Source organism: Ipomoea nil, unplaced genomic scaffold (assembly GCF_001879475.1).
Source record: "Ipomoea nil cultivar Tokyo-kokei standard unplaced genomic scaffold, Asagao_1.1 scaffold2480, whole genome shotgun sequence".
Lineage (NCBI taxonomy): Eukaryota > Viridiplantae > Streptophyta > Magnoliopsida > Solanales > Convolvulaceae > Ipomoea > Ipomoea nil.
The window spans coordinates 986,543-1,037,123 of NW_017618908.1; the positions used below are offsets into that span (position 1 = coordinate 986,543).

At 37.4% G+C, this 50,581-nt stretch overlaps 7 protein-coding genes, 2 long non-coding RNA genes and 1 other non-coding gene across 14 annotated transcripts; 5 read left to right on the forward strand and 5 right to left on the reverse strand.

The window, feature by feature from the left end:
* The first annotated feature begins 1,420 nt into the window (after nt 1–1,420).
* LOC109152944 (cationic amino acid transporter 6, chloroplastic-like) lies at nt 1,421–5,393 on the forward strand. The gene is made up of 6 exons (XM_019300645.1): nt 1,421–1,848; nt 2,297–2,519; nt 3,134–3,467; nt 3,561–3,789; nt 4,419–4,838; nt 4,927–5,393. Exons 1-6 carry the CDS (start codon nt 1,452–1,454, stop codon nt 5,079–5,081), a joined length of 1,758 nt encoding a protein of 585 aa, XP_019156190.1. The 5' UTR covers nt 1,421–1,451; the 3' UTR covers nt 5,082–5,393.
* A 1,407-nt stretch (nt 5,394–6,800) lies between these two features.
* TRNAW-CCA lies at nt 6,801–6,872 on the reverse strand. Its single transcript has one exon. It is a non-coding gene; the product is annotated as a tRNA-Trp (tRNA).
* Nucleotides 6,873–6,959: 87 nt separating this feature from the next.
* On the reverse strand, nt 6,960–12,834 carry LOC109152943 (DNA repair endonuclease UVH1). 2 transcript variants are annotated; one of them, XM_019300644.1, is made up of 11 exons: nt 12,113–12,834; nt 11,399–11,703; nt 11,033–11,250; nt 10,289–10,365; nt 9,962–10,114; nt 8,695–9,507; nt 8,479–8,589; nt 8,127–8,387; nt 7,831–8,054; nt 7,146–7,393; nt 6,992–7,115 (listed from the first exon to the last, which is right to left on the reverse strand). In XM_019300644.1, the coding sequence occupies exons 1-10, from the start codon at nt 12,698–12,700 to the stop codon at nt 7,183–7,185; spliced, it is 2,961 nt and encodes a 986-aa protein (XP_019156189.1). In that variant the 5' UTR covers nt 12,701–12,834; the 3' UTR covers nt 6,992–7,115; nt 7,146–7,182. The 2 variants fall into 2 exon arrangements, with proteins under 2 accessions (XP_019156188.1, XP_019156189.1); XM_019300643.1 differs by having other exon boundaries at nt 6,960–7,393.
* Nucleotides 12,835–13,538: 704 nt separating this feature from the next.
* On the reverse strand, nt 13,539–16,925 carry LOC109152946. The gene is made up of 5 exons (XM_019300647.1): nt 16,301–16,925; nt 15,621–15,719; nt 15,368–15,412; nt 14,244–14,381; nt 13,539–14,078 (listed from the first exon to the last, which is right to left on the reverse strand). Exons 1-5 carry the CDS (start codon nt 16,673–16,675, stop codon nt 13,746–13,748), a joined length of 990 nt encoding a protein of 329 aa, XP_019156192.1. The 5' UTR covers nt 16,676–16,925; the 3' UTR covers nt 13,539–13,745.
* A 1,516-nt stretch (nt 16,926–18,441) lies between these two features.
* Nucleotides 18,442–22,947, forward strand: LOC109153048 (decapping nuclease DXO homolog, chloroplastic). Of its 2 annotated transcripts, XM_019300788.1 has the most exons (14): nt 18,442–18,968; nt 19,580–19,806; nt 19,968–20,033; nt 20,114–20,192; nt 20,288–20,367; nt 20,452–20,475; nt 20,733–20,857; nt 20,952–21,168; nt 21,268–21,324; nt 21,722–21,768; nt 22,008–22,092; nt 22,310–22,373; nt 22,467–22,620; nt 22,774–22,947. In XM_019300788.1, exons 1-13 carry the CDS (start codon nt 18,581–18,583, stop codon nt 22,577–22,579), a joined length of 1,572 nt encoding a protein of 523 aa, XP_019156333.1. In that variant the 5' UTR covers nt 18,442–18,580; the 3' UTR covers nt 22,580–22,620; nt 22,774–22,947. The 2 variants fall into 2 exon arrangements, with proteins under 2 accessions (XP_019156333.1, XP_019156332.1); XM_019300787.1 differs by having other exon boundaries at nt 18,443–18,968; nt 22,467–22,947.
* Nucleotides 22,948–23,650: 703 nt separating this feature from the next.
* On the forward strand, nt 23,651–23,915 carry LOC109153052. Its single transcript, XR_002049457.1, has 3 exons — nt 23,651–23,691; nt 23,777–23,800; nt 23,873–23,915. It is a non-coding gene; the product is annotated as an uncharacterized LOC109153052 (long non-coding RNA).
* A 2,680-nt stretch (nt 23,916–26,595) lies between these two features.
* On the forward strand, nt 26,596–29,817 carry LOC109153051 (casein kinase II subunit beta-3-like). Of its 2 annotated transcripts, none has more exons than XM_019300791.1 (6): nt 26,596–26,773; nt 26,933–27,185; nt 27,902–28,120; nt 28,827–28,936; nt 29,013–29,178; nt 29,318–29,817. In XM_019300791.1, exons 2-6 carry the CDS (start codon nt 26,948–26,950, stop codon nt 29,446–29,448), a joined length of 864 nt encoding a protein of 287 aa, XP_019156336.1. In that variant the 5' UTR covers nt 26,596–26,773; nt 26,933–26,947; the 3' UTR covers nt 29,449–29,817. The 2 variants fall into 2 exon arrangements, with proteins under 2 accessions (XP_019156336.1, XP_019156337.1); XM_019300792.1 differs by having other exon boundaries at nt 28,842–28,936.
* A 3,583-nt stretch (nt 29,818–33,400) lies between these two features.
* Nucleotides 33,401–35,928, forward strand: LOC109153049 (phosphatidylinositol 4-phosphate 5-kinase 4-like). 2 transcript variants are annotated; one of them, XM_019300790.1, is made up of 4 exons: nt 33,401–33,704; nt 33,738–34,749; nt 35,039–35,297; nt 35,415–35,928. In XM_019300790.1, exons 2-4 carry the CDS (start codon nt 33,893–33,895, stop codon nt 35,616–35,618), a joined length of 1,320 nt encoding a protein of 439 aa, XP_019156335.1. In that variant the 5' UTR covers nt 33,401–33,704; nt 33,738–33,892; the 3' UTR covers nt 35,619–35,928. The 2 variants fall into 2 exon arrangements, with proteins under 2 accessions (XP_019156335.1, XP_019156334.1); XM_019300789.1 differs by having other exon boundaries at nt 33,401–34,749.
* A 239-nt stretch (nt 35,929–36,167) lies between these two features.
* On the reverse strand, nt 36,168–43,431 carry LOC109153047 (eukaryotic translation initiation factor 4G-like). Its single transcript, XM_019300786.1, has 10 exons — nt 43,173–43,431; nt 42,461–42,558; nt 42,179–42,316; nt 41,988–42,055; nt 41,848–41,904; nt 40,920–41,715; nt 40,367–40,713; nt 37,565–40,251; nt 36,752–36,943; nt 36,168–36,658 (listed from the first exon to the last, which is right to left on the reverse strand). The coding sequence occupies exons 1-10, from the start codon at nt 43,370–43,372 to the stop codon at nt 36,334–36,336; spliced, it is 4,908 nt and encodes a 1,635-aa protein (XP_019156331.1). The 5' UTR covers nt 43,373–43,431; the 3' UTR covers nt 36,168–36,333.
* Nucleotides 43,432–47,391: 3,960 nt separating this feature from the next.
* Nucleotides 47,392–47,730, reverse strand: LOC109152871. Its single transcript, XR_002049430.1, has 2 exons — nt 47,638–47,730; nt 47,392–47,569 (listed from the first exon to the last, which is right to left on the reverse strand). It is a non-coding gene; the product is annotated as an uncharacterized LOC109152871 (long non-coding RNA).
* Between the last annotated feature and the right edge of the window lie 2,851 nt (nt 47,731–50,581).

The following is a 50,581-nucleotide window of genomic DNA, read 5'->3' on the forward strand; positions in this document are numbered from 1 at the left end:
ACCACGTGCATATCCTTTGAGTAATGACTGCAGGTTATTTTCATCGTCAAAAATTTAAACTTTTACATTCTTCCAAAAGGACCCTAAACTTTTACATGCATATAGTTCTGGTGTACTAAAAGTTTGTAATATTTATTAAATTGTCAATCGCTTAAGACTTTATTCCCACTGGAATGTTGTGTGTGTGTGTATATATATATATATATATATATATATATATATATATATATATATATATATGCTCAACAAGACTTAGGACTGGGAAGAAACCTTTAGTTGTGTGCTTTTGCACAGAGAATGGATGCCTGTCACATCTTCTTTCATTGTTTTCAGATGAGAAAATTCCAAAACCAAAAGAGATTAGGTCAAAGTCCCCCCCTGCTACCCCAACCCCACCCCCCACCCAAAAAAAAAAAAAAAAAAAAAAAAAAAAAAAACATTTGTTTACATTGTGATTCCTCAGCTCTTACAAGCTTGTTTTCTTCATAAAAAAATAATAATAATTGGAACTTTTGTCCACCTTTCTTTGCATGCTTCTCCAATGAGAAGTGTGATATCTTCATAGTTTATATAGTCTTGGTTCTCTAAAAAGCTGAAAGGGGGTAGAATTAATAAAAAGGGCATTATTGTCACAAGGAGAGAACCAAAGGACATATAAGTACCTTCACCAAAACCTAAGGGACACCATTAGGGCTTCAATTCTCTTCTACAAATTACAACCTTCCACCTCAATCCAACGTTACTACAATTAAATATATCATATTATTGCAATATTAGTGTCAACAATACTCGATACAATTAGGTATATCATATTTGGAGCTCATTTGTCACTTGAGCTACCTTATTGGGTTAACTACAAACGCTTTTTATGGTAGCATGGTGAGACTCAATCACTGGTCATTCTTCCAAAGTTTCACCTCTGTGACCAGTTGAACTGCCCATGCGGGTAACCCAACAGGGTAGATATATTGATTATATATATAAAAGTACCATGGTTATGAGATACCTAATTCTTTTTTATATATTATATAAATTATATGTAAAAGAAAATAATGTGGTGATCAATATGAGATACCTAACCCTTTTTTCATATCCCATATCATCCATCCATCAACCTTTGAGAAAAAGTGGAGAAAAGGAAAATTATATACACACACACACACACACACACATATATATATATATATATATATATATATATATATCCAATCTTAATTTGCGAACTGACCTGCGAATTTTTGAAAAATTACACCACAACTACTATATGATTGCACCTTTACGCCTAACATGCTAGTTGATATATATATATATATATATATATATATATATATATATATATATATATATATATATATATCAACCAAAATACTCTTGCCATGGCTTATATATAAGGCCTTGCAATTGCAGCTGAAAACCACCCAAGAAAAAAGAAACCGAAAAGAAAAAAAAAAATGGCTGCCACTGAAACTGCAGTTTCAAGAAGCATGCCGGAAATCTTCTCCACTTACCTTAATTCTCTGTCACAGACGCCAAAAAAGCTGAAGAAGAGAGCGCTGGCGACATGGACGCCCGACCAGGAGCTGAACAAGGTGAGACTGAGGTCTGGTGCAGACATGAAGAGGAAGCTGACATGGTACGATTTGGTCGCTCTCGGCGTCGGAGGAATGCTCGGTGTCGGAGTTTTCGTGACCACCGGCCCCGTTGCTCGCAAAACCGCCGGCCCTTCTGTCTTCATTTCCTACATCGTCGCTGGCCTGTCGGCCCTCCTCTCCTCCTTGTGCTACACTGAGTTCTCCGTTGAGGTCCCGGTTGCCGGCGGCGCTTTCAGTTATCTCCGCATAACCTTTGGTAATATTCTTCATTTTCTTGGTTTTAAGTTACGAGAAAAATTTATAGTCACTACTCGAGAGTGTGTACTGGGTAAACCTGTCTTTAAAAACCAGTATCAGTTCAGCTCAAATCAAGAAAGTCGATAAGCCACTCTTACTAGAACATTACTGGAAATTTTGAAATTTCCGACCATCTGAAAGTTATCTTAAATTAAGTTAAAAGCCTTGTTCCGACCACTTTTTGCTTTCAACTTGATTTAAGATCACATTCAGGTGGTCGGAAATTCAATAATTTCCAGCAGTGAAAGTTGAATTTGTAACTTTACTGTTACGAAACAGGCCTATAGTCTGACCAACTTGGTTGGGGCTGACCCATCAGTTTCTTGGTTTTTACTATGGACAGATGAGAATCTTGGGTGTGACAGTGAAGTTTAATGATGTTTCTTCCCATATTGTTGTTGTTGCAGGAGAGTTTGTAGGGTACTTTGCAGGAGCAAACATACTGATGGATTATGTGCTGTCAAATGCTGCTGTTTCAAGAAGCTTCACTGAGTATTTATCCTATGCATTGGGGGAAGGCAACCCAGATTGTTGGAGGGTTAAAGTGGATGGATTAATGGAAGGTTACAACATGTTGGACTTCCCAGCTGTTGCATTGATCATTCTTCTCACTATTGTCTTGTGCCACAGGTTTGAATCTTATCATCACTTCCACATTCATCATATCATTCTTTAATTTAGTTTTCTTGGTAATAATCATGAGGGAATATGCTAGCTAAACCAGTGTTTTTGACCAATAGCCACTATTCAAGAGTGTGCACGGGGTAAATTATATTTCGCCTTATGATTCTAGCCAGTAAAAAACCACAATAATGATGGTAAACCAGCTTAGATTGTCCCACCTTGTGACCCTAGCCAACAAAAGACCATAATGGGGTAAACCAATCTAGGTTGTCTATAACTACTTGGTCTAGCCGGTCAAAAACCACAATGAGGTAAACCAACCTAGATTGTCCCGCCTTGGGACCCTAGCCAACAAAAGACCAAACCAACCTAAGTTGTCCATAACTACTGGCTCAATTCAAGAAGGCCAATAGGCCGTATTGCTGAGAGTCAAACTTGTAACTTTAACTTTTGTGGTTGTCAAGTCGAACAGTCTGATTAACTTAGTTAGGATTACTTCCAGCTAGCAATAATTGTTCTCTTTTCTAGTGGTGGTTCATGAAGTATTAATATATCTTCTTTTTCTCCCCTTTAATGGCTACTAGCAATAACTACTTTTATAATAATTCTTGATTTTGCAGCACTAAGGAGAGCTCATTGTTGAACCTTGTGATGACAATCTTCCATGTGGTTTTCTTTGGGTTCATAATAATTGCTGGTTTCTACAAAGGAAGTTCAGACAACTTGGTGAAATCTGGTGGAGGGTTGGCTCCTTTTGGTGTGAGAGGGGTTCTTGATGGAGCAGCCATAGTTTATTTCAGCTATATTGGGTATGATTCAGTGTCAACCATGGCTGAAGAAATCACAAACCCTTCCAAGAGCTTACCAGTGGGGATTGTTGGCTCAGTCCTCATTGTTTCTGCCCTTTACTGCCTCATGGCTCTTTCTCTCTGCCTTCTCCTTCCTTATAATCTCGTAAGTGATCGATGTTCTCCAGTTTTTCGTTTCTCCATACAAATTGAGAATTTGTTATTCGGGTCGGGATTGATTTTGTGTTTTTATGGATAGATTCCTGAAGAGGGATCATTTTCAGCAGCCTTCAAAATGATGGGGTGGAAATGGGCAAGCAATGTAGTAGGGGTTGGTGCAAGTTTAGGGATTGTGGCTTCTCTCTTGGTTGCCATGCTTGGGCAAGCTAGGTATCTTTGTGTGGTTGGAAGGGCTAGGCTTGTGCCTTCTTGGCTAGCCAAAGTGCATCCTTCAACAGGCACACCATTGAATGCAACTATCTTCTTGGGTGAGTAGAATTAAAGCATGTGTTTCATCTCAATTAAAAGTCTAAGCTAATAGTTGGATTGCACATTTATGTTTATATATATATATTATATACTCAAACAAGTAGTATAATTAAACAACATAATATATAACAACTCTCCACTAACTACTCTATCACACATGAGAGGGTTCTTACAATCAGGTTCACGTGCGGACAGTGCTTCCCGTGCAGTCGTGCAGCCACGCATCATTAGGTACGCATAAATGCACCACAAAGTATTTGAAAATGCACTATTACGTTTGATGCATTTTGGTGCATTTTCGAACAATATGTGATCCATTTATGTATACTTAATTGCAATTCGCACTGATCTGCTTCCCGTGAGGTCGTGCAGCCACGCATCATTAGGTACGCACAAATGCACTACAAAATATTCGAAAATGCACTATTACATATGATGCATTTTGGTGCATTTTCGAACAATATGTGATGCATTTATGTATACTTAATATAATGGTGCAATTCGCATTGACAGCATGGAAAGTCCTATCCTCATTTGAACAGTATCCATTATATTATCATATCACTTACATTATTACTCATTTACTCATTGATCTTTCTATCTTCAATTCATGTATGTTATGGTGTAGGGATTTGCCAAGCATCCGTTGCACTATTCACGGAGCTAAAGATAGTAATAGAGATCATCTCCATCGGAACCCTCGTCGTCTTCTACTTAGTAGCCGCCGCCCTCATCTACCGCCGCTACGCCATAATCAACGGCAACCCACCCTTCCAAGTTCTCCTCTTTCTCTTCCTGGTTTCCAGCAGCTCCCTGGGATTCTCCCTCTCATGGAAGCTCAATCTGCAATGGTGGAACCTGCCATTATTCGGCTTCTTGACGCTGTCCTTCACCGCCCTTTTCCACCGCTTGGTCCCCTGCGTGCGGCGGCCGGAGAGCTGGTCGGTGCCGCTCATGCCGTGGCCGGCGGCGCTGTCCATCTTCTTGAATGTGTTCTTGATGACAACTTTAAATGTGAAGGCATATAAGAGGTTTGGAATTTGGACAGGTCTGATCAGATTTTTTTTTTAGTACTATTGATTCTGTTATTATAATATAGTATATGTTCATAACTACTTTTTCAACTTACAATGCAGGTCTGATGAGTTTGTTTTATGTGGTGTATGGTGTCCACTCAACATATAAAGTTGAAGAAATGGAGGTGATGGTAGATAATAATAATAATCATGTGAACAACAACAACTCTACCACTCAACCAATCAAACTTGAAATTCAAGTTCTTAAAGAGTAAAGACCCATAGATCGAGAGTTTGTCAAGTCGGTAAAACTATTCTCAATCGTAACAGAACGCTACAAATTCAATTATTATCGATCTAACACTCTTTTGATCGAGCCCGAACAGAATTTACCTGCAGGTGTATATCTGTAAGAACTCAATAGACTTTCATGCATGATTAGGTCGTAAGTTTGTAACCCAAGAAACTCTCAAGTAATATAATGCACTTGAGGGTGTTTTAATCTTCTTTACATAAACATGTTATCATCATTGTAGTCATCATCAAATTGTAAATATTGTTATATATATTTTGAATATAACTAATTACCCCGAAATAGATAATATATATGTTAGTCTTTCTTTGCAAAGTTGTTGTTGGTACGTGGATCCACTTTTATTTGAGATATAATAACTTGATTTTTTATATGATTTTAGTTTGTCATAAGGTGTTTAATTATTAAGATTTTTTGCCGTACCTTACAAATTAAAATTAATGTTTTAAAAGCTAATTTAATGAAAATGCATAACACTATGTATATATATATATATATATATATATATATATATATATATATATATATATATAGTGCATTATGCGCATCACCTTGAGTTACTTTATAGTTATAGAATTGAAGAAAGTTCAATGAATGGTTGAAGTGGCCCATGGAAAAGATTGTGTGGTGGATGGGATGGTGCAATATTTTGTTTAAAATTCAGTGGTAATCTTGTGCTATGGCTTCACCAATTTCATCATATATTCATTATAAGAGTTAATTACTTATAAGAGTTAATTACTGAAATGGTCACTTGACTATAGCAAAATTATCGATTTGGTCCTGAACTATTAAAGCCCCCATAATTAGGAAATGAACTCAGAAGACATATAACATTAACTCCACGACCACCAAGTTCACGTATTTCCAACTGATCCATAGCTTTCTCCTTTCTAAGGCCAAGCGGGCTCGGGCGGCTAAGCTCGACAATCGACTCCGAGTTCAACTACTTGGGCCGAGTCCGACATTGACTCGGCTACCCTAACCCATCATACTGATTTCTCAAAGTGCTTGTAAACTACACCAGAGCTCTTAATTTCAATTAATTGAGTTATATCCCATGACGAATTTTACACATTGATCAATGACAGAAAATGCAACACCAAAACCATGTACTTTCTTAACAGTTTGTAACACTCAAAACCATGCAGTAAGGGCTTCAAGTAATAATACCATATAAGAACATCACACTATATGCACATCATGGAAATAATTGGGACTGAGTGTGAGGACTCTTGGCATTGGAGATTCAACCTTTTGGGAGAAGTATAGAGTCATGGAGATGAATCATATCGGCAATCTGCAAATGCACCTTTACTAACTAACGAAACTCGACTATCACTGTAGATTTGGTCCAAGTCTGTGTATATATTAGTACGAATTTTTTTTAGTGTCAGACCAAACTTCTTTGCCCATAAAAAGCGAAACTTTTTGTTAAAATGCACTGGGTAAACTCTACTCGAAAAAAATCCCATACAACAAACTCGACATAAAAATTGTTGACAAGAATTAAATGTATAACCTTTTTGGATAATTTATAGTTTTGCCCACTCCAATAGCAGCCTTTACCTTGACATGATTAAATTTTGTGCATTGAATAAGTATCGCAGCCCATAACATCCTGGATTCTGAAATTATAAATAATTAAAAAGAGGATCCGAATTTATTTTTTCGGGAGATTTGAACCCGACGTGAATCGAACACGCAACCTTCTGATCTGGAGTCAGACGCGCTACCATTGCGCCACGGATCCGGTTGGGAAAACCTCTGTACATCAAATATAAGATATAAAAGTATGTAAGTTGTTGAAAAAAAAATTAACTATTACTGAGAGAAATTCTTCTAAAATAATTATTAAACTGTATCTACCTGAGAACAACTAGAGGTAATTTAACAAATCTTGGTAGCACAAGTTACAAACAAGAACCAAAAAAACACAATTTAGGCGAAAATGTCATAATACACAATGTACACCATAAACAAATTCTACAAGTAAGCATAACTAAACGGAGGCATATTTTTTGGTAATGGAAGTGAAATTTTGAAAAACCGAGCAGAGCTAGCTAAACCATAGTTGGATACTTGGCATCGAGGAAATCCCTCAACGTTTTGGCAGCTTTCTGGCCGCCCATCAGCTCAGCTAGTCTCTCCATGGGAAGGAGAGCAAGATCTGCCAAGCTTTTGCAGCCATCCATTATGGTCCTGTAGTTGGCGTCTGTCACACCTGGAAGGCGTCTCAAGAATTCCACGGCTGATGTGTTGTAGTTCTCGGCTCTGTTGAGAAGTAGGGAAGATTAGTTGATGTTTGCTCAGAGAGTTCAAAATGCAAAGTTGAATTTAAGATATTTCAGACCTTATGAACATGGTTGCAATAGGCGCTAGTCGGGCGGTAGAGTAGCGCCTAGTGCCTAGACGGCCTAGGCGGGGCCTAAGCGGTAGCCTAGACGGCTAACTGAAAAAAAGAAAAACAGTACATGTGTGTAGGTTCATATATATATATATATATATATATATATATATATATATATATGAAAAAAATTAGCAAGGTCGAGTCGGCCAGGTTAACTCGGCTAACTCGGCCGAGTTAGGCGCTAGGCGGGGAGCCTAAGGGGAAATTGCCACGGCCTAGGGGCACCTAGTGCCTAGGCGCCGATTAATCGGAGTCTAGGTGGAATTTTTGCAACACTGCTTATGAATGAGAAGTGTATTACCTAACATCATTTTCGACTACACCCTCTTCTGATGGGACACCAACTCTAATTGCCTTGACCTCATCAGGTTCATCCTGGTTTGCTTTCAGAGAAGCAAATATTTCAGCAGTAGCGTGCAAACTGCGTGACCAGACAATACGAAGGCGGGGGAAATGGAGAGCAAGCAAAGATAGCTTGGATATGATGCTGTTTGGAGTGACATCATCACCAATTTCACTAGCAGACTGAAAGCAAATCCAAAAGTTAGATAACTGAGCAACTTTCCCCCCCTCAAAGTGTTTTGCAAAGTGGCATACCTGAAATGAAAAGCTCTTGTCTTGTGAAAACTCAATCAGAAGAACAGGGATGCGATAATACCGTGACATCATTTCCGCCTGGTGGAACAGGCGACCGGATGCAAAACTGCCAAAAAGGTCTTGTATACTCTTTCTTTCTACACATATCAGCGGAGAAAGTATGTAGTCTCCAACTTCCAAGGTCACGGGTATAATGCGCATACCTTTCTGGTGGAGTACATTTGGAAGGCTACTCATGAACTCCCTCATGTCCACTATAACCTAGTGTAACCAGGATATAACGGTTAGTACACTAAGAATTTCAGTTAATATAGGAATGGCTATAAGTTGGGAAATTTCCAAATTCACGTACTTGCATTTCCTTCTGTGCTTCTTTCCTACCACCAGCTTTTCTGGTCATTAGATTTTGAGAAAGTATGGACTGTGTATCAACAGAAGAATCCAGTCCTGTACAATGCCCATCCTGATTATAAACCAAGGAAGAAAAACACAAGTGAAAAAGGCGTGTAAGCACTAGCTCCACATTAAAAAAGAAAAATATCCAAATCAGAACTATCTAAGAGCAAACCTGATCGACTGGGATTATCATGAGTGATTTCTGCCTAATTAAAGATTCAAATGCTCCATTTTCTCTTCGTACACTTGCCTCAAACTTTTGGACCTCAGTAGAATCTTCATAGAAAAGAAAGTATACTTTGACTTTTATTGATGGGTTTTCAGCTTTATAAATTTCAATTTCTCGCACAAATGCAATCTCAGGATGGTATACAATAATGACAGAAGGCTTTAATATGTCAAGTATATGCTGATTAGTCTCCAGTGCATAAAAGTGCATAGGTGGAAGCTGTTTAGTTTTCGTTGAAGATTCAGAACCAAAGGTTTTCTCATCCTTTTGAAGCAATGCTTCATTAAGAGATGCATCATTCACAGCATTGCCAGCGGAGCTACCAGCAAGAGCCGGACAGCATCCATTCATCTGCTCTTCATTTGTAGAGGAAGCTACACGATGAGATATATCAACTGTTGCAGAGTCACAGCCACTTTTACCAGTTTCTGTCTTCTTCTTCCTCCTCTTCTTTCCTTTCCCCTTTCCATTGTCACATTCCCCACCATCCATAGAATTCGGAAGAGTTTCTTCAATAACAGTATCTTTTTTAGCTTTCTTACTAATTTCCGATGCCACTGCTAGTAGTGCATCATGCTCCTGTTTGTTTGCGCTACTAATTTCTGCCTTTTGCCCAGATGCCGCGAGAACAACTCCGTCAAGTACCCCAAAACCTTTAGGTTGTTTTTGTTGTTTTGGCTTCTTTTTGCTCTGTTTTGGTAAAGCTTGCAGCTCTACTTTGCTAAGCAGATAGTTTTCCCATTCTTCCCGCATGACCTTCATAGTAAGAAATACGAGAGTTTGTAAAATGATCGTGACTTATATATTGTATAACAAGCCAAAACGTGATGCAATATGAAAGGAATGCAGACATGAATTGAGAAGTGCCATGTGGTAGCTTTAATATTTATCACTGTTTTCAAAACCCTAGTATTGTTGAAAGAAAGGGATATAAAAAATTCAGTCAGAAATTTGTCCCTAGCATTGTTGCAATTCTTTTCATATTCAAATTCCGCAAAAGTTCAAATCCGCAGACAGCCTCTTGGATTTGGTTGGAATGAAAAGGGTCTCCAAATGTAATTCTACATCAAGATAGAATGTCTTAACAATTTCGAAACTGAGAATGGTCTAGACTTTGCAATAAGAGGCTGTCAGAATCCTAAAATAAATAATGAAGAATTTGTGGGATGGGAAGAGCATATAACATAATGCAAAGAATATAGTCCAAAACCTTCCGAGGGCAGTTTGTGATGCAATTTTCAAGCTGTACACAAGAGCGTTCATCTTTGCAAGCCACTAAAACAATGCCAGTGTCTTCTGCAGCTATTACTTCTCCACTTGTAGCTTCCTTTTCTCTTTCCTCTTGTATCTCTTTAAGAATATCCTGAAGCAAACAAAAAGAAAGAAAGAAAAGCTTAGAAAACTAAGTAAATATTTTGTTGCAAAACATCCCTTTTCAGAAGAAAGTTCACAACAATGGGAAGAATTACTAAACAAACAGCTAAAGCCAAAACGAAAGGCACAAGTCTTGCAAAGAAAATGGAACTCACTCACTCACACGTAAAACCTTCCATTTTGGTTCCTCCTCTAAGACCTCCTGCAAAACTACTCTGCTACTTGTACTTGCTGATGAATCTGCATGTGGAAAATTTTCAAACTTGAAGGAGAACAGATAGTGATACTTAAATCATGTGCAAAATTTTCAGAACTATTATGCAATTAGTTTTTTCCTTTTCTTTGTGTTTCACTTTTCTGCTTTCCATTATGACCTTTTGGTGTAACTGAGATGAGAATGCTAAGATGGATGTGCTGGAATACAAAAAAGGAGCAATTTAGAAGTAATTCTATAGAAGTACAAGTACCTAAAGAAAATTTCAGAGAAAATTTGAGCAAGACAGTTTAGGCATGTTTGATCAATGAATGCACTAGTTATAAAGAGTATGAATAAAAGATACTCTGAGTAGAGAAAGGGATACACCAAAACTTACTTAGATTGTAGTTACTAAGACAGATATGCAAGCTCAAGAGTTTAAAGTGGATTTAAAACTTAAGAAAATTAAAGCAGAGCCAACTCTACCTATGCAGGGACCAATGTACCCTTCTATGAATAAATTGTTCACTTATCCAAAAGGGGGGAAAAAGAAAAGATAAAAGGACATATTTTAGTTGTCTATCTTTGGTTTTCATTTTTTGGGGCATCAAAAATGTTTTCAAGCAGAAACCCTCAGAAAATTCTAGTAAATTTCGATGAAACTAGCAAATTTCTAGACAAGTTCAAAAATGCCAGTAATGCAAAGCAGACCTTCATCCTTCTTGTCATCACCAGCTTTTCTCTTTCTAGTTGCACTACTCTTACTCTGCCCTGCCAATTGTCCACTATCTGACCTCCCAAAATGATAAACCCGCTTCTTAGCATACTCAAAAATCTTGTAGCTAGACTCTGCAAATATCCAAACTGACCGAAAACTCTCTGATGCTCTGAGTGAGTCCAGATACTTCAAATAAGTTACAGCATCATACCTATTCATGTTATAAGTTATGTTTTACTACAAATACAGAACCATTTAAATAAATTCACATGAAATGAAAATGCATCAAATGATATCAATGAATTGATGAGCATAAATACTTTCTATCTACATTCAAGAATAAACCAGTTGAATAATACCTAACAAGGTAATCCAACAACTTTCTCAATGTCTTCAAATCTGTAACAAGCTGCTTTGTCTTCTTCCCTAATGTGTGCCAAATAGGATCCAACTGTCTTCTTAATATCTCATCAAACGACTTAAAAAGCCCGTTCTCAACTGTCAAGTCCTCCACATCGACTTTATTAGTCTTCCTCATTTCCTTTAAACATGCATCCATTACCTCAAGCACTGCTTTCTGAATGCCAATCATGTATGGGGACATTGGAACCCTAATGTCCACAACCTCTGGAGGATCCCTCTCCAAATCCTGTGAAACATAAACCTGCAAAGACAATATGTAAATAGTTCTGCATTTGTAATTACACTTTGTAAATATCACCTTGTAAAACCACCATTTAAGAGGCAAAATGTACATAAAAGTACTTCATCTAAAAGTCCTTTTTCAAGAAACCATGAGAGGTGTTATTAAGGGAAAGAATTCAACAATACAAGCCTAATCTTTGAATTACAGGTTTATTTTCTTTTAAAAAAAATCATCAAAAGGTGATAACTTTCAAAGGCATGTGATATTGTAATCAAAGTTTTTATCTTTGAATGCCTTTTCTGCTCAAACTGAAATTTTAGGCAGTTAAAAATAAATAAATAAATCAAATGCAAATTACGTAGCAAAATTGTTATACTAACAACAGTCTTAAAATACAAAATTCATGGAAAATAAAAATTTCAAAAACCTGGAAGCGAGGCCAAAGATGAAGCTTTCTGAGCCAAAGGCATTTTAAGGTTCGTTCAGCCTTGGCGAAGCCGGAGACCATGGCATGAGGGCGGTCCGAGAAAGCCCTAACATAGAGTGACCGGTTAGTCGAACGGATAATCCTAACGATAAAAGCCTCGGTGGAGGTATCAGAGAGGGAGTGAGCGTTGAGGAGGAGGATTCCGGCTACGGCGGTAGTAGGCAGCCGGTGAGTGAGGAGGTCAACGATGAGAATACGCGCAGTGATGAAGAACACTCCGCCGGAAGTATAGAGCGACAGGCGCTGGTGCGCGGGGAGGTCGGAGGTAATCTCCGAGGGCAAATTGGGAACTTCACTTGTGCTGGGAACGGAGCTCTCGTATTGGAGCGCGATCTCGAGATTTCGAACAATGGCGTGTCTCTGAGAAGGAGAGGCGGAGAGGATGAGGAGGGAGCCCTGGGAAGAGTGATGGAGGAGGAGAAGAGAGGAGATGAGCTTGTGGAGGCCTAGGCCGGCGGAGAGGACGACTAAACCGCCGTTTTGGTCTTCGAGGAGTTCCGCTACTATGTGCTCGTGAAATTGAACCATTTTCGTTTAAGTCCCAAGCAGAACCACGGTGGCTCTACGCCGCAGTCACGGGCTCTCGCGGCGGCGATGGAGAGAGAATTTTAGCGGCGCCGTGGTGGCGGGAAGAGGAAGCCGTTTACACTAAAATTGATATGCAGTTGGGCGTTAGGGGATCAATGTTTTGCAACATTTATGTTTTGCCCCAAATTTTCAAATAACCTTATACTTCGGCCCACAAACATTTTTCTCTTCAATTTTTTCTCAAGGAGTTCCATGAATTTGAGAACAACCCCAAATGAGTTGATTGAACAGTTAATTTGATAATCGCAAAGTTTAAGTTCGACTCTCTGTAACAACTGCCTATTAGCCTTCTCGATTGCTCAGTTATAGAAAACTTATGCTGGTTTTCCTCAAGGAGTTCCATGAATTTGAGAACAACCCCAAATGAGTTGATTGAACAGTTAATTTGATAATTGTAGAGTTTAAGTTCAACTCTCTGTAACAACTACCTATTAATCTTCTCGATTTGAGCCAATTAGTTATAGACAACTTATGCTGATTTTTCTTTTGGTCCAGAAAACTCACCTAAAACGTAAAATATGATTGTGAAAATTGATCATCCAATTAATACAAGTGTTCATTTCTTTATAAATAATTAAATAGAGTAAAAAAAATTAACTGAATCCGTTAATCACTTTCTAACTCAATGTTTTGATATCCCTTCTCTTAGAAATCACAAGATGTTCCGGATCTTTCTCCGTCTGTCTTACGGTCCGGGCCCACCAGACTCACATAAATCATAGTAAATAGTCCACAACTCTACTATCAGATAATGCAGAAACTGCAAAACAGAAATTCCTTAAAAAACTAAATTGAAACTTTCACTCTTTTTTCTTTGCAGAGCTCAGTTAAACATTTTAAGAGAAAAACAAAAAAAAAAAACAAAATTACAAAAGTGACAAGAACATGTTAAGGGGGAAAAAAACACTATAACCTCAATGTACAAAGTTGCAGCAAAATGTCAAATTTCAAGATGGATCAGAGGGTGTGGTTTAGGTCTCAACTATCAACCACTGCGCTTGATTCGTCGAATCCTTAGGGGAACCGGCTTCTCCAAGACCGACACGCTAACTCCACTCCAATTGTCGGGCTTAGTCGGGAGCTGGGCGATTTTCTCCACGGTTTCCATGTCTTCCGCCAGCACAGACCCGAAGACAGTATATGTATTTCTCCACTCTTCATGGTTTGCCAAGCTGATAAAGAACTCGGGGCCCGACCCAATCCATGCCACTGAACCCCGGCTTATGGTCGGGCAGAATTCAGTGGGAATGGTGTTGAATGTCACTCCCTGGGCCTCGAGAGTTCCTTGAAGTAGAGCATAGGGAGGACCGAAGGAAGCCTGAAAGTAAGATATGTTGGAGGATTAAGAAAATATCATCTGCACCCTTTGGTCTGGCTCTGATACCAAATTGAAGCATGTGCTCCATCTCAACTAAAAGCCTAAGCTGATAGTTGAATTGCACATTAATGGTTATATGCTCAACAAAGAGAGGTGAACTCTTACATCTTTGACGTGATTTCCTTGTGAATCCCAAACCTCCCCCCGACTTTCTGCACGATGAAATTGGCAGCCTGCACAATGGCGTGAAGCTAGCAAGTCTAGTATGTAGACAATCGAACGTGGAGAGCATTCAGGCAAAAGCTGCACCAAACCATGTTCTTTCACAAGAAGGAAGAAAAAGAAAAAGACGGAAAAATTGCATTTAAAAGTTTAACAATTGGAATCGTTGGCAAGAAATGGAAGAAAAATGGATGCAATACTTTCAGACTTTCCAAACAGGACGGGAATCCTAAACTAGATCAGTAACAAAGTATAACGCCAAAACCCGTGACTTTAAGTTAAACATTGATGGATTGGCAAAGCATTGACAGCCTATAACTCATCAATTATAAAAATTATTTTTATTCATTAACAATAATTGCACGGAAAAACAAATCTGACCAGCACTTTGCCCCTTAACTGAGCCAGGGCGGTGCGAACGGGGATTAGTCTGAGTATGATACGGGCTTAAAGGTGCCTCCTACAGTCAGGGTCTGCTTAGGACACCTTGTGGTCTGACCAAAATAATTGCACGGAAAACAAAAGCAAACACGACACTAGAGAGCAAATCATCTTTGAAATAAGCGAAAGAATCCATTAAAAAAGGGATGTATTGGGTTAAGGGATTGCAATTCCAATCAGATTCTCGTATATGATCTCACCCTAGTGTCACAATCCTTTCCATAAATCGATACCCTTCCGTGATGGCCTTGTGGAAATCAGAGCTAAGAAATAGTACGTGCTCCTCTTAGTTTAGTTACTTCAATGAAGAAATGCAAGCAGGAAACTATTTTTAAACAAATATAAAATCGTAAACACAACTTGCAAGCATGTTAAAGAAAACCAAAATCTTGCTAGGAAAAACGCCTGATCATTATATTTTCTTGCTATCTTTAAAATAGCCACTTTATGACGGTTTCTTTCTTTCTTTGGGGGACGGGGAAGCAGTGAACTTTACCATTCTATCAAGAACTATGAAGTATGAACCATAGATTGTCGGCAAAATGCTTTCTTGCAGATGTCACCTATTCATTGTTGCAAGAAATATAAGGAGCGGGAAGTTGTATTCACAAAGGAAATCAAAATACCTTTACTCGAATAGAACCATGCTCGGTTTCCAAGGCAACAATACCCTAAACGAGAGGAAGAAAGAAAATTAGGGAAGTCGAACAAACTTCTAAGATTATTTAACTACCAACATCTAAGCAGGTTATTGAAGATTTGAAGTAATATAACAACAGGCACAGACCACAAAGGGATTACTCAAAAGCATTTCAAAGTTGTTGAATTGAGATGAAAATTACGATGAACATCACGGAAAGGCTCAAAGAAATAATATACCTCTCCTCCCCCAAAAATAAGGCCGGAGGTCCACATGACTTTGTTTCCTGCTTCCTGACGATCAGGTGTGAAGATATCTTTTTGTTTCTTCAGCCAGCACTACACAAAGGAGGTTAAAGTAAAACCTCAGCCTTTCTTGTGCCTTATATAATCTCCAAGAACTAAGGAATAACTTCAAATATGCATAAGGTTTTGATATAAGTAAATTCAGACATAAATACAGTGAAACAGATTCTGTACAAACCATCAAAAGTTTAGTTAATCATAAAGTTATAACGGTAAATCTTGAAAATGAAAGCCTAATTTGCAGAGTATGAGAAATTATCCATTAAAATATCCTTGTGGGCACCAGATACGGGTTCTCTTATTGCCGTTGTGTCATCGTGATTTAGCCTTTCCCAATCCTGTTAGCCGGGATGTGGGGCCTTGGGGCGAGGGATTTCGCCTTTTGTGGGCAAAATATCAATTATATGCACTAATCATGATTCCAATATTAAATGCAAGTCCATATCAATCTTCAGAAACAAGTCAAATGCTAATTACTAAACCCAATTCAATAAGCAATCCACAAAATTTAAACATGTCAGAAAGCACAAATCAATCCAAATTCATCAAACTATCACCACACCATATACCATCATTTCAATACAAAAATCAGAATGATAAATTCCAGAACTTACCTCACCAAATTTGGAACCACAAGCTTCTCTGTTTCCACAGAACACCCAGGAATCACACAAGCAAGCCCCAGAATTGGCACTACACATAGCCTTGCAAGCTTGGCAGCACTCCTCAGAAGAATTGAGCTTAAAATCGGCACCCCACTTCACAGCAGGCCCCCAAAGCTCAAAATTCTCAATCCCTCTGCAACACCCATCACTCCTTTCACCTTCATCCGCGCTCTCCGACTCCAAAGACTCAATCTTTTCGCTGCCTGATGGGCTTAGAGCAGCTGACATGAAAGCATAGACCACAATGCAGGAAATCAACCCCATGACGAGGAGAGCCATTGAAGCCCATTTGGTGGGTCCGGAGTCGTTCGGCTTCCGACCCATTTGAGCTCTGAGGATCAAGATCGAAACCCAGAAATGGTTTTGAGCTGTATGGTTGGAAATTTTGTGAGATTTGGTGGAAAGTTGACTTGATTACGAAGAGCTGGCTGTTGGCGTTGTTTGATAACTCGGGCGTCAGCACTCGTAATATGCGGAGTACGGAGTGATGATTATATTCTCATTGTTATAGGAATCAAGACTTTGTAGGAAGAAATCACTATGATTGAAATTAGCGGAGAAATTCGTCTGCAGAGTAGTGACATAACTATTTTTAGAATAAGAGTTAAGTATACTTTCCCTTTTTTTGGAAAATAAAACTCCTCTCCCGTTAAATCTCTAATCCCAAGAGCCCCACACCAGTTCGACAGAATATTTGGGAGAATGTAAATCATTCAATAATTCAGCAGACGGGGCCAAATGTTAGTGCACACAGCAGGCATAATCCTCACATTGTCGCCACCAAAATTCAAACCTTGATCTCTTCTCCCAAATATTGCCAACTGAATCATTGAAAAAATAAAATTCTAAATAGACACTTGACACATGAGAAACAAATATAATTTACATTCTATCTTTTTTTTTTTTTTTAAATGATGATGGGAACATGCAATAGAAAGATATGTGCAGATGTGCTTAAAGACTCACTGAGAGAGGTTGGCAATAATCAACTTGTGTCAGTTTGTCTTCTGGTATAAGAATAATGCTTTATCCACTCATCACTCTTTCAGTGCACATTCTTGTTAGTGTATGAAAAACAACTACCATTAATGTGGTCATTTACATATGCATTTGTTAAACAAAAGGGAAACACACAAACTACTCTCTAACACCAAAAATTTCCTTTAAGTGAAACGCGTCCAGACAATCATTATCTAATGTCCTCTTAATCTTTATTAGAAGTCACTCAAAAGACAACCTCGAGCATACTTTTAAGGCTCTCATCAACGAAAAGATTAACAACTCTATTATATTTTATGTAACAATGTCAAATTTAGATTTCCCATTGCTACATCATGTCCCAATGGCCTTTGTGAAATTGTGCCACCTTTCAACCACTAGCTATCAAGGAAGTATTATCTATAAAGGAAGCTCTATCACTATCTGTGATGTTGGAAAGGGAATGGAAAAATATTGTGGTCTTTTCGGATTTTCATATGGTCTTTAGACTACTCAATGATGGTTTGTCTGACTTCTCCAATGCGAATTGGGTTCTATGAGGATGACGCTCTTTAAAACGACACTTTAAATCTCGTCCATTTGATTTATTCGCATATCAGCAAACAACCTAGCTCATCAGTTAATTAGAGTTACTAGTTCTCTTATCCTTCTATTTGGTTATCAATTATTACTTCTTGTTATTGAACATTTGGCTATTGTGAGCTTTGTATGACTTTTCTTTAAAAAAAAAAAAACAAAAACAACAACAACAACAATCACAAGTGATCAAAATAAGGCTTGCATTGATAAGAACACGACAATAATATTTTTGCATGTATCATGATAAATAATAAAAAATTAGTTACCCTATCTAGTATTCGAATTTAGAAAAATAACTTATGATGAAATTTAAATTAAATTAGCTTGAATAGTCATGTAATTGGTGTTTCAATTTATATATATTAATAGAACTAATTCGTTCTATGTATTTTGTGTGTATTGTAGTGTGTATGTACATAGAACTTAGCTCAAAAATCCTAATTGTAACATTCTCTTCTCAATTAGGAAACACTACATTTAGAATCCTTAACTCAATAGAGTTCTGACTCGGACGAGTCACCCTCCGGATCGGCCCTTCACTGCCCGGCCCCACGCCGTATAAAAGCCTCCTAACCTCCCGACGAAGATCAAAATCCCGGCCACCTCCAACCCCATCTGCCGATCCGCCGCCGTGAGAGAGAGTAGCAGAGAATGAATACCAACTTTGCCGCAGAGCTATTCGGCGAAGAAGACGACGAAGAAAACTACTCAAACGACGAGCAACAGAACAAACCACAGCAACGCCAATCCTCCGCTTCGCAATCCTCGGCTACATCGTCGTCCGCCGCCTCTTCCTCCGCCTCTTCCGGCGGCTCTTCCTCGCCGTCCTCCTCCAACAGAAGTAGCAGCGCTAGCGGGAGCCGGAGTGACAGCGGCGGAGAAGAGGACGATAATGGAGAAGTGAGGTCTTCTCTTAACAGTAACATTAATAGTCACTCCAAGTATGGGAATGAGGATGATGATTCCGATAAGGATCTGTTTGGCTCAGATAATGAGGAGTATGTAAAAACCCCTGCTACTAGTACCTATCCGGTCCCCGGTACTTCCCAAATTTCTCTGTTTTAATGTATGTGATTGTGGATTTGAGTACATATGCTGGCTCCCAAACATGCACATATATTTTTCCTCTGGTGATTTTAGCTCAGTGAGGCTTTGCTTACTTGCTTTGATGATCAAACGTAGTAGGACTGCATTTTCGAGTTGATTCTGACTGGTAATGATAATTTCATAATTTGACTTCACACATATTTTGATAATTTTGAAGGATGGTTGGTAACTGGTTCAGTTTACACTTTGTGTTCATCATGGAGCATTCAAAGGCTGTTTGATTATATTGTTGGAGTTATGGATGCTGCATAATACCTGAATGATTCTATTGGATTCCATTTTCGGTTTCATTTTGCAATGCCAAGTTTCCCCCCTTTCGTTGTTGTATCAACAATGCTATAGCTGAAGTTTTTCAGAAGTGCTCTTTATGACATATTTCCATTAGTCTTAGATCCAAACCACTTAATTAAGTGTTTTTAAAATAAGCAATTCCAGTGAGCATTCTTCATAACTTTTTTTGTTAGTTCGTATAGGAGGAGATGAGTTTGAAAGAAGCTTATCCAAGCTGTACTTTATTCATTTTTTCATGTTCTTCAATTACAGTTTTGCCCCCTGTACGAAATACAAACAACCCCACAAGAGGAGGCTTTGGGCGTGGACGTTGGCAAAATGGTAGAGGAAATGGAATCCTTCCTTCACCCAATTATCCACCAAGGCAGAATTATGGCTATGGTAGAGGAAATGCCCCTCGTGATGAGCGTTTTGTTTCTGAACTGAAGTTTGCAAAGAGTGAAGAAACATTAGCAAGAAAATCCACAGCAATCCAAGAGGTTGGACATCCTTTCTTCTTTGTCTCAATGAGAGATAGGGGAAGGAAGGCTTGGGGGGGAGGGGGTTTGGGCTGTGAAAATGATATGTTAAATTCTCATTTTTCTGCATCAATTTTGCTTTTTCTTATAATAAAGTTTTACTTGGCCCATGGTGTGATTAGCCTTGTGAACTTGCTTGCTATAGTCGTGTACAAGATGGAGATGTCTACTTTGATGATCGCAGCTTGGTAAGCCATACTTTACTGTTTCTTGTATGTTTATCTTCTAGCTTTTGAAATCCTTTATTAATTCATGTTTGAATTTCCAGAGGCTATTTAAACGTCTTATTACTGAAGATATTGGATCTGACCTAAATGAAGGCTTTGATACTTTCACTGAGAAGAGAGGTATGTTAACCGTTGAATTCAATGAAGTGAAAATTTTGCATTTCATTGCTCATTTTAACTATGTATAAGGCTCACATCTGATACTCTGTCCAAAGATTTGGGCTCTCAGGGCTTCGGTGACCTTCTGGCCTGCATTAGGAATAAGAATATCCCCCTTGATAGGATGCACTTTGTGGTAAGAATGTTCCATATTCTGGACTTTCATGTGTTCAGTAGTTGAAACCATATTAATTTATTTTGCTCTTGTCCTTTCTAACAGACATATCGCAATAACCTTAATAAGGTAATCTCTCATTTTGACTGGTTTGCATGGTTTGACAGTATACTACAAATATGTGGCCAAGGTGCAAATAGATATTTTGACACTTATAATTCCAACTTTTTATTTATTGAAGTGATTTTAGACTTGGATGATAGGTTATCCTTTCCTTCTTAATTTCCTGTTCAGTTGCAGTGCAGTGCAGTGCAGTGTGTTGGCTCTTTTTGGGCCTGCTTGGCAATGTAATTTTTCAGTCTTCAAAAAAATATTGATTTCTGCAGATAATGGCTACTGCTTATATAAGGAATGAGCCTTGGGAAATGGGAGTTCACAAAAGGAAAGGTGTTGTCTATCTGGATGTGCATAAATTACCAGAGAGGCCAAAGAGTGAGCTAGATAGAAGAAGGTAAAAGATAATTATGGAATTTTCACGAACATTTAATTCCTTTGGATTTAATAATTAAGTTATTGAACTAGGGGTGTTATTGTTTGGTATGCAGGTGTTACTGGGGCTATTGTTTTGAGAGCCTTGCCACTGAAGATCCTGGTAGATCTGATGGAGATAGGATTCATGACATTGATGCCAATGTTGAATATTGTGCTGTAATTAAAACCAAAATAGGGGCTCACCGCATTTTGATGGGGGCTGAAATGGATTGTTGTGATTCCAGGGATGACGGAAGAAGATTCTATGTTGAACTAAAAACAAGTCGTGAGGTAACAATGTTTGCCTGGATGTAACACCTTCCCCCCTTTATTTCATTTAGTTTTGGAATTTAAACCTAATTTTGTCTCTCCTTTTTTTCCTGCTTGCAGTTGTTGGATCATCGTACCGAGGAAATATTTGAGAGGGAGAAATTACTCAAGTTTTGGGTATTTGACCTTTTGCAGACATGTCTATTGCAGAATATAAGCGTATCTATATATAAGCCTTGTAGATTTCACTTAACTTAATAGAAGTGAAAAGTCAAGGAAGAATATACCCAAATGGTGCCCTTAACTTATTTTATTAATACAACTAAAAACCAATAAGTTAAATATAATGAGAAAAGGGATATTGTTTATGCTATTCACGTGCTACCATCTGTTGCTGCATTTACTCGTAGATAATTTGTTAATCGGCCATTGATTAACAATTTCTCTTATTGTTTCTAGTCTGAAACTTATCAAGAGAGTTCATTGGATTGACAAAAGTTCTTTCTTGATCTTACACAGTACACTCTATGATATGATATCTTAAGTTCTTGACTATGTCTTTTCTCATGTGCAGATCCAGTCATTCCTTGCTGGAGTACCTTACATTGTTGTTGGTTTTAGGTAGGTTTTAATGTCATGACTTCATCTGTGTTTCCTTTGTTCATAGTTTCTTTCTTTTCTTCTTTTTTTTTGGTTTTAATTTTAATAATGCTTAGTGTAAAAAATGCGATTCTTTTTGACCTCTGTTGCCTCTTGTGACATTGATAAGTGCTGGTTTATGGCTACTATTGAATTCTCTTGGACTCATAGTTAATAACTGGAGTGCAATTTCAAATATGTTAAATCTGACTTGCCTGCAGGGATGATAATGGTAGACTTGTCCGCACTGAGAGATTGAGAACTAATGAGATCACACAAAGGGTAAAAATGAAAAGTTACTGGCAGGTAACCATTCTCTACTTCAATACATTTATACACACAGTTTGGTTATTTTGAATGGCACGGCACTGCATGAGTGCATGGTCTATGTACAACTCATGATGTTGTCTTTGTCAGGAAATTGTCGGATTAGTATTGTTCTGTAAATCACATTTCTCTTCATGTGGTTGATCTTCTTGTTTTCTGCAGCACTGAATTTTTACGTGGCTTTTGATTTTGACAGGGCGGTGTATGTCTTGCATTTGCAGACGAGGTTCTATGCTGGCTTTACGGGACAGTAAAGGAAAGTAAGAATCCCGTTAACCTTTTAATATATTCAAGTAATGCTGCAGATATTCCCTCGTGACTATTAATTTGCTCGTTTTTGTGTTTCTCCACAGACGAAGACTACATCTTGCAGTTCACTCCACATTCGAACCGGCTGGAGCTTCTACGTGGTCCATCCTGCCCGGACGCAATTACTCACCATGTTCAACAACTAGAGAGCTTTTGAGTTTGCCGCAGAATGAAAACCACAGATCTGAACATACAAAGAACTGGAATCAGATCAGACCACTTTTTTTTGCAGTTTTTTGTCATCAACTATAACCACCACACATTGAAAATGTTCTTGGATGAACATATACATTTTGCCAAGGTGTTACAAGAACAAGAAGACAATAGTTTTGTTCTTCTTAACACCCATTTGGGTTTTGAGCCTGTAACCACCACCCACTGTGAAATGTTGAGTATTGTTGGATGTCAGAATAGGCTTATGGACAACTTTGCTACCTTGTTTTGGTGGATTATTGAAAGACACTAATTCGGTTTATCTTTTTAATTTGTGTGTATAATATGCAGATAATGTTTTTGCTGGATAATGAAATGATTACTTGTAACTTGGGCAAATTATTCCGTCGACCCGGGTCCACATTGCAAGGTGGGTCTAGGTCCAAAATATACAATTTACTTACTGAATGCTCACAATTTCGTAAAAGGTAAATTGTGTATTTTAGACTTGGGTTTATCTTGGTACAATATAAGCTTTTAACTTTAACTTATACATAGGCTTTGACGGAGTAAATTTTATTGGTAGAACGAAAAAAGTGTAGTTCCCGTGTTTCTTTTTAGATAAAACAGTCAATGTATTACAAGTTCAAATCATACACCCACATTTGTGGGTATTTATTTATATTTCACTCTCGATTTTTGTCATTTAACATGATTATTATTTTTTGGACACTTTTAGTCATTTTCGTAATTTAAAAATAAGAAGTTACCTAAGTTCTAAACATTGGGACTTCGCCTTGGCTCAAGTTGAATTTGCCTACAACTATTCTGAGAAAACACATAAGGTGGTGGACTATATTGTTCAAATTTCACTCTGCAGATGACCCACTGTATCCAGACACCAAGTTCTTCATCTTATGGGGGAGAATGATGGCGTGTAGAACCACATTTACATCTTAATTATGATGGCCACAATTTGCATGCATGTGTTTTGTATTTACTGTTTATTTGTTTTTTTCCCATGCACTATACTGTTATTTTCTATGTGATGTTTCCCTTCCCAACTCCCTAGCAGTTAGGAATAAGAATATCCCACTTGATAGGATGCACTTTGTGGTAAGAATAAATCTTCCATATTCTGGACTTTTAGTAGTTGAAACCATATTATATTAATTTGTTTTGCTCTTGTCCTTTCCGGCAGACATATCGCAATAACCTTAATAAGGTAATCCCTCTTCTTGGGACTGCTTTGCTGTTAAAATTTTCAGCCTTCAAAATAATCTTTGATTATGTGCAGATACTGGCTACTGCTTATATCAGGAATGAGGGTTGGGAAATGGGAGTTCACAAAAGGAAAGGTGTTGTCTATCTGGATGTGCATGAGTTTTTTGCATTTTTGGTCCCACGACTATAGTGGCACTAGCAGAATTGATCCACGATTTTCTAACCTTGCAATTTTAGTCCACAACTATTATTTTTTTTGCAAAATGGTCCTTACGGAGTTACGGGCACTTTTCCGTCAAAATTTCACCGGAAGAAAAATTCTTCATTTTTAACAGGGCTAAAATTGACATTTGACTTATCTCAAAAATTAAAAGAAAAAGGAATAAGGGTCAAATAGGCCACTGAACTGCACATCAAAGTGCAATTAGGCCATCGAAATAAAAAATAATGCAATTGGGTCCCTAAACTATACAAAATCATGCAATTAGGTCTAAAATGACTTGTTGACCTGAAATTGTGCTGACGTGGCGGTTACCAATTTTAAAAATAAATTTTAAATATAATTTTAAATAAAAAATTAATTAAATATTAAAAAAAAAAAAAAAAACTAGAACTGCCGGAGACGAATCGTCTCCGGCAGGCTTCGTCTCCCTAGCCATGGAGACGTCTCTTCGTCTCCATGGCCGGAGACGAAAGCTTCGTCTCCGACCATGGAAACGAAGCCTTCGTCTCCATGGCCAGGGAGACGAAGCTTCGTCTCCTGGCCATGGAGACGAAGCTCTTCGTCTCCTGGCCATGGAGACGAAGCTTTCGTCTCCGGCCATGGAGACGAAAGACTACCGGAGATGATTCGTCTCCGGCAGTTTTAGTTTTTTTTTTTTTTTTAAATTATATAATTTTAATTAATTATTTTATTTTAAAATATATTTATAAATTATTTTTAAAATTGGTAACCTGCATTTTAGGTAAACAAGTCATTTTGGACCTAATTGCATGATTTTGTGTAGTTCAGGGATCCAATTGCATTGTTTTTGAGTTCGATGGCCTAATTGCACTTTAGTGTGCAGTTCAGTGGCCTATTTGACCCTTGTTCCAAAGAAAAAAATTGACATTTGACTACATACAATATTACTGGGCTACATACTACTGCCCCAGGAGGCGGAGTTCCTGGAGCAGGCAGGGCTGTCAGTAAGCGGCGGAGCGGCAGTGGCGTTCCCCGGGCTAGTTGGGTTATGCGGCAGCAGCATTGGAGGCGGAGCCAGCACGCCTGCCGGATCATTCAAAGACATCGGAAAAGCTTACATTTTCAGCGAGAGAAGCGGTGGAGATTCTCAAATGCAATCACTTATATATATATATATATATATATATATATATATATATATATATATATATATATATATATATATATATATATATATATATATATATATATATTTGGAGATAAGTAAAATGTCAATTTTAGCCCTGTTAAAAATGGAGATTTTTTTTTTCCGGTGGAATTTTGACGGAAAAGTGGCCAGAAGGACCATTTTTGTAAAAAAAATCAATAGTCGTGGACTAAAATTGCAAGGTTCAAAAGTCGTGGATTTCTGCTAGTGCCACTATAGTCGTAGGACCAAAAGTGCAAAAAACTTGAATGTGCATACATTACCAGAGAGAGTAAATTTCAATTTTGGTCATATGACTATAGGGGTCTTGTTAATTTCAGTCATTGACTTTTAAAAGTGTCAATTTAGTACCTTAACTATGTAATTTTTGTCAATTTTGGTCACTCTGGCCAAATTGCCGGCCAAATTTCGTCGGAAAATTTTAATTGTTAAAATAATGAGGGTATTTTGATCATTTAACGTCTCTTTTCTTCTTCCCATGCGAGTCCATCCCTTCCTCTCCCGTTTCCAGTGAATGCAATGAACTAAGATGATGGGGAAAGGAGGCTTATGATATTAAAGATAGGGTTTAGAGGGAGAAAGAACGCCGGAAACGGGAGAGAAAGATATGGACTCGCCGGAGAAGAAGAAAAGATGCGTGAAACGACCAAAATATCCTCATTATTTTAACTATTTAAATTTTTTGGTGAAATTTGACCGACAATTTGGCCGGAGTGACTAAAATTGACAAAAATTGCATAGTTAAGGTACTAAATTGACATTTTTAAAAGTCAGAGACTGAAATTAACAAGACTCCTATAGTCATATGACCAAAATTGAAATTTTCTCTTACCAGAGAGGCCAAAAAGTGAGCTAGATAGAAGAAGGTAAAAGAAGAGTTATTGAAATTTGTTTTGGATTTATGTACATCATTAAGTTATTGAACGAGTATGTGTTGCATTTGAGAACGAGGATCTTTATCGAGAACGGGACAAATTGTCATTCCAATGTGAATGAAACTTCATCTAAGTTTATATTTATGCATTTAAAGTAATGTTTTTTATCTTTCTTTTTAGAATAAAATACATTACAAGTCGAACAAATAAAACTTACAATGGCCAAGCACTTTGTGCTTTAATGGCATATATTGATCTTTTCTATATAGGAGGTCATGAGATTCAGCCTTAAGTTGAGAAAGAATGTTTAAAAAGATACTATATATTACAATGTAATAGAGTCAGTAGCATTCAAAATAAAAAATAACACTTACAATGACGTCATTTTCAATTATGATTTTCGATAATAAAACTGTCTTGCCATAATAAGCCTTGAAAATTAATAATTGAATAAAAAGAAATTGTGCTGTAATAAAAAAAAAAAAAATATCTGTAGTGAGTCGGAGACTACATACATGTCCCATCAGTGAATAGTCATCGTCTGCCACGTCATTGCTTACACTTAGCTCAATCTCTCTCTGAGTTACAATTTCGGAGAATCGATCGCCGCCACGGCCACGGCACCAAATCTCGAGCTCCCGCCGTCGTACTCGCCGTTCACTTTCGCACTCTCCGGAGGGAGCGAGTTGACACTCACAGAGGAAAAGAGTAAGGATGGAAGGAAGGAAGGAATAGCCTTCTCGCTCTCCCCAAATTCAAAGCCCTAGTTTCATATCTCCCACCAAATCCTCATATTCGCGCCTTTTATTCGTTCATTTCTGGTTGTTTGTGTTTTCAATTTGATTTGATTGTTGAACTTTGCTACAGAGGCGGATAGGAGCTATGTATAGAGAGAAACGAGGAGGCGGGGGATCGAAAGCGGTTGCGGCGGCGGAGATAGGTCACGTCGGCGATAGGAAGAGACTGAACGAAGCTTTGGACAAGCACTTGGACCGCTCCTCGCCTTCCACCTCTACAAACGCTACCAGAGGGCTCGCTGTTAAGGATCCTCGTTTGTCCACGTACAATTCCAAGGACTCGCGATCTTCGGCACCCGATAATAACAACAAAGGCTCCGATGGTTTCTCTCTATTCCTCTATATCTCTTTCTGTGTGCGATGACATGTCTATAATGTTTGTTGTGATGATCTTATGCGCTGACAAGCAAAAAAAATTAAGTGAAAAGAAAAACCATATTCTTTGTGGCATGCGGGGGCGTTTCATTTTTACCGAGTGGATGTTAAAGGTTAAGAGCTCGTTCTAGGATGCTTTCTGCTTGATGATTGATTGAAATCCTGTAGTTTTGCTTTCATAAGTGAAGTGAGTTTGGTTACTTAAGTTGAAACAAACATGATTTAAGCTTCAACCTGCAGCATGCTTGTTTGATGTTTTCATCTCAATGGGTAGAAGTGAACTTGGGAGATTTCAGTATTCCAGGGTCCAGTTTTTTACCAAATAAAAAGCCTGCAAGACAATTCCAAGTGCTTAACCCTCCATGTGTTGGATAGGATTTAAAACAAGGGTAGTGGAATTTATCCTCTTCTATAAGTTTATTAGAAATTATGGTGTGTTTGGAGATTGAAGTATAGGATAGCATCCCTTTGTACTACATTCTTGTAGCCGTAGGTGAGAATAATTTATCCTCTTTTATAAGTTTATTATTAGAAATTTAATTTAACTGAATGTCTGAATCTTGGGTTGGCCATTGGGAGATGATTTTCCTTTTAGATTCAGGATTCCCCTTACAGATTATTTAATCTCTTACTAACATCTTCCCTGATAATTTTCTTTTGGCAGTGGAATTTGAAACCGACAGTGAGGAGTCAGATATTAGTGGATCTGATGCTGATGACACACCATGGGTATCGTGGTATTGTAATCTACGTGGGAATGAGTTCTTCTGTGAAGTTGATGATGACTACATCCAAGATGACTTTAACCTCTGTGGTCTTAGCAGCCTAGTCCCATATTATGATTATGCACTTGATTTGATTTTGGACGTTGAATCTTCTCATGGTTAGTCTTCTCATTCAAAAGATTGATTGCAACCTTGATGCACTTTTTCTTACAAGGTACCTGACATTTTATGATTTGGGGTATCTTTTGGATACCCTTACCCCCTCCCATGCGAATAAAATGATGCTCCATTTAAAAGAAAATGGCCTACATATAATGTTAAAACTTTCTTTTATGCTTCTCTGGTGACAATTTGTGCTAGTGAGGGCAGCATTTCACTCCTCAGGGGATAATATAATGCCTTGTAGAAATCTTTCACAAGATAGATTGGCTATGTTTCCATCTGCAAAAATATCTAATTTATTGGTATCAGGGGACAATCTTTTCATTTCATATCAAGCCAATTGTACTTCTCAAAATGGAATACTTCTGCCTTGATTCTTGTTTAAGATTTGCTGAAGGTTCTATTTGATGCAGCAAATTTTATAGTTTCACTTGGACAGAAACATTTTTCCATTAATCCATTTGTTGGCAGGAAAGCTGTAGCCTTCAATAGTAATGTACTAATTTGTGATTTACTGATTTCCTAGATCTTGTCCTCATGTTCCGACTACTCTAATTTGCAAGTTCCATAATACTAAAATCTTGTTTCCATCCAGGCATATGCTTTGAACTTGAACTTGAAGTACATGGATTGTTTCTTCTAGTTTTAGTCCTTTAGTTTCTTCATACTTTTGTGTTCAACCAGAATGGCTGATATGTGTAGGTGATATGTTTACAGAAGAACAGAATGAACTAGTTGAATCAGCAGCTGAGATGCTTTATGGCCTAATACATAACCGCTACATATTGACAACCAAAGGACTTGCTGCAATGGTGAGAATCCATTCCATCATTATACAGTTTATCCTCCTACAACTGTCACTATGGGAAACTACCTGGCCTTTTACAGCTAGAGAAATACAAAAATGCTGAATTTGGTAGATGCCCAAGAGTTTACTGCTGTGGTCAACCATGCCTCCCTGTTGGTCAGTCAGACATACCTCGACAGAGCACAGTGAAAATATTTTGCCCTAGGTGTGAAGAAATATACACTCCTAGATCCAGATATCAAGAGAGTATCCTTTTTATGTTCTCTAGATACCTTATCGATGCGCTATAATCACTTGGCATGGCTAGAGAATATTCTATCTTTTTTTTTCTTCTTCTTCTTTCAGCATTTTACGCTTGGTTCTTTGGTTCCTTTACTTTATGAAGGCATCGACGGAGCCTATTTTGGGACGACATTTCCGCACCTTTTCCTGTTGACTTACAAACACCTCAAGCCACAGAAGTCTTCACAGAGCTACATCCCTCGGGTATTTGGTTTCAAAGTCCACAAGCCATGATCCTGGAGTTATTACTCGGGATTTGTATCATTATCAATGCTTCAGGAGGGGGGATAGACACTCACCATATATTCTATACCTTACATATAAAGGCAAGATACAAGAAGTACAAAGATGCTCAAGTCTATGTCAACTTTCTTGCTTAATGTAGTTACCTTCAATCAAAAAGTGTTTTTTCCCACTGTGAATTGCAGTTTTCCCTATTCCTTGTTGTGTTTCTCATTGGTATTCAGTCCACTAAAGTGCATCAATCATTTCGAGAATGACTTGTAATCCTGAATTTCTCATGAAAACATTCAGAATTCCAGTTTTTAAGAATACAGTATTACAGTATTATAGTGTGGTTTGCTGTGCCCTCTCATTAGCTCATCTGCTGCTCTATCTTGTGAATTGACACAACACTGTTCTATTGTTTACTGAGAAGGTTTTTTTTTTTTTTTTTTTTTTTTTTTTTTTTTTTTTTTTTAAATCATTTTAATCTTTATTTTTTTCTTTAGTTTGGAAACCTTTAATCATTTTACTCTTAATTTTGGGGGCAATTCTAGCAATCAGCTTGGTAATAACAAGGTTCAGCTCTTTGTGAGAGTTGTGTATTGTTTTTCTCGGTTTTAGTCAATCAATTATGAGCCGTCTAAGTTTATTTATTTCCTTATAGTTCTTTCCCGGTTAAGGTCACAAGACGAATATGCTGAGAACTTGAGATAAGCTTAGCAGTCCATTTGAAAATGAAATGAAACAAAAACTTTTGTGGCTTTGTGTTTCTGTCACTTTCTTATGTAGTCCAGTATCAGTATTCTGTTTCATTTCACCCTCATGGGTTGTGATAACATGATGACTCACATTGGAAAATAAGGAAAATTGCTTTTATGTACAATATCGATTTATAAGGTAATTTAAGTTGCAACGTTACACGGGTAGTGGATCAAATATTGTGATATCTTTAAAAGTTTGTCAAAATATATAAATCTCTCATTTGTCAAATATTAGGATAGTGAATCAAATGTCATAACATAGTTAAAAGCTTATGTTAAAATAAATAATTTTTTTTTTCATTCGATGTTTGAATTAGCTATATACATGAGATGAAATGAAAAGAGTATATAGGAGTATACGGTTTCACACCAAATGTAACTCTTTCCATTTTCAGAATTATGTAGTATATAATCTTTGGGTGATTTATCTTGTATCTCTAACTTTTTTGTCTACTTAGTGTAAGAGTGAAATTAGGTTAGTGAACATTTTAAAATTGTGCAATTCTTCCAAATGACAAACTGTAGTAAACAGTTGACATGGCATAGTATGTGAAAATTTTATTTAAAAATATAATTAAACCAACGGAGCCAAGGCGATTTTTAGTTTACTATACATCAATCCCAAATAAACGCAAAAATTACTATTCACATCTGTATAAATTCTAATGTATTTTAGGCTTGGATTGCTCCACTAGATTTATTAAAATTTATTAAAATAGTCAACTAAATTAGAACAATTGTTAATGTTTCTTTCACAATATATTAACACCATAAATTTAAACTCCAAATTTAAGAATTCTTGATGGCTCATGTCCTAAAGATTGGACCAGTCAACAACATGGTTTGAATTGAAGGGAGGATTAGAGTAAGTGACAGGAGAGAATGATATGGACAAGAGATTGGGGTTATAGAAAAGGAATAAGAACTTATCCAATTGGTGTACAATCAATCATAATTGAAAGATGTGGAGCCTTCTTCATCTTTGGATCACTATTGACTATGCACCCTACTTTCTTAATTATTATTCCTTTCTAATAATAATAATAATAATAATAAAATAAAAATAAATATAGTTTATAATGCTATAAGCTACAATATCGGTCCTGTTTGATAAAACAGTTAGTTTATCCGTCAATTTTGACTTATTTGACTACTATTAGCTGTTTGATTTGGTTAAAAAATTAATATAAGTGTTTGATTAATCAGTTTTTTGTAATTTCAAAATTCTAAAATTAAAAAAACTGCTCAAAGCAATATTTTCAATTAACTTTTGAAACAAAGAAATTATACCAAATAACTAATTTACTAAACATTTTATACAATCAGCTAATGTTATCAACTAGTTATACCCTCTAACCCAAACAACTAACAACCATTTACCAAATGGGGTTACCGTATACTTTATAAAGTTTTATCTTGCACGTTGTAAGTTACACACTTTTATATATAATTTTGCAAAGAAAAAAAACACAACATTGAATTTTTTTTTTGAACATTGAGTAATATATAACATTATAAAATGTTTATACATGTGGTGTATATGGAGGGGCTAAGGATGAATGAAGCATGAGGGCCCCAATGACATGTCATGGATGGCTAAGATTTAGCCAATTCTCTAGCTATCCCTAGCTGTCCCCACAAACATTCTTGGTTGGATTATTATTGATGACAAGGAGGAAATGATTTCATTGTATAAATTAAATGATTAGACTTATATTTGGAATTTCACATTTTTGAATTAAGTAAGGCCATAAATTCCATTAAAGATTACAAGTGATCTTTCTTGATGTAAAAATTTGGTCAAATTAATGTAAAGATTGTGATTTGTTACTAAACATGACTTATAGTGTGAAGTTGCATTGAACTATGCCAAAGATTCAAAAAGGGTAAGCTATACAAATCTAAAGATTGAAATTTGAAATTTAAAAAGAAAAAAAAAAAGAATAAATAAATGGCAAGCAATAATTAAGTGTATAATGTGACAATGTGACAAGACACTTCATTGTGTGTGATTTTTTACTTTGATATATATCATATCTTTTTTAAATTATATATATATATATATATATATATATATATATATATATATATATATAATTTCACTTGGAAGTGTGAGAGAGTGTGAACACACATATAAGTGGCATGTGTTTATTTATTTTTTGAGAAAACTTAGGGTCCGTTTAGAAACCCGGAAAATGACTTTTGAAAAATGTTTTCTGAATTTTCAGTGTTTTGATGCAATAGGAAAACTCAGTCAACGGAAAACGTTTTCCATTGACTGAGAAAAATGAAGCCATTTTGGCAGAAAATGACTTCCGCTAAAATTTGGGAGAAGTCATTTTCCGTCAAAATGTTTAAACATACAATTCTACTCATTTTTTCATAAAATAAACTAAACACACTAAATTTTCTAAAATGCAACCAAACACTAAAAAAGAAAATATTTTTTAAAAATCATTTTCCTGCTTTCCAAACAAACCCTTAATATACCTTTATATTAAATATGTAATACTTTCTAATCTAATTGCTTGGGCCTTGGGGTAATTAGTAAGAAGTAGTTAGTTAAGATATTACTAATGTAATTGTAAGGTAGCCTTATACTCTTTTGGCCTCATGTTGCTCTTTCATTGATAAGTAAATAAAACCATTTGACTACCATGCTCAGTATACAGAGTTATACTATATGTACTCTTAAATTTTACTCCTTAAATATACTTTTTAATGTGACGGACTATGAGTTATTTTCTTCATGTGGTCCCTATAAAAGTGTCTACGTCAATATTTTAAGTGTAAGGGTAAAAGTAGAGACTATAAAATGAAAATACATGTAATATTTTCCCAGTATAACACGCATTCATGCTTGTCTCTTACAACCATCTGATTTATATGATTGAACATGAGCTTATTTTTACTATCCCATCATGTCAAGTAGAGTTGTCAAAACGAGCTTAACTCGTCGAGTTAGGTCTATTTAACTTGTATTGTAGACGGTTGGGTTGGAGACCCCACAAATAGAAGGAGATCAAGAAGATTAGAAGTGACAAATTATTGCGTGAACCATAACAAAAAGTACATTATTTACGTACTGAATATACATTATTTGATAGTATGGTCCACCTAGTAATGATTCACTATTGGTGACCCCACAAATGGTTGCTTGTCCTACAAAATAGCAGACACCATCAAACTCCTTTGCAATTTGCGTACTCTGAAACTGATAGCAGGCCACCAAATTTGAAGTTCGAAACTCCAGAAAGAAGAAACAACTGCACATCCAACTATCCAAGTTGATAACACACATCAAAAGCTATATAAAGAAATCCCCAGAAAAAGAAAAAAGAGAGGATTCCAATCTGATCGAAAACAACCTTCTCTGAAGGCATCTCTCAGTTACAAAAAGCTCAAATTTTTTGGTTTGGAAATGCATCAGAAAGAAACAGTGTAGATTAGAGAGAGCTTCTGAGCAGACAAGAAATCAGTTAGTCTAACTTCCACTTCCGCCACCGGCCACCGGCCACCACCACCACCCACCGGTAACAAATCCTCACCCAACTGGCTCTCAACCAGTTTTCACCCAATCTTTGAATCAAGATTCATTCTTTCTCTTCTTCCCATCAAACCCATTTCAAGAATGCATCTACCCATCTCAATCACCCAACCAAATATGTCTCTCACCTTCCCATAAGAGAAGAATGGCTCAAAGCTCGGATCTTTCTCACTCCCCAACTCTCTCATCTCTTCAACACCAGCCCACCAGTCCTTTTGAACCCACAATCTTCAAGTCATCTGAGTCTTCTTCATACCCACTTTCCCTCTGTTCTTGCTCTCTCCCAGTGATCTTAGCCACAAAAAGGATCACTCTTAGGCTCATTCACCACTCTTGCCATTCCTCTTGGCTCAGAGTCCATATGAAGCTGTTTTTGCTGTTTTCTTTGCCTACCCTTTACTTGACCACAACTTATTACTGGCCTTTCTTTATTAGCTTTCTTTGCATTGTTTCTGCTTTAATCCTTGTGGTTTCACTCAATCTAGCTCTGCAGAGGATCCCCTCAATCCGGTGGCTGTTTGGGAGAACATTGTGCATTAAGTTCTCCTCCTCTCCAGCTTCTGGATCAAAGCCCCTGCCAAGAGTTGTTTGGTCAATTGGGTCTAAGCCTAAATTGATGAAGAAGCCAGATTCAGGTTGTTGGGTGGAGGTTTATAACAATGGGGATGTGTATGAGGGTGAATTCCACAAAGGGAAGTGTTCTGGGAGTGGGGTGTTTTACTACCATTTGAGTGGGAGGTATGAGGGGGAGTGGGTTGGTGGGAGATATGATGGATATGGGGTCGAAACATGGGCGAAAGGGGGGCGATATCGGGGGCAGTACAGGCAGGGATTGAGGCATGGGGTTGGTGTTTATAGGTCTTCTACTGGGGATGTGTATGCTGGGGAGTGGTGTAATGGGCAGTGCCATGGCTGTGGAGTTCATACTTGTCAGGATGGGAGCACCTATGTTGGAGAGTTCAAGTCTGGTGTCCAACATGGACTTGGCTATTACCATTTCAGGTGAATTTCGAGCTTTCGATTCCTTTGTTCATATGCAAAATTCATTCATGTTAATGGCATATCTGAATGCGATTGGCTTATCCATGTTCTGGTTGTTGAGCATATAGCCATTACTGTGCAATCCAACTATCAGCATGTTTCAATTTGGTGATCTGAATTGAATCCCGTTTATCTTCTTGATGAAGTACTAAAACTTATAATGCATTACTTTCTACAACCTTGTGACCAGTGTACTCGAGAATATATTATAGATAAGGCGAATAATATGAGTTCTTTGGATGGTCTGCAGAAACGGTGATGCATATGCAGGAGAATATTTTGCAGACAAGATGCATGGTTTTGGGGTGTATCGGTTTGGGAATGGGCATCAATACGAGGGAGCCTGGCACGAGGGAAGAAGGCAAGGTTTCGGTTTGTATAGTTTCAGGCACGGGGAAACTCAGTCGGGCCACTGGCAAAATGGACTTCTTAATGGTTCGATTTCTCCTAAAATTCGTAATGGATCTTCCCTCACAGACGACCACTCTAAAGTGCTTCACGCTGTCCAGGTAGTCAAATCTTTTAGCCTTTTCTTCATGTTTCTGTCTGATAACTTCACCATTAATGTTGTAAGTAATGGTTTCGCGAGAGACAGAAACCTCAAAACCGATTTGTATTTTGTCTAGGAAGCAAAGCGGGCTGCTGAGAAAGCTATTAACGTGGCAACAGTGGACGAAAGAGTGAAAAGAGCGATTGCAGCAGCTAACAAAGCAGCAACTGCAGCAAGAGTAACAGCCGTGAAGGCAACCCAGAATCAGATGCATCCCGAGAATAACCAGTTCAGTGTACCTACAGATTCCATGCTTCGATTACAATCCATTTCCTCGTGATCTTTGCTCCAACCTGGCTTCGGTTTTTACCTTCAAGATAGTCAAACAGTGAGGCATTTGCTTGGAACCACCTTCGGTTTTTGCTGACTGTGGAGCAAGTTAGGTTCCTCGGCCCAAAAGTATGTACATGTAATTGCTCGAGGTTTATGAGCAAAAGAAGAAAAGAGACACTTGGAGCGTTGGCGCTGGACTCGTGTCTCGGGTGAGGTTAGAATGGTCATTAGTTTGTATTTCATATGGAAGGTCACTCAGAACTATGAAGTTTAGCTATTTGGCTTGTTCTAATGAATATTGCCATGTTTTCCACATGAATCTCTTGGGCTCATGCTATATATATATATATATATATATATATATATATATATATATATATATATATATATATATATATATATATATATATATATAGTGATTGGATAACAATTCTGAGAAGGGTTTCCATAAGAACCAATCAGACACAATTAGGAAAATAAAGAACTCATCTTTAACAAAAGGAACTTGCTGTCAAGTTTAATGAATCAATTCAGAGTTTCAGAGACAATACTTTATTGAGATGCTAGTACAACAGAAGAATCCAATTTAATGGAGGAAAAGAACTTGCTGTCAAAATTGAATTATTCAAATGAGAGAGAGTCTCAAAAACATATTTTGTGGGAATATCTGTCACCAAAGAGTACCTGTATAATTCAGTTTCTGTAATGGGAAGAAATGAATCTCAACCTGACTGAGACACAAGTTGGCTTGGGAGGTTTCGAGGGGCGAAATCCTCCAATTCTATATTGGAGATCAGACAGATCTCTCTCAAGAATGATTCTCCCTTCACTGACCTTATCATTGCAAATGTGTTTTCAAGAACCTCATGAGCAAGCCCAATTTGAAGATGGCCAGGTTTCTTGATGCTTTCTCTTAAAAGATTTCCGATTTTTTCCAGAGAGACAACATTCTCAATGATCATTGTACCAAACATGGAGCCAAGAAAAGCTGCTGCTTTTGGTGCATCAGTTATAGCATCCTCCAAAGTGGCTAAAACTGATTCAAACCTGATCAAAAAAGCAAATGAATATCTGAACTATAACGGTGAAGATACTTGTAAGATTATATTGATAGTAACTCAGATTCAGTTGGTTTCTCACCCAGAAATGAGCTGCCCAGAGTCCATTATTCCCCTGGACTTGGTAAGATTGACAAGGAGCCTAGAAAGGAGAATCCTGTCTCTGTCTTTCCTCTCAAATGAGTCACTTACCCATAAGGATATCAGTGTTGGAATAAAACTTGGCGAGTTCAATTCTCTAATACAGAGAACAACTTCATTCTCGTCCACAGCACTGCAGCAGAAAACATTCAACTTGAAAAAAAAAAAATAGAGCAACAGGCTCCAGTACTAGTAAAATCATCAATGATTCAATATAGACATCCTCTCTCTCATAATTTTTGTTGAAAACCATCTTCCTTACATATTTAGAGTTACTGTATTGTTGAGAAAGTTCTCCCCATGAATTTAGTATCCAATAAAGAAATCAAGAACGAACCCCATTCTGCTAATTAAGTTGAGAGCAGTATAAACTATTTCTTTCTTCCTAATGGATTTAGGACAATAAGGAAAAAGGAAAGAAGAAAATGCATTCATGATAACAGAAAAGCAATTGGGACATCTACTAATCCAAAAACTGACACTAAAACCTCTTATGTACCTTTTACACACATCATAGACTTAACAAGTGTACAAGACTATAGATATACACCATGCAATTTTGCAGAAAAAGGTGATACATAAAATATGTGCAGTCTAGTATGTAATAGTGACAGTTTGCATTATTTTTCTTTGCTATTGGTTGGGGGATGTGAAGCCAACAAACATAACAACCTCAAAACTACATTATTTTAACTTTTTTCTTCTGTATGTTCAAACTAATGACCGATAGTGACCTTGTCAAGTACAATGTTACCTGTAAAATTCTCGAATTGCAGAGATGGATAGTTCTGCAAGACGTTCTTCAGGCAATACCTTCTCAGTTATAGGATTAGGTGCAAAAGGATGAGTTTGCAGACAAGTTGAGGAAAGTTCACTTGATCTCCCAAATGAACAATTTAAATTCGCTGCATCTCTACTTGCATAAAGCACATTGCCTTGTTGAATGGAATGATCATATACAGAAGGCCTCACAAAACTCTCCATACCATATCTGGATATTGGCTCTTGTCTTATATTATAAGGTAAGAGTTCAGATACAGAACTATAACCACCTGGACCGCCTTGGATTATAATGGTCTCCCCAAAACCACTATTTATGTCTGTGGGAGGGGAACAAGAAAGCATTAGTGGTCCACTAGCGGATATTCCCCAAGGGTCGAGATAAATAGTGTTGTCACTGATAGACGTATGAGGCAGGGGAAAAGAAGAAGCCTGGCCCTCGTGTAAATGTTTGTCTTCCAGCCTCACATCCTGACCTCCAAATCCATGAATATGTGATGGCATTCCATGAACTGCACTTATTTGGGATGTTGATAACATAGTTGTTGCATGATTATCAATGTCCGATGGATGTCCCCTTCTAGGAGAAGGAATGCTGTTTGGAGCACGAGTAAATCGGTTGGTTTGATGAGCTTGTCTCTCTTGATGTGCATCCCTATGTAATTCTTCAAGTTTTTTGGGGCCTTCAACTTTCCTTCTTTGCTGCCAATTATTTTTTCTCAGGTCAATTACATCCATCAACATGAACCTTAGCCTAGAAGATAAATCTGTGTTGTTTGCCAAATTTGACAGTATTTCAAAATATGTGTCCATTTGATCCTTGGCTTTGGCATGGTCTATCATTTCACCTATTGTGCACATTAGCTTGCAGAGAGCCTCAATATCTTCCTCATCCGGATTTTGGTAATCTCCCAGCAATTTCTGGATGCACTCATGCATGATCCTTTCTGTCAGCATCTTGTTCTTGTATAATTCCCCAATCAATCTTATATTTCCTAACATCCTCCTCCTTGCTTGTATCCTCTTTTCTTCTCTTTCCTGATCAGACTGTTTCACTCCATCCCCTTCCATTTTCTCTGCTTCAGCTTGTTCTCTTTCTCCTCTTTCAAATTCTTCCTGGCATTTATTTAGAAGCAATCTCTTAAAGGTGATTCTCTGATCATCCTCAACAAAATCAGGAAGCTCACTGGAAAGATGATAACACAAATCAACATACATCTCACAGAACGTTGGTTCCATCAGGGCTTTGTCAAATATCTGTGAAATGACACCAGCAAGAGTGGCAGCATTGTCTATAGTAACCTCCTTAACTTGCTGAAACAGCCTCTCAAAATTTTGAGGAGTCAACTTATTAAGAATAGCTTTCAGCTGTCTCTGTTTCCCCTCCTCAACATCATTCACTTTCCTCACCTCATATTTCTTCTGAGCTCTGTGCAGTGGAGATTGAGGATTCGAACCTTTTCCAGAGCGAGAAGCACGCTGCCATTTATTTCCATTACGGGAACTACGTTGCCCCATTGGTGCATGCACCCGAAGGTTCCTTCCAACATCATAGTTTCCTCGTTGACCAGGTCGAATCCCATTATTGTTACCACTTCTGTTGGCACCATTACAGGGCTCAGGTCCAGAAGCAAAAGTAGCTTGTGATTTCGTCCTCCTGACATTATCTGTCACACTAATAGCACGGTACTCAAGCCGAGAAGTACCACCTGCAGTCCTGCTAACATGTTGTGCATTACTTGGGCTGGTTCCTTTTGGACTGTGCTTGGCTAGTTTTGGACTGATGGCATTAGAACACAGTAGGTTTTCCACATCACTTGCAAGCTTGAAATCTGTGGGAAGGTTGGTATAGTTTGAAGATAGCGTTATGAGGAAATCTGGTGAGTACCTCTTTTTGCCTTCAGGATGCTTAACCTTATGGTGAAACACCATTGATGTCTCTAGTTTTTGAGTTGATATTCCAGCTTCATTTTTCCAGTAATCTGTTTCAGTTTTACTCCTATAATCTTGATCTTCGTCAAAGGAACCCGAGGAGGATACTTGTAAACTTACTGAGGAATCAGGAGATTCCAATTTCTTCTTAGGGGACTTGCATGACATACAGAGATGATCACCATCAGCTTTCTTAATAATTTCTTTTCTTTTTTCCCTGCGTCTGGAGAATGCACTTTTCGCCCTATTCGGATTCGATCCAGGACTAAGATCAAGGTTTACTTCCTCAAAAGCTTTCCCCTTGGCTTTGAAAGGCGACGTTGGTGATGAGGGATTAAGACTTTGACCACTCATAGGTTGCTTTGATTCAGTATCAGATAACAGAACTTCACTGAGATTCAAGGGTTGACATCTAATTTCAGGAGAACCAGACGCCAAAGAATTTCTCTCTCGAGAACCATGTATATCTTCTCTATTATCCAGGGAGCATTGTTCCACCCCATTGGCCTTTGAATGTTTCGATGATGCTTTAATTATTTCTGCCGGAATGTCTGGTGGAGAATAATCATCCCGTTTCGCTGTTTTAAGAGCTTTATTATTTGTGTTGATTACAACATTACATTGTGGAGCTTCATTTGCAGCAGAAACGACATAAATTCCTGCATTAGCACTCGAAATTGCTCCCCTAGCAAGTTCAGGCTCTTCGCTCTGGGAGCCCACCTGCAACAGCTGCAAGAAAGGATGCACCATAGAAGTAATTCAAGGAATGAATATAAGAAATCGAAGAATAAATTAAAATAGTATGCATATATTTGTAGTGTTTACTCAGAGAAGATAAAAATACATGTTGTGATTGTTCAGAATGTACTGGAGCTGTCTTGCTAGATTTATCCACACCCTGGACAGCTCTCTCTCTTCTGACACCAATATTCTTTTCTATGAATGCAGCATCATGAGAGGGAATCATAGATGATTGAACAGAAGATCTAGGAACAAATGTAGGTTGCTTAGTAGAAAATTTCGAATGAATTTGTGATTCGGCTTTTTTGGGGTTAGGCTGCATTGTCCTCATTAGTGTCTTGACATCAGATGAGTTAGCTGACATTGGACCCAGAAAATCTCCATTAGATCTGTCAGCTGACAAACCGGGAATCAGTTCCCTGTTTGGAGAAACAGCAATACTGCACATCCCTGTGGCAATTGTAGCAGCAAAATTAAAGATGTGTGAACAGCAAGGTTGAAAAAATCGCTAGGCGCCTGGGGACCGCCTAGGCGGGCGCCTAGAGCGCCTAGGTGGCCGACCGCCTAGCGCCTAGGCGCCGATTAGCCTGATTTTTGCAACACTGGTGAACAGAAGAGGAACATTCAAATAAAAACAAGTGATTCTGCAAATATACCTGAAGATTTCTGTTCCAATATTGGAAGATCTTGAGGCATCTGAGAATTCTTCAACATAGCAGAACTAGGAGTTTGTTTGAAAGGATTTGGGTGCATATGAGAGAAGGAAGGCCTTGCATGGGAAGGACCATAATAGAATGGTTGTGGTTGAGAATCCCTACTATGATAAGATGGCATCCTAACTGCTCCACCATCCAGTTTTGCATCAACCTTCTCACCACCAAGTATTAACTCTTCATGGGTTTCAGGATGAGTAATTTTTACTCTAGGTGCAGTGGGCTTCCCAACAAACTGCGGCGATGCTCCAACGCCCACACCACCAAACTGAGCACGCGGCTTGTAATCATGTCGGGGAGGAAAGTTTAGAACCGGAGGACCCTGGTGCATCATCCCTTGAGGTGGTGGCAAGGGACGAGGTTGCAAACCGGGAATAAATGGTGGTTGCCAAACTTGATTATTATCTCCACCTGGTAACTGCATAGGCATCTGATACGAAGAAAATGGCATTCTTGGATGCTGCTGCTGATGCTGCAGCTGTGGGCCGGGAAAACCGCCTTGCATAGGAACATGTGGTTGCTGATATGGCATAGTGACAGAAACCTCAGGATGAGGAATAAAAGATGAATTCTGCATTGTACAGAGATAAGGTGCAGCTGAAATCTGAGAGTGAATATCTTTTCTAGGCCGGGGTTTAGGCTCGGGGTCCTTTGTCTGCACATTGACCTCCCATGGTTGTGGCTGCCTAGAAGCAGTAATGGGAAAATACTCAACTCCTTTAGAGGATCCAAGCCATGCCTGAAACAATTAATCACTGAATCTTGAAGATTTCTATTCTACTAGTCTGATACTTGAAAGAAATATAAAGTTGAGAACACTGCTAGCCAACTGCTAATATTCCATAGACGTGGGAAGACAACCGATAGATACCTTATTCCTTTTCTGTTCGTTCAAGTCAGGTGGCGCTGAGTTCGTTCTTGCAGGAACCTGCAGAAAAAGAGAAGGAAGATGATAGAAGTAATGCTTCTCTTTTAAGAAAAGAGGAGTTCCAAGGTATCAAAATAAGTTACCTGTGTGCCATTCTCAAATCCTGGGCCAAAGCTCCCAAACTTCACAGATGCTCCCTTTGAAGTGTTATCTAGTCAAATGAAATGTAGATTCAGTCTATTAGACAATGCAAAAAGGTACAGTCTTCCTGATAAAACAGGGAAAAAAAGTTAAGACAAATGAAAGGCAAGACACATTTATCTTGTTTATATACCTTTCACGGGGGTCGTAGGGGTTCCTGTATCTGAGATTCCAGATGCAGATTGGGAGGATTGAGCCTTGGAAGCAATTTCAACATCTTCCTGCTCATATGTATTGATTGGCTTGATGAAGGTTGGAGCACCAGAAGTTTCTGTAATCTCAATCCATTCATCACATCTTTAGAAATCAATAAAATCTTTTATGTCCTACATTTATCTTGTTTCTCTTACATAACACTCTGAATCAATAAAAAGAATGGTGATGGCTAAACCATGAATGAGTGAGAGAAGTATACCTGATACTGGGGCATCACTCTGCACATAACCAGACACTGATTCTACACTACCACCAGGCAAACTTGATTGACTCCCTTCTCCACCAGCCTTCTTAACACTAATAACACAAACAAACTCTTGTCAAAATTGCCAAGGAAATACTCAGCTTGAGGGCCAATAAACAAAACACACAATAGATGGGACAACCCTAGCTAAGTTGATCAAATTGTTGTACAAGTTCGACTCTCAAAAGAAGCGGCCCATTGCCTTCTTAGTTCGAGCTGATCAACTATGGGCAATCTAGGTTAGTGTCCTTGCATGTGATCCTTTACCGACTAGGGTTACAAGGCGGGATTTACCCAGTGCACACGAAGCTGATCAACTATGGACAATCCAGTTTGGTATCCTTGTGGTCCTTTGCCGACTAAGGTTACAAGGGGGGTTTACCCAGTGCACACGAAACTGATCAACTATGGGCAATCCAGTTTGGTGTCCTTGTATGTGTTCCTTTGCCGACTAGGGTTACAAGGCGGGATTTACCCAATGCACACGAGTAGTGGCTGCGATTTTCCTTGTCACCCCAAAAGAACACAGAACAGATGAACAGAAATGCATCAATGCATAACCATTAACCACATAGGTACATATATAGACACACTCAAAGGCTCAAGGCAAGAAATTGGTACACAGACATAATAAGGGCATACAAGAATAGATCCAGCTAAAACTCACATTCTATAGACAAGGGAAGGGGAAGCTGCTGCAGAGGAGGAAGACAGGGAAGGAGGAGGTAGGCCTGTGCCACCACCACCCTTTCCAGAAGAAACCCTTTTATACTGTAACTGAGCTGACCCTCCGGGTCGACTCGGTACCCAGTTGTACTGTGTTCGTGGCTCGTTCTTCTTCTTACCCCTGTGCTGCCTCTGGTACATATATATAATGTGTATATATCTAGAGATCCTCCGACGACACTCTAACCTTCTTCAATTCCCCGATCTCTTCAAATCAAATCTATCCAACAACAATCAATAACAAAAAAAAAAAATCAAAAACTTCACCGATCGAACCCAAAAAAAAAACAATATTTTGGATCACAATCTGAAGCATGCATCCATGCAAATTAAAGCTACGTATGTATATATACACAGGCGCAATTCTAGCAACAATAATTCCGATTTACGATTTAGATAAGGAGAGGTACCTGAATATGAGAGAGAGAGAGATTAGGGTTGTCGAGCCCGAGAAAACAAACGAGAAAGAGTGGCGGGAACCATGACGGGAGTGTCTGGTGAAAAAATGGTCGTTTTTTCTCGATGAATGTGGCGGTGGAACATAACCAGATTTACTGTAAATCTGTTTTCTGGGAGACAGTAAAAAGTTAAATAAAAGACGAGAACACTATTGTATTGTATATAATTTAATAATAATATTTTTACCATTTTTTATTGTTTTATTTTTAAAATTATAAATAAATTAAGGAATAAAAGTTGCCAAGATAATAGAAATCTATATGTATATCTATCCTATTAATAAAAACAAAATCATCCATTTTAACTCGTTCAAAACACTCTTATATTATTAAGGTTCGCTAGATATTGTAAAATATAGTAATACAATTCTTAATATAATATACTATTCCTACTTTTCTATTGGTAATAGGATTCTAGATTAAAATTACTAATTGTAGTAATACAGTAGCCCAACATATACTTCCCTGCAAATTCAAATTAATAATCGTAACTCAAATTCAAATTATTTGTAATAAAATGTACATTATACTTGCTATATTGTATCCTTACATATTTAATTCAATGAAAACTAATAAAATTGTATTAAATGAATTGTTATTATAAATGTACAAATAACATGTATATATAAAGAGAGAGATGGGGAAAAACTGAAAAATTCTCGTAGCCGAGGCCGGTAGTGGCGTGGCGGTAGAAATTTTCGTGAGGGAAAAAAAAAATCCTAACTAACTGATATCATATATGAGAATTAATAGAATTGTATTGAATGAATTGTTATTACAAATGTACAAATAACAATATATATATAAAGAGAGAGATGTACAAATAACAGGTATATATAAAGAGAGAGACTCAGGGAGACTGAAATAAAGAATCATAATCTATCTAACTACTTGTTGAACAAGGAATCCTTTAACCACTTCTGGAGCGCACACTCGGACGAGGACACTCCAACTGCCTGGCCGGGTCGCTGGTATGGCTCAGCTAAGGCACTACCTGGCCTGGTCGCCTGCCCGAATTTATTATTATTATTAGGAATAAGGGTCAAATAAGCCATCGAACTGCACAAGATAATGCAATTAGGCCACTGAACCTAAAAAATCAACAATTAGGTCCCTAAACTAACCAATTTCAAACAAATCTTTCAATTTGTAAGTTTCCAACAGGTTAACAAGTCATCCTCCCAAATTAATTATTTTTTAAAAAATAAAATTTAAAAATTAATTATTTAAGTAATTAAAAAAAAAAAAAAAACAGAAACGGCCGGAGACGAAGATTTCTTCCTCTCCAGCCAGTTTCTTCGTCTCCACGGCCGGAGACGAAGATTTCTTCGTCTCCACGGCCATGGAGACGAAGAGTTTCTTTGTCTCCAGCCATGGGGACGAAGAAACCTTCATCGTCCCCATGGCCGGAGACGAAGAAGTTTCTTCGTCTCCGGCCGTTTGTGTTTTTTTTTTTTTTTTTAATTTTAATAATTAATTTTTAAATTTTATTTTTTTAAAAATAATTAATTTGGTTGTTGACCTGTTAGAAACCTTCAAATTGGATGAATTGTTAGGAATTGGTTAGTTTAGGAACTCAATTGTTGATTTTTTGAGTTCAATGGCCTAATTATATTATCAGGTGCAGTTCAATGGCCTATTTGACCCTTATTCCTTATTATTAAGTTAATTTTAAATTTGCTGAGATTGACTATCACTAAAGTTCTTGTACTATACAATGTGTGCAAGACCAGTGAATGCAATGGAAGAAGTTCAACATTGTAGTACAAAAAGATGTGAGAAATTCGATTTTTTTTCTTGAAATATAGATAAACTAACATCATTAAGAAGGTTAAAACCAATCATTAAAACAAGAAAATGGTTTAAAAGTAAATGTCAATAGAGCTGGTTATACAGTAGTAGCAGGAAAACAGAAGTAAATAGTTTTATATGTCAATGAACTATATATATTCTGCCCACTTTCAACACAACATTGTCAATATACTTCACAAATTATCTTTCAAAAGTCAAGAGCATATGAATTTCAGTCTTGAAGATGAATCATGCAAACCTGCAAAACAGCACTTTGTTTGTGCACAATATGCTCAAACATTCCCCGGAGACTGGTGTTTTAATTTCAGCCATGAAGGATTCACACCTTTCATCCTGCTGTCAAAACAACAAAAACAGAACAAAAAAAAAAAAAAAAAACAAACAAACAAAAATCACACGGCCACTGCACGCAGCATCCACAAAAGCTAGCCATTTGCTTTTATCCTTCTCCTTCCCTTTCCCTCCCTCCTCCTCCACCTCCTGGAATTAATGGCAAATGTAAAAAAGCTGGGGAAGGAATATGAGAGAGAAAATGAAATAATTATGTAATTAAACTTGTCTTTATGCATTCCTAAACATTTACGTAATGTCCCGTTTGGCATGCATGATTAAGATTGACCCTCCTCAATTCATTGCTTTCAATTTCAATATGTACGGAGTAGTAATTACAAACATAATAATACTTTTTTTACCATTACTTTTCTTCTCTTTTATTTTTTCTTTTTTATTGAACACTTTTTGACCATCCGTTATATCGCCAATGTCAACTATCTTCACCCGTAGTTGGGGATGAGGAATGGTGTGTGCAACTATGAGAAAAAAGACTGAAATGTGAAGGTAGAGACATGTATTTCTCAAAATGTGAATGTCCATTTTTGTAGACAAAAATATGAAAAAGAGATTTGAGACATGCGTTTGATGTCTGGTCAAACCACAATGCAAGTCTTACTTGCGTTTGTGTGTGTGTGTGTATATTTGTGTTTTTTTTTAAATTTGGTGGTCGGGGAAGCTGCCAGCGACACCCCATTGCCTTCTCCTTCGCTGGAGAAACCGGCGACAAAATCGCTGGCTTCTCTAGCGAAGGAGAAGGCAACCAGTGGCGGTGGCCTTCTCCTTCGCTGGAGAAGCCAGCGATTTGGTCGCCGGTTTCTCCAGCGAAGGAGAAGGCAATGGGGTGTCGCTGGCAGCTTGGCTGGCGACCAAATTTAAAAAAAAAAAAAAAAAAAAAAAAAAAAAAACACACACACACAAACGTAAGTGGGACTTGGTTGTAGTTTGATCACTTCTGACATCAAATGCATGTCTCAAACCTCTTTTTCATATTTTGTTCACAAAAATGGACATTCACATTTTGGGAAATATATGTCTCTATCTACACATTCCTGCAACTATGTGTCTATATTGTTTACATATGGTGTGATGGAAGTGGTGTATGAATTGAACTTCTTCTTTGAGACCAAATCAAGCAGCTTCAATTCTGCTGCAACTAAATAAGCCAGCTTTTCCTGCATATTCTTCACTGCTTCTGAGCCATTTATAACTAGTAATCAGAATTTCCAAACTACTTTTTCTTGCATATATTCTTCACAAACCACCTTTAATTCATCTACTTACAATGTTGTATGAAGGCATTTTCACTATTAGAGCTATAGTTAAAGATGAGGAAAATTGCAGATCGAGAAGGAAGAAGAAGTTTTAGAGAGTGATTTCAATATTAAAATCCACATGCCTCCTCACAATCTACTAAACCTGATATCTAAATCTAAGAATCTAGACTTGAATCTAACAAGCAAATCAGAAACACAGTAAAATATGGAGAATCTAAGCTTGAAACAACATCGTTTGAACCTCGATCACCCCAACATTTCTTCACTTCTTCTTCTTCTTCTCCTTCTCAACCACCACCTCAGGCTCATCCAGATCAATAACCACAACATTCTTCTCCCTCTCATCACCATTACCTGAAACCTGATTTCCTTTTTGTTTCTTCTCTTCATTAAACTTCACAAACAACTCATCCCATTGTTTCCTTGTTCTCAGCCTACCCGCCTTCACACGTTTCATCCTGCTGCCAAAAAACAACAAAATCAGGAACCAAAAAAACAAACAAACAAAAATCAGACTTGTAGCAATTACGTTACAAAAGGATGGAGGGAAAGGAACAGTTTCCGGGATTAACACGGCCACAAAAATCCACGGCGATTATATTAAAAAGAAGAGAGCTTTTCTTTTCTTTTCTTTTGTGTTCTTAAACTTGTATATACGCAGCGTATATATAGACAAGACAAAACTTTACCCACACAACCCTATATTTACAAGGAAGGGCCCAAAGAATCACAAAAGAGTTAATTCCAGTAATGGTCCTCCGACTGTGTTGATTTTCTAAAATTAGTCCTTGACTTTTAATTTGGATATTTTACGTCCTTTGACTTTCAATTTCTTTTCAATTGAGGTCCTTTCGTGAGATTACGAAAAATTAGACTTTAAATGAATGAGTAAATTAGTCAATTCATTTGTCTAATGTATAATTCTTCATATTTCTTCCTTGTATACGTGACTTCGGACATCAGATTCACTTAATTGCTTAATTCCTAAATCCACTCGAAGAACAAAATTCCATTAGGGATTAAGCAATTAAGTGAATTTGATGTCCGAAGTCGCGTATAAATGGAAGAAATACGAAGAATTATACATTAGGCAGATGAAATAACTACTTTACCCTTTCATTTAAAGTCCAATTTGTCGTTATCTAACGAAAGGACCTCAATTGAAAAGAAATTGAAAGTCAAGGGACGTAAAATGTCCAAATTAAAAGTCGAGGACTAATTTTGAAAAATCAACATAGTCAGAAGACCATTGCTGGAATTAACTCAATCACAAAAAGGACTTTTTTTTTTTAAGGGGTGAAAGGACTTCTGAGAAAAAAAAAAAAAGTGTGAAAGGACTTGACCATGGAGTTATTGATATGTCTTCTAGCCTAGCTAGAAGGGTAATATGCACTGGAATTAATGCTAGCTGTCATAAAGGGGCTGGGAAACGGGGAGGACTATAGAGAGAAATATGAAAATAATTATGTAAACTATTATTGGCTATGGCTATAAGAAGTGTTGTACGCACAGAGAGTCAGGAGAGAAGAAGAAAAAAGTCTTCATAGAAAAAAAGTGTACTGTTTTATCCTTTGTTTTTTTTTAAAAAAAAAAAAAAAAAAAAAAAAAAGTTGAAATGGACAGCTAGTTTGCCTAGCACAGGCAGAGATGGAGGAATTGTTTACCAAATTGGAGAAATGAAAATATTTTTTTGAAAAACAGAGAATTAGAGGATTGGAGAAATGGAAAATAGAAAATTGTTCTCTATTTTCTATTTTAAAATTTTTCAGTTTTCATTCTCTGTTTTCTGTTTTCTAATTTTTCAATTTAAAATTTAATTGAGCTAATAATTTTTTAAAAAAATTTAGATATATTTATTTGAATGACGTGTATATGAATATATAACTTTTACTTTGAATTCTAATATATGTGAGATTTCTATATCCGATATCTGGACGGAACTTGTATTATGATGTAACATAATTAAAAATATTCGAACTAATAATCTATTGAGTTCAATCAAAATCTAAAACATTATATAGATTTTAATTCTTAATTTTGATAATGTAAATAATGTCTAACTTTAAAGTGTAAGCAAATAAATTGTGTTTAAATAAGTAAAGTAAGTAGAAAAGATAGAAGATACTAATAAGTAAAATAAGATGATAATGAATGTAACCATAGTAATGTGGTTATAGTGACATATAACTAAATAGATGATAGATGATTCTGTTTTCCATTTTGAAAACAGTTTTTAAGTGTGTTTCAGTTTTCTAGAAATTTCCTTCCGAAAATTTCCAGAAATTTACAGTTAGTAAACGGCCCATTAGTTTACTAAAATTTATACTCTTCTCTATTTGTCCACTTTATGTACATTTTTGGAGAAAGTAAATTTGGACTTCTCCAAATAGAGGAATAGAGAAAACATGGGTGAAGAGTACACTTGGCACAAATCTAACCATTTGTTTTTATCCTCCTCCTCCATCTTCTACCTCTCCCTCTTCCTCCCCATTTCACAAAATCCTCAACAAATTCTCTTGGGGAAGAAGAGGGAGAGGGAGAAAGGATAAATGCAAATGGTTAGCTTAGAAACAAAATCCTTAACAAATTCAATATCCATATCAGAAGATAATCTATGCCTTCTTAGTTTCACTACTCATCCTATTTCTCTTCCTTCTCAACCACCACCACCTCATTCCCGGAAACTGTTCCTTTTCCCCATCTTTGGACCCTTTTGTAATGTAATTGCTACAAGTGTGCTTTTTGTTTGTTTGTTCCTGATTTTTGTTTTTGTTGTTTGGACAGCAGGATGAAAGGTGTGTTATGTAAAGAAATGAACTGTTGTATATTGATGAAGAAGCTAACGGGTATAAATAGTATATACAGGAGAAAGTAGTTAAGAAGTTGTAACCACTATTCTAATATACCTATTCTAAATAATCTAACGATACAGAATAATAGTGTACGAGAGACCTAATCTCGTATCTGCAGAAGCTATAGCTGTGTTGATCTCTTGCCACGTCCCTGATGTGTTGTCGTGTTGATCTCCGGCCACAGTTGATGTTCCTGTTGTGTTGCCTCTAACGGTTTGCCACGTCCCTGTTGTGTTGTTGTGTTGATCTCCGGTCACAGTTGATGTTCCTGTTGTGTTGCCTCTAACGGTAGATCGTTAGCCACTGTTCCTCTTAACGGTAGATCGTTAGCCACTTAACACGGTAGATCGTTATTCATGTTTTGCCTCACTCAGAACCCTAGATGGTGTATTGATGTCTACTGAGTAGTCTGAGTACCGTATCTCGTATTTGTATGTGCTATCTAATCAATAACAGGTTTATATTAGGCACAAAGTGAATAACAACTCCCTCCTACTTATTCAATCCAACCAGACCACTTAATAAGTCTAGTCAACTTGCACCACTTAATTAAAGCTCTAATATATAATATATAATATATAATATATAATATATAATATATATTATTTGGGAAAATCTTAC

Excerpts from the sequence above, each read along its gene's own strand:
- LOC109153048 (XM_019300788.1), top strand. The coding sequence starts at position 18,581 with ATGAATACCAACTTTGCCGCAGAGCTATTCGGCGAAGAAGACGACGAA. Across the intron at positions 20,193-20,287 it reads TACTTTCACTGAGAAGAGAG|ATTTGGGCTCTCAGGGCTTC; the intron begins GTATGTTAACCG and ends CTCTGTCCAAAG. Across the intron at positions 21,169-21,267 it reads AACTAAAAACAAGTCGTGAG|TTGTTGGATCATCGTACCGA; the intron begins GTAACAATGTTT and ends TCCTGCTTGCAG.
- LOC109153047 (XM_019300786.1), bottom strand. The coding sequence starts at position 43,372 with ATGTACCAGAGGCAGCACAGGGGTAAGAAGAAGAACGAGCCACGAACA. Across the intron at positions 40,714-40,919 it reads ATTGGAACAGAAATCTTCAG|GGATGTGCAGTATTGCTGTT; the intron begins GTATATTTGCAG and ends CAATTGCCACAG. Across the intron at positions 40,252-40,366 it reads ATTCTGAACAATCACAACAT|CTGTTGCAGGTGGGCTCCCA; the intron begins GTATTTTTATCT and ends CCTTTCTTGCAG.
- LOC109153049 (XM_019300789.1), top strand. The coding sequence starts at position 33,893 with ATGGCTCAAAGCTCGGATCTTTCTCACTCCCCAACTCTCTCATCTCTT. Across the intron at positions 34,750-35,038 it reads CTTGGCTATTACCATTTCAG|AAACGGTGATGCATATGCAG; the intron begins GTGAATTTCGAG and ends GATGGTCTGCAG. Across the intron at positions 35,298-35,414 it reads AAGTGCTTCACGCTGTCCAG|GAAGCAAAGCGGGCTGCTGA; the intron begins GTAGTCAAATCT and ends TATTTTGTCTAG.
- LOC109153051 (XM_019300791.1), top strand. The coding sequence starts at position 26,948 with ATGTATAGAGAGAAACGAGGAGGCGGGGGATCGAAAGCGGTTGCGGCG. Across the intron at positions 28,121-28,826 it reads GGACGTTGAATCTTCTCATG|GTGATATGTTTACAGAAGAA; the intron begins GTTAGTCTTCTC and ends TGATATGTGTAG. Across the intron at positions 28,937-29,012 it reads CCAAAGGACTTGCTGCAATG|CTAGAGAAATACAAAAATGC; the intron begins GTGAGAATCCAT and ends GGCCTTTTACAG.
- LOC109152946 (XM_019300647.1), bottom strand. The coding sequence starts at position 16,675 with ATGGGTCGGAAGCCGAACGACTCCGGACCCACCAAATGGGCTTCAATG. Across the intron at positions 15,720-16,300 it reads GTGGTTCCAAATTTGGTGAG|TGCTGGCTGAAGAAACAAAA; the intron begins GTAAGTTCTGGA and ends TCCTTTGTGTAG. Across the intron at positions 15,413-15,620 it reads TTATTTTTGGGGGAGGAGAG|GGTATTGTTGCCTTGGAAAC; the intron begins GTATATTATTTC and ends CCTCTCGTTTAG.
- LOC109152944 (XM_019300645.1), top strand. The coding sequence starts at position 1,452 with ATGGCTGCCACTGAAACTGCAGTTTCAAGAAGCATGCCGGAAATCTTC. Across the intron at positions 1,849-2,296 it reads TTATCTCCGCATAACCTTTG|GAGAGTTTGTAGGGTACTTT; the intron begins GTAATATTCTTC and ends TTGTTGTTGCAG. Across the intron at positions 2,520-3,133 it reads ACTATTGTCTTGTGCCACAG|CACTAAGGAGAGCTCATTGT; the intron begins GTTTGAATCTTA and ends TTGATTTTGCAG.
- LOC109152943 (XM_019300643.1), bottom strand. The coding sequence starts at position 12,700 with ATGGTTCAATTTCACGAGCACATAGTAGCGGAACTCCTCGAAGACCAA. Across the intron at positions 11,251-11,398 it reads TTGTTGGATTACCTTGTTAG|GTATGATGCTGTAACTTATT; the intron begins GTATTATTCAAC and ends TAACATGAATAG. Across the intron at positions 9,508-9,961 it reads TCACAAACTGCCCTCGGAAG|GTCATGCGGGAAGAATGGGA; the intron begins GTTTTGGACTAT and ends CTTACTATGAAG.